The sequence below is a fragment of the Biomphalaria glabrata genome, chromosome 12 (assembly GCF_947242115.1).
Source record: "Biomphalaria glabrata chromosome 12, xgBioGlab47.1, whole genome shotgun sequence".
Lineage (NCBI taxonomy): Eukaryota > Metazoa > Mollusca > Gastropoda > Planorbidae > Biomphalaria > Biomphalaria glabrata.
Window position 1 is genome coordinate 25,611,975 of NC_074722.1, and position 72,089 is coordinate 25,684,063.

Genomic DNA, 72,089 nt, shown 5'->3' on the forward strand with positions numbered 1-72,089 from the left:
ATGTGAAATTTTAGCAGTTTTTTTTTAAAGGTGTGGAAATAAAAGATTCAGAACCTATAACCCCCCCGCGGCAGAACAGACTTGAACTTCTCTTTCAGGTCATAATTTGCTTTGAGGTATGTCATGTCCTCTCGAGTTGAATCAGCTTCTGCACTAGATAGTGAGCTGGTGGCAATGCAAAATGGGTCCAAGTTCTTGTCTTAAAAGTTTGTACTTTTCAAATAAACAATAATTTACTAGAAATAGTTGCACCTTAGGAAAGGAAAATAGCAAACCCTGTTTTCACCTGCTTGCCTGGAGAAACGGGACACCTTCGATAACATTTAACATGCACATTTATAATTCATGCGCAAAAACCCATTGCATTAGTCTCGATGAAAAACGAAATAATTCTTCTACTCTTCATTGGAGATATTAGTACAAAGTCAAGAAACATTTCCTCCTTGAGATCCAAGATTCTTCTCAATACCGGTACCTTGCACATGCTAAGCCAGCGAGTGGTTAAAGACCCCTTGTTTAAGACAAAGACTGCTTTATTGATCCATATGGAAATTTGTTGTGATTACAAGGACTCATATAAAGACAACACAATAGAAACATACACAATTCATTCAGCGATTACACACAGGAATCTTGGTCATTTTCATGTTTTCTGATGAACGGCTGGCCACTGAGGCTTTTGGGTCAAATATGTTAAGTCAATGTAGTATCGGTGGGTAACAAAAAAAAAAAAAAATCTTCACATTTATAAAGTTGGTGCACAGCCCAGTACACAAGTGAGCCAAAAGTTACTATAGGCCTATTGATTTTCCAACTCTTTACCTAATCCAAAGAAAACCTGAATCCAGTATGTCATTCCCCATGAAGGGGTGTTAAACAAACAAGTTTTCACTGCGTGGATTTTAAGGTTAGTTATAGTACCCAGTACCATTCTTGGAATACCCAGTTTGTAAGTTAATATAGGAAAATGTTTAAAATTCACTGAATGTTTATGGTAGAATATAGGTATACTTTTAGATGACCTTGGTAACCTTGCATGTGTGTGTGTGTGTAATAGTTCTGTGCACATTGTGTATGTATTAGCATTGCATCAGAACTTTAAAATGAGCTTCTTGAGTGACTTGTTTCTACAAGAATGGACAAAACAAGGCAGAAAAGTTCACATTTATTTGATATCAATTAGCTGGTCCTTTGTTTACTTGGGAAAGAACTCAGCTAATAATAAAATAAAAAAAATATATATTTTAAAATTTGAAACCAACTAGATCATAACAAATAACAGACAATGCTACTGTTGCTAACATGTAAGTTTAAGAATTTCACCAATTCACCAAACTACTCAGGGGTTGCTTTCAAAACTGTAAGGAACTGATTACCCACGTTGGAGACACAAAACAAGTCAACAATTTAGTTTCATACTGGTTAAAAAGACATGCAATAAGTAAGAGGATTTACCAACCTGTTAAAATACTATCTTTTGTTTAATCATCACATTCTTAACACAATAAGTGCATATGAGAGAGAAATGGCTAACAATGTAATGAATAAAACAAACACGACAACTACAAAGAGCTGACCCATGGTTAAGTTACACCATATTATTTTAAAGGACTTGCTTTAATATCTTGAATAGCTGACTCATATAATTTTAACAATTGAAATATGTTAACCTTGTTTTTGTTCCATTTTGATTACACACATAAAATCCAAAACTAATACAGTACTAAGTGAGAAAAAAATTACTGGTACTAATGACCTATTTAACCTTGTCCCAAGACACAAACACTGGGCAATAAGTGCCAGACACATATAAAGACACTAATGTAAATTCCATATAAGTGAGCACTAGCAAAATTAATGTCCGGCAGTATGTATGCCTGCGTAGGGAAACAAAAAAAAAAAAAAAAAAAACAACAACAACAAACACCTAAAACAGATAGTGTACGTATACAAACATATCTTCAGAACAAAAACATACTTCAATTCTGCCCTGATTGTACAAAATGTGTATTAAAAAATGTATTTATATAGTTAATCTAAATGATTGATTTTAGAGAGGTATGACAAAATTCCTTCTCCTAATTTTTGTTTGGGTAGTTAATTCATGGCCTATTAAGAATAAATAATAATAAAAAAAAAAGTTCATGAAATACTTGTAAAAACAATTGACATTGAGTGAAAACATATATACAGGCATTTTGTTTTATTGTACAATGAGAACAACTTTTTTTTTAATATTCTTAACACCCTAGAATTGTTTATTTTCTTTGAAAAACAAAACAGCCTAAAGACATGAAGGAAAAAGCCATTTCATGTCATGACCATGTCCTTCAATAATCAACAAAACAGTTTTGCTCTCACTGAAAACAGCAAGCCAATCCTGTTATTGTTGATGATGAAATAGAATATGGAGGCCGCCATACTGGGGGACATGATTATGACAGGCCAGGGCCTTTCCATTTCCAATAACTCATGACTTTGTTATCACTACTATAATATACACGTTCCTTAAAAAAAAACTTGTAGGTTGTACACAGCACGTGATGCAATTAAGACGTAATAAATCCAGTTTGAGAAAACAAGTTATTGCCAAAATGATCTCCTTTAGAAACTATTTCCACAGAATCACTTTAGTAAATAGCCGAAATAAATAAGAATAATAAAAAAAAACTAGCTTACTCCATGGATTAACAAGTCTCTGTTGCTAGTCATGACGAATCAGATCAAGTTAATTTTTGTTTAATACAATTATAGTCCTCATGAATGTCAATTTATTTGTCAACAAAGATATTTCTTTACATTTTGCCTTTAGCTTTCTGATTCCCCCTAGGTGGTGTGACTGGTCGTCCTGCATTTAATCCCCCATATGGAAACTTTTTCTTATCTGCAGGTTTCAAAATCTGAAAAAAAAAACAAACAAACAACAAAAAACAGTGAAATGGATGAACTGGCAGATATGTTCCCAACAACAACCACTAATAAAACATTAACAGTTTAACTCTTTCAGTGCAAATTATTTTGATAAAAAAAAAAAGGAATTTTCCGGATTTAACACAAATTTTCACCTAGGGTAGAGTTACTAAACCTAACACAACTTTTTAATTTTATTAAATAATCTGACATTTAATTTTATTTTAACCCACGAAGCGTCATTAAGTAACTTTCGGTGGCGTCATGGCAATTTTAGCAATTTTTATACATGTTACAAAATGGAAGAAAACTGCAATAAAATGAAGTTGGATAGCTATATAACTATATATATTTTGAAAGGTAATTGGACAAGGAATAAGAATTTTCATATATTGATTTGATTTTTGGATTTGAGGCACATCGGCACAATTTAGGCCATGTCGTGCCTGCAGTCCCTTAAGGACTACTCTCTCTCTAAACAACAAGGGCCAGATTCTATACAGTCATATAATTAAAATCAAGGTCTATTCACAGTTAAAATAGTAAAGGTAGTAAAAATTTAAATATTTGGTAAAAATCTAATGTAAATAGTGCATGTTCACAAATTCAGAAATCAGATCTTCGTAGATAGCCCCACTTCCAGAATAAAGCCCAGTACCTTCCCAGGGTCGACATTATTAAATAGTGTTTTTAGATTAGTGGCTCTAAAATATTTCGCCCTGACATCCTGGTATCTGGGGCAATCAACGAGGATATGTTCCACGGTGAGGCGAGAGTCACAGTACTCGCAAAGTGGGGGCTCCTCTCTCTTCAGTACAAAAGAGTGCGTGATGTAGGTGTGGCCAATCCTAAGTCTGGACATGGTTGTGCTACCACGCCTTGTCAGACCCTTAGATGTGGGCCGCCACCTGACATCCGCCACAATCTGCCTGAGTTTACTGTGAGTCTCAGCCTCCCATCGGTTCTGCCACTCTCGATAGGTGGCAGAGGCAATACTTTGTCTCAGGTCCGAGTAGGGAATTTGGGTTCCTGACACCGCATGATTTAGGGCTCTCTTTGCTTCTCTGTCTGCGGCTTCGTTTCCCTCAATGCCAACATGGGAGGGGACCCAGATGAAGGTGACATCCCTATTCATATATTGATGACATCTAATTAATAAAGTTGACCTTGACCTTGGCCCAATTAACATACAATGTTTTTTTACAACCATTAGTAAGTGGTTTAAAGACCTCTGTAAGAAACAGACTTATCAGTATAGCAATAATTGTGATATAATCAGATAGCCCATTCAATTTCCTTTACAAAAATATAAAGTTTTATATGTTTTGAACAAACAGATTTTTTTTTATGGCCATTTTAGTAAATCGACCATGCTTACAACAAAAACAAAAAATGAAAAAAAAACTGTTAAATTTTTTTCTTCCTTTTTTTTTGAAATATTTATTAACTTCATTTAGAAAGTAATATTTAAACAAATAAGAAATGAAATAAAATTAAAAATAAACAATAGAAATGTCAGTTTTTGTTTTTCTTTCTATGGAGTCCTTGATTTGTTTCATGCACTAGGTGAGGCAAACAATTTTCATGACATCCGACTCTACAGGCTGGGCACCAATGCCTAGACCTTTTTCGACCTAGACTGCTGGATCTGTTGCTGACCCTGCTACTGCATACAAAACAGTCCCTTTCTTTTTTTCCTTCTAGCAAAACAAGGTTATGGTATACCACTTGTGGTGGTAGAACAACACACACATTAGCCGAGCTATTCAAGTTCTCAATAATGGAAGTGAGGAAAGTTTTTCTGTTCATCTTCTGAGAAGCAGGCACACTTTTGTTGAATATAATCCATGAATTCAGAACACAAATGTCCAATAAATTTTGAAAGATTTTCTTCCAGTATCTTCGTGTAGAGCGTTCTGAGGCGTAATGGTAAATTTTTTTGTCACTCATGTCGACACCTCCCATGTAAGAGTTGTAGTCAAAAATCATTGTTGGCTTCACTAGTGTCTTTTGACGAATATTTTTCTCTGAAATGGTGGCATTGTGAGCAGTGCTGAGAAGAAGGACAGGTTTAGTTTGTGATTTCTTCTCCCTAAAAGAGACAACAAGCATCTCTCCTTTTCTCCAGAACTTTGACATTCCAACAGGCAGTTTTTGACGACAACCAATTGGAAGAAACTTTGAATTGGCTCTTACTGTGCCAGTTAGAAGAGTTTTTTTTTCAAGCAAGAATTCTGCAAGGGGAACCTTGGTATAGAAATTATCAGTATGCAGGATGAAACCCTTGTTGAGTAACTGGCTTTTTTCCATGAGTGTTTTCACCACACCAAACGCTTGCCCTTCTTCATGGTGCACGTCAAAGTCTCTCCCAGCATAAATTTCTATATGGATGACAAATCCATTTAAAGAGTCACAAAGTTGAAACTTTTTTATTCCAAATCTGGCATGGCGCTTATTGGGCATATATTGTAAGTAAACAATTCTGTTTTTCATGCCAATCATAGACTCATCGATTGAGATAAAACGAGTGGGAGAGTAAAATTTTTTGGAGCTAAAGTTCACTTGGTCTAGCACAGGTCTGACCTTTACCCAGGGATCAAAGCCATCTTCTCCCCTTTTCTTTTCTTTTGTGACATCATTAATGTGCACCATTCTACTTATTAGTTGAAACATTTTACAGCTCATGGTGGAACTGTAAAAGGGAGTAAGCTGCGACGGAATAGTCGACCAGTAGTCTTCAGTTTTCTTTTTTTTGACAATGCCCATGTTTAGAAGCAAAGCAAAATACTTTGAAAGCAGTGAGGCATCAATGCCATTAGTTGGCCAAGAATTATATCTGCTAGTTGGAAACTTTTGTATCCAAGCTTTTGTTGATTCCAAGTTTAAAAAATTAGTGGCATATTTATTTGTCTCTTTCAAGATCATCTCAAATAATTGTGGTACTAAAAAAAGTTGAAAAAAATCAATAGGTTTTTTACAGTCCTGTGGTATGCTAGTACTTCTAGTGATAAATGATGGATCAGTTCTTATTCTATCTGTCTCAGCATTGGAAATTTCACTCCATCCAAAAACATCTCCAGTCTCACTAAAACTAGATCTAGATCTAGTGTTGTCATTTTGAGCATCAAGACGATTGCCCACTTCTTCATCATCATCACTGACATCGTTGCTTCCACTATCATCACTAATGTAAGGAATAACAAAATCATCCTCACTATCACTATTTGGATTGTTAAAAATGTCAAAAATATTTAATACTTTACGTGTTTTGACACCTGATGGACCTTCGCCAGCATCAGACATTAGTCCGATTGTAACCGTGTACGAAAAAAAATTCCACTTGCTATTCAATGTAACAATACAAGAATGAAAAACAAACACACGATTTTTCTTGTTTCCACGAGTAGAAGAACCTTTTCTAGTTTACCAGTTTAAAAATAGTTACTTAAAAACATGGATTTCTATTTTTAAATGAAGGATACAAAGTCGGCCGATTAAATCGGCCGAGACGCCACAGAAACAAAATGGCGGCCGATTAAATCGGCCGACGACGCTTCGTGGGTTAAAGGAAAATGAATGGGCTATAAAATAAAAATAAATAAAGTTAATTATTTAAGATTTTTTTTTCTCAGTAATTTTAAACTGAGCATGAAAAAAAGAATATTTTTAGTACTATACTAAATGAAAAAAACATAATGGTTAATACCTGCAATTATCACAGAGATATAAAAATACCGGGGTATATAAAAGAATTAAAAAAAAAAGTTAGCTAAATAAATATAACTGAAAGTTCTGCAAATAATTATTTGAGTGTGCACTAAATTTCATGTACACAATCCTTTGGCTGAGAAAAAGAGAAAATTACCTGGAAAGAACACATAAGTGTTTCATCAACACTCATCATGGCCCCTGCATTGTCAAATTCACCACAATAATTTGGTGCAGAAAATAATGTAACCAGCTGTCGCTTAGCAAAAAACTCGTATCCATCTTCCACCACCTGGTTGGATAGTAAACATCAAAATATAATCAAGAAAATTACTTTATACACTCTTTTGTTTAATAACCCTAAAAGAAATGTCACTGTAATTGGTTTTAGAAATTGTACCTCAGTCACCAGCTTAATCTACTTTATAACCACAAGAAACTAAGAGTTGTTTAATTATTACGATGTAGTTATTTTAGATTTAAAATAGTGACAACACTTGAGCCTATACATGAATAGAATATTGGCCATCAATGACACGTTTTGTTACATGACAACAGGTACATTTAAAACTATGTAGTACTTTAAAAAAAAACACCTAAAATTACATACAGCACTACAGGAATTTTTGCATGCATGGGTTATAATAATAGATGTTGTTTACAATAAAATGTTAAGCCTACTAGTCTCAACTGAGACTATTGTATTTTATCTCACCTGGTGGGCACGGCAAATGAGATCCAAGTCATGTTTATGCAAAAATTTTGCTACTACTTCAGCCCCAAAAGTGAAAGATACACCTCTGTCATTTTCACCCCATCCCATTGTTTCTTTGTCTGGATCTGACCAAAGTAGGTCACAAAGCAGGCCCTGATCAGGCACATCAGTGGGTCTCATTATCCGTCGTATTTGTTCCATAGACTGCAAATCAGGACTCAATCCTAAAAAAATATTTTTCAACAAAATTAAAACTAGGTATAAAAAAATATTTTTGAGTGTGCAGTATAATTCAAAACAACTTTTACCTCCATGGCAGCAGAAAATTTTTTCATCAATGATAGCAGCAATAGGTAAACAATTGAAACAGTCTGTAAATGTTTTCCATAATTTGATATTGTATCGTCTTTTGCCTAAAATGTATTTAAAATGAGCATTAATGAAGTCAGTGGCAAAAAACAACAATAGATTTGAAATATAAAAGGACAGTGAAATTTATTTAAAGGACAACCATACTACATTAATCATTCAGTTTGTGTTCAGGTGTTTGTTCTTGCAGTAATGGATTGACTTAAAAGATGGTCTAAAGAAAAACTGAGAAGGTGTGGAGCTTTACTTTGATGAATGAGTATTTAAAAGTGATAAGACATAGAGTGATTCAATGTATTGCTTAATTATTGTATCACATATGGATTCAGTTTCTTTTTTGTGTGTTCTCAAACTAACTGAAAGTTACACTCTTCTACGGAGTATGTATAAAAAACAACAACATTACAATCTTTTAACTACAGCTTAAGTTTTCAATTAAATTTTTTCCTAACCCTAAAATACATAAAGGTTTTCTTTCATTCTGTGATACAGAATGCTAAAATGCCTTTCCAATGGAACAGTTTGGGATGGTAATAAGAGAGTAAAAAGAAGTTTAGGGTTATGAACAACCAGATTATTTGTGGTCTTTAAGTAATAAACCACTAACATGTTTTAACAGACTTGTTGAGCTCTAGCTACATAAAAAAATAAAATAATGAAAGCACAAATAAGTTATATTAACCATCATTATTCATTTCTTTCAATATTTATAAATGTAAAACCAAAAAATGTCCACATGAAATACAAAAAAAAAAAAAAAAAAAAAAAAAAAAAAAAAAAAAATTGAAGTTAATTAACTTACATTCATCGTAGAATCCATATATCCTATTGATGCTGGCACACTCATGGTTACCTCTCAATAGAAAGAAATTCTCAGGATACTTGATTTTGTATGCTAATAAAAGGCAAATGGTCTCCAATGACTGCTTGCCTCTATCTACATAGTCACCTAGAAACAAGTAATTGGACTCTGGTGGAAACCCACCATACTCAAACAGACGTAGTAGGTCATAATACTGACCATGAATATCACCTGAGGGGAAAAAATGCTAGATCTAAGCCTGGTGATTTCAAAGGCATATAACACTAAAAATTTATTGAGTGTAAATCTATAAAAGTAAATATACAAAGATAAAGATTCTATATTTAGATCTAAATAATCATCTTCCTTAATCTTACCACAGATTTTTAGTGGTGCCTCAAGTTCCAACAAAATAGGTTGACTCAAAAAGATTTCTCTTGATTTTAAACAAAGCCCTCTGATTTCTGACTCTGTAAGCTGAACATTTTTTCCTGGTCTAGAGCCTCGAACTGTTATAAAATGGAATAAAAAAAAAGATATAAATGAATATAGATGTATATCTAGCCTTGAACTTGATTAGTAATAATAGTAAATTCTGTAAATTTTGCTTTGTAAATGTCTTTACAATTTCATAGATGTATTAGACATCTAAATGTAGATAGGATTACAAATTAGAGGAATCAGACCTAAAATTAAATGAGATCTGATAGATTAATATTTTAATAGATCTTGATTTACTATTAGTATTATGATCTAGACTCTAGATCAGGCATGTCAAACTGGGTGTTCGGGGCCGGCCCGCGACCACCTTGCATGCAGCCCCCTTGGCCACCTAAACAATTATAAAAATAATGTTAAACTATTACGCTGGAAAACAAGAGATGACAAGCTAGTTGAATTGAAAAATAGTATTTGTTAAACTGAACAACGAGAGTGAGTCTGCAGTGAAAGCAAACTACATTTTGTCAAACCTCATTGTAAGCCATTGCAAATCATTTAATAAATGTGATTTTATGAAGGAGTGTGTTGTTAGAGCCAAAATAATTTGTCCAGAAAAGGTGAAAGCACTCAAAGAAATAGCGTTAACTAGTGACACAGTGGCAGATAGAATAAATGACATGTCAGTCAGGTTGCGTGAACAATTAAAGAACAAAATAGCTAATTTTTAATTATTTTCACTGGTTCTCTATGAGTCAACTGATGTAAAGGGTGTAGCACAGTTGGTTATATTCATAAGGACCTGTGACAGGAATTTTGACATACACGAGGAACTACTTGAGTTCTGTTCTATGCATAACACCACAACAAGCGAGGATGTTTTTGCGAAATGACAGAGGGTGATAATGCAGTACAATTTATCTTTGATAAAGCTATCTAGTCTAACAAGGTATGGCGCACCAACCAAGAAATGAAATGATTTTGATGCAAAGTTACTTGCAAAAATAAGAGAGACATGATAATTTTAAATTCGCTCATTTTCAGTGCATCATTCACCAAGAAACATTCTGCGCACAGCAATTACAGTTTCATAAAACCGTTTTCAGTCGATTCTCAATTTTATTTGTGCCAGTGGTTTTAATGCTTGCCAATTTTTAATATTTCTGGATGACATTGGACATAAATTTGATTGTGTTCCCTACTACACAAAAGTCCACTGGCTCTCATGACATATAATATTGAAGAGATTGTTTGCACTGCGTGAGAAAATCGCATTGTTTCTGAAAATGAAAGTTGAACCTGTTGAACATTTCCAAACTGACGAATGTGTGCAGGATTTGGCATTAGCAGTTGATCCCACTGGTCACCTGCAAGACTTGAATTTGAAACTTCAAAGTAAAGACAAAATTGTCACAACTGCGAGTAATCATGTGAAATGCTTTCAAGCAAAATTAGGACTGTGGATAAACCAAATATGAAGTGAAAATCTTGTTCACTTAACATGCCAGGAACTAAAAAGATTAAATATGGCTGCGACATTTGGTAAATAAGTCCTACACCTGGAATCGTAAGTAGATGCTTTCAATGACCATTTTCGTGACTTCGTTACATAAGAGCAAGAGTTTTCGTGTTTTGTATCTCCATTCTTATTTGATTCTGAAAATGCTGCTGGAAATGTGCAACTAGAGCTGATATAATAGCAATCAGATTCTAAGTTGAAGTAACAAGTATATGGAAATGGCTGTGCCAAAATTGTACAGTTATTTACCCTTAACGGTATGTTGAATTGCGGAAATTTGCAGCCAGAATTCTAGCTATGTTTGCATGCACTGGTCTCTATGAGCAGCTCTTTTCCATAATAAAAGCCACAAATGACACCTCACCATCCGAGATTACCTGATCAAAATTTTGTCATCTGTGATGAAAGCGTCAGTGGCAAACACATTTCAACCTGACATTAATAAAATGGTATCCCAGAAAAGATGTCAAGCATCAGAAAAATCAGGATAACGCGTAATCAAAGTATTTTTTTAAATAGCCAATAGTACTACAAATTTAGCTAAGGGACAGGTATGCCATTAATTATTGTATTGCATTATTTCTAATTTACAAAAAAACTAGTAGTCTGTTTTGCAACTGATTTTTTTTTTCTGCGGCCCCTCAGGTCATAGTAAGTTTTCTATGCCCATACACCTTAATGAGTTTGACATGCCTGCTCTAGATCAAGATCTTTCATAGACTGAGTTTGAGTATACATGTAAAATCTAAATAGATTTAGAGTTAGATTTATGGATTCTTCTAGCATTTACTTTTAGTGGTGACCTGACAAAAAAGCGCTGACTTGTAAACGATGTGTACAGATACGAATTTTAGTTCCTGGGCAGCATTTATTGTTGAGGTGTCTATCTTCTTCAATATAAATAGATGTAATGGTATGCCGTATTTCCAGAGAAAGAGAATATTTTAAAATTTTGCCATTCTCCTTTTCATTAATATTTTAAATGCATAACTTGCTAAAAAAAAAATAATTTAAAATGTAGTGACCCCATTCTGCGCATCTCTCTTTGACCCAACCAGGGCGTCTGTTGCCGCAACATTGGCAAACTTAAGTGTGTCAGGATTAGTTAAGATGGCAATCACTTTTCTTCTCTCGCAAATGTCTGTTTCATCTTTGTTCCAACTGCAGATATAAATGATGCTTGGCCAGATTTAGAGAATTTGTATGACTATTGGGAGGACAACTATATTGGTTGCCAGTCACGAAACTGCAGAGTGACTCCAAGGTTTTCGATAGCATTAGAGAATGAGTACAGGACAGTCTACCAAGAACAAACAATAGAGTTGAGGGATGGCACCATGAATTTCAGCTGTCTATTGACAAGCATCACCTCAGTGTCTACACTTCCTCAGAGAATGACAGAACACTTACAATGCTGGAGAACGAAGTAAAGATGCAAGCAAGACAAATTACCTCTACTCTAACTTGACAGACATCTTGCAGCTATACTGTATATGTACAGAAACAAGCCACTGATGAAGTATTGAAGCATACAATTTGACTTTGTGAAAGTTTTATGTGTGTGTGTGTAAATCTGACTTGTATGAAAGTATATTGACAAGTTTTTAATTACATTTTTTGATTATAAATATATGCTATAGAGTATAGTTTGAAATTATTCATTTAAGTTTATTATAATTCTTGCATAATGATTTTTGTTTTCTGTGTTATTTTGTAGGCATAGTAGATCTAGGATGTCTACATCCAGATTAGTAGATTTCACAAGATTTAATTAAGATCAAGGTATTTAGATCTAGACTACAGCCTAGATCTAGAATTGTCAACTGAGACAAGAATAGACAAAAATGAATGGTATGGTCTATAGACTTTTAACTAGATTGACTAGGATCTCTCAGTAAATGAGTAGATCTAGACTAGATTAGTAGATCTAGACTAGATCTAATCTAAGTCTAGATTTAGATTGTTAAAGTTATGTAACAAAATAATGACCAAAACAGTTGTTTACACTGTGACTGTTTACACAGCAGTCTAAAACAAGATTCTCAAAACTAAATTAGCTCTATCTAGATTCTAGATCTAGACTATGGTCAGTATGGTAGATCTAGACTAAATTTTATAAAAAGAAGTGTCACATGCATTTCAGACAGTCTCTATATTTAGGCATCAATAAACTCAGATTTTAATTCTATATTAACATTAACTAAATTTTAAGATCCCCAGGCATAGCCCCTCACATGAAATCATTAAGATGTTTTCAAATTATGCATAAATTATAAAATGAACAAAAAAAAAAAAATCTGAACACACTTAATGTACCGAAATTAGGCCACTGGGATAGTGACTTGTACGCAGAATTTTAGACTTATTTTATGCTTGCATGATTAGTTGTTTGTTGAATGTTTGTGTTTTTTGTTTATTAATTTAATAAATTTCTAATACAGATGATCTTTTGTAGTATAGTACAGGTTAGGATGGCCATTCTTGCCTAAATAGCTGAATCCTCTATATTCTCTCTCTATAAATCTAGATACTAGATGTATCTAGCTAGTACATCTAGATCTAGGCATTTAAATTTTAACTTCAAATACTTCAATGTACCAAGCTCACTCCAAACATTTGCCCATTTAATGATTTATTCTTTATAAAAAAAAAAAAACAAATATATTAATTGATCATTAACACTGATGTCCAAAACTGGCTGTTTGAAATTAATTTTGGTAAGAAAATTGTAATTTAATTCAAACACCCTATTAATTTTTTTTTTATGGAATCAAACAACTTGGCTTATGAATCAAATTAATCAGCTCCAAAAACAGAAAATGCCAGGCTCATTAGCAAAGACTTAGCCAATTAAAACAAATAAATCTAGTCTTAACTGACTTAACCCTAGCCCTAGGAAGAGGTAAAGTCATCCTGGTAACATAGGAAAAAACAACAACCTAAAATTCTTTTTTCTTACCTAAAAAGATTAAAGGGAAACTCTGATAGTTTTTCAAATTTGAGTTATTGACATATTTAAATTCTACATAAAAAGTTGTAATAGTAAACATTATATAATTTTTTATTTAAATGCTTAGAAAATTTTATATTTAATAAATTAGTCAGTAAATTCTTGACATCTCAAAAAAAAAAAAAAAAAAAAAAACGGGATTCCTTGAGATTTTGTTTTAAGTTACTTCATGCGTAACTTCCCTAAACAATACTGAAAGAGAAACTTGATTTAACCAATCGTATCGCTTCATTCTTACAGTAGCTGTTAGGCTTGGTGACGACCCAGTTATATTATATATATATAAACTTTATAAACATGTATAGTGTATAGATAGATACAAAAGCATTAGGATAACCAACTCAAGGAAAAAAAAGTAACATTTTCATCTAAGCCTCTCCCTATCCCAAGAAGTAAATAGATCATGTGTCTCATGATTCGAACAAGCTGGTCAGTGTAAGGCTAGTCGAGACTATGTGTAGTTGGTCATGACAAGAAAACCAAGCGATAGTGTTTGTTGTGTGTTGAGTGGCCTGGCGAAAAAATACACACTGCCCTGATTAGTCAAGCATGTAAATCTACTTTTAATACGCATTTTCTCTTTGCTTACAAGATCCTATATCTAACTGCATAGACAAAGATATATTTCTTTCACGAGAATGTAAACTTTGCTGTGTGGTCTCCTGTTATACAATAAGTCAATAGATTAAAACACCTTTGTGATGTCACATAGAAACCCGGTGAAAGTCTGACTGTTTTGGATGCGCAGGAAAATTACGTCGGAAAAACATCAATTACTAAGTTATTATTCATTATTGCAAATTTTGAAAAAAGAATATATTCATTATCTGTAAATCAAAACACATCAAAAATTGTCAAAACCATCGGAGTTTCCCTTTAAGATACTTATATTAATCAGCTAAAATGATTTAGATCTAGATCTAGTAATATAAATATGGAAGGAAATTGGGTTAGAATAATTGGAAAATGGATAAGCACACTATACAGGATTACAGCGCGCTAGTTTCATATTAAATATCAAAATAAAGATGTAATGACCACAAAAACAGCGAGTGTTCGAATTAATGTAATGTCCGGATTAAATAAACTACTCTGTAACTCTATCTAGATGTCTAGAGTCTAGATCTAGTTCATCTATGATATTCTATGTCGTCTATCATAGTCTATGATGATCTAGATCTAGGATTTAGAATTATCTAGATTCTAGACTACATTCTAAAGATTTGATTTTCACAGATTTGATTCATTATTTGCACATAAAATAGCGAAATAAACTTACTTGATTAATCAAGGCAAACATAACTAGATCTAAAAAAGAACAACACTAAGAGAAAACACTATTTGGGCGCTAAACAAAACAACAACAAATGTAAAAAAAAATGGTAAGAGGGGTCTGCAACTTACCCTCAAGAAGACGAGCTATAATACTATCTATATTTAATTTATCTGTGTCGGCCATATCAATGGACCCAAACCCACAAGAAGATATTACAGATGACCGCCGTGATTGTAAATATTATCAGATGTTTATAGATTTTGACGCCTATCCTCTACGTTCTAATAGGTAACCAATATGGCGGCCGTAACGAAGGAAGAACTTCTTCTAATCGGGTGCAATGATATTTAGCAGTTTTTAGCATTAAGCTGTTTAAGCTACTTTCAGGTCATGTTAACACCTCTTCCTCATACATTCAGAAAAATGAAGCCTATAGATCTCTAGAAAATAGTTTGATTTTTGTTAAGAAATACTTTTCCATACAAAATGAAATTTATTTTATAAATTTAATAGAGCTTTTTATTAGTACTATTTCGCGAATAAGCATCCGGAGTATAAGAATTGTGGGTATGCGCCATTTTTTGTTTGAAAACAGTTCCTGTAGATGAGACTAGTTTACTTAAACATGATATAAAAAAAAGTGGATAAAATAGGAAAATGTTTCTAGACTATCAGAAATATTTTGCGTTGCAATTTTATTTTAATCTAAATGTATAAAGTATTAATTTACAATGGTTATAAAAAGAAAAGGTAAATCTAGATTTAGACCAAGTCAGCGGCCATTTTAATTTTTATCAGTTAAGTAAACAAACTAAAATCTTACTAAGATCTAGATTTAGATTCTTGTCTAGATTTAATTATATAGATCTATATCTAGATGTACTTGAGCTAAAAACTGTATTTCCTAGGAATTAAAATTTAAAAAAGCTAAATCTAAGCTTCTGGATGTTGATAATTAAATTAAATCTTGATTTTCATCTGAAGCTAGTTTGGTTGTATCCATGGCAACCCAAGACTTGCAAAGCTGCATGATTATTTTTTCGTCAGAGAATCCACATTTAGACTCTGATATTGTTTTCCAGACACATATATCATATTAGATTGCACATAATATATAGACTACTAGAATCACAGAAGAGTTAAGATCTAGATTCTAGTCTAGTTCTATAGATCTAATTCTGTTCTATTCACTATAGTTATAGACAGTGTAAGACAGTATTATTTGAGTATAAGTATAGAATATAGAATTAGAATTAGGTATTTTATTTAGTATGTATTGTCACAGTCTTAGTTGACATTGCATGATCTAAAGTTCACGTCATGTTAATAGTTTAAAAGACACGTGGAATTCCTGATGTAGAAAACAGGAAGTAGAGTGAATAGAGTTGACTTTGAGTCAAGTCAAGTCAGTAAGGTCTTGCTCCCGGTACAGGAAGGTTGGACGTTTCCTCCTGGACTGGTATATATATATGCATATAGCATGAGAGTCGAAGGACTAGTCATTGTTGATTAATAATATTTGAGAGTTGATTTCATAATGTGCTTATTGGATATTAAGGTATTATTCGTATTTCAATGGATATCTATAGTTGAAGCTCCAGTGTCACTAGTAGTAATTGTTCTTATTGTTACCCGCTGAGATGCGGACGTGATTGATACTTTTGATACCGCTGTTATGCGGATAGGATTATTATTTCTTGACTCGTAGCACTAACAAGGAGTGCAGTATATTATTATTATGTTGTAAATAAAATCTTCATGTTGTCTGCTGAACGGACTTGAGTCAGTCGTATAGTGTTTGTCTTGTCACGTGTCTAGAGTACTTCAGGAAGCATGAACCCAGTATTACACCATTCAACGTTCATTTACATGTATACATTTCAAAAATGAAAATACACTAATCACTATTAAAACCTACAATCTACATTTATTACATTATTTAAAAAAGGTTTAAAAAGTTTTCCAACCTCAACAAATTATTGCATTATGAGCAGAAGCAGAAATATTATTATAATATTTTAAAATTAAAAATGGAAAATGAACTACTGATGTCTGGATAGATTAAAAAAAAAGTGACAGTTAACCTGTCATGCAACTTAATTCACATTCTCAGTCATCTTTTGAGATACATGTTATTACAAGGCTTATATCAACTCTGTCTGTCTGTCTGGTAAAAAGTGTCTGCATGTCCTTTCTCCCATACCCATTCATAGATCCATTTGAAACTTTGCATAATTATTCATTGACTTTAACAGGACATGAATCAATGCAAAAAATTAACCAATTTGTCAATTGATTACTGGAAATCAATTATTTTGTTTTATACCAACAAGGGAAATTAATCTTCCTGTATTAACAGATATTGCTAAATTTGTTAACACTATTTCTCCCAAATGCTTTTGCCAATTAAGTTGATACTTATTCAATGGGCTTTGTTGCTGCACATAAAAATTATATATGTGTCAGACGCGAATAGCCCAAATTTTCTGTAAAAGAAATTACAAAAGTCATTTCTTTTAGAAGTTACGAAAGTTATATAATATAAAAACAGAGACCTATATATACTACAACAAATATAGGTATTTGCTCTCTATTTACGATTAATTTAGGTTGGGGGAGTTTTACTATTACACACCAAGAATCAGATTTTAGAAAAACCAAGGCTCGTTTTTTTTTGTGTAAAAACGCTATTCGCTAACACCATATAGATCTAAATTACATCTCTTTATTAATATTATTAAATCTTTATATTAAAATCTGTATGAAAGCATTGGTAATGTAGTAGATCTAGAGCTACATATTATAAAAGAGATTAGTAGATAGTAGATGTTAATAAATTAATTGGAATAGATCTATTGTTCTAGAATTTTAGAATCTACATATTTTGACTACTCATGCAGCACAGCAGACAAACTTACAAAAGCTGTCAAGTCGCAATAGGTTCTGCATATACAGCTCAGGCCATTCATGTTTCTGCGTATACCATAGGCGTAGTCATATCACCACATGGGCACATGTGATTCGTGAAACATTCAAATAAATAGTAAAGGGAGGCGTGGTCGAGAGGCTAAGTACGCTTGAACTTGGCTTGGCTTGGCTAACTATGAAGGCGGCTCGAGGTTTGACACCCGACTCGAGCAGAGTTGTGTTTACTGAGCGCCTAAAGGCAGCACGGAAAACCTCTTCCCAGATACCCCCTCCCCCCACTGGTCCACAAATGAGATTGGACCATAGCACTCTGAGCATGCTATAAGCATGAAAGTAGCGCTATATAAAAGCCATAATTTATTTTACTTATTTAAAGACTGCACTCATCATTAATCTTCTGATTAATGACATTTTCATTACGTAGACTCTTATATCTAGATTTACATTTCAGATCGAATCTAGTTTAGAAATCTAGATTATATTTTGAAACTAGATTGTCACTAGTCTAGATCTAGCTCTCCCTGACTAAAGTTTATTAATTAGGATAGGCCTACATCTCTGCTATCTAGATTTCTCTATATATAGTCTATATCTAGATCTAGATAAATTCTTTAGTTAGTCTAGATCAGACTCAGTGATCTACTATCTATACAATATTGAATATAGTTCTACTTATAGATCTACTTTTCAAAGCCAAGACCTGATATACCAAAATAATAATAATAAGGCTTGTCATCGAGTCTGAAGATTAATGAAGAAAGCAATATTTCCCGTGTATACACAGCCCCAACTGTGACTTACATATTTTCCCACAACCAGGGCAAGCATAACCATTGTCAGGCTATGGTCGATTAAGATTTTCTCTTTGCCATCTGCGTCTGTTCTCGGCAGCGGATCTCCTTTTCGTCTCAAATGTGCATTTCGCGGTCTTCATGAGTGACCTCCAGCTGTCTGTCTCTTTTTCTGAGACCGCATGCAACCAGGTGCTCTCTTCTATGTCTGCTATCGCAAGTAAGCGCCTAAGCTGGTCTTTCCGTGGGGCACCTCTGTTAGCTCACCAAAAAAGACTGCTTTTGGCATACTTCGTCCCCCATGCGGGATACGTGCCCTACCCAGCATAACTTTCGGACCATAAGAAGTCCCTCAATACTAGTCTATACTGTCCATATGGCATTCGTAGTGCTGTCTTGCCACCGTATGTCCATGATGGAGCTCAAGCATTTTTGATGAAAGTGTTCAAGTAGTCTTAGTTGTATTCTGTATAATACCCATGTCTCAGATTCATATAGAAGGGTTGAGATAATCACTGCTTAGTAGACACTTTTTTTTTTGTAGGCAGGCGGAGCGATCTATTCCGCCAAATCACTATTGGAGGCATCCTAAAGCACTACTAGCCATGGCCAGATGGTTATCAACTTCCTTGAAAGCGAGGTGTCATTCGATACTATGCTTCCTAGATATGTGAAGTGTTCTACCATGTTAAGGGAATGTGCATTTTTCTCTATCAGGCACACTTAAAATTATAGCATAATAATGTCAGTTTAATTTAAAAAGAGAACCGAAAAATGCAAAAAAAATATATATGGAAAAAAGTACTTCTGGCCTAATTTATAATTCTAGTTTTAAACCAAAGAAATGAAATGCATAAGCGCAACAAAGCTCATTATTTATTGTACCTAACAAAACATGAATGAAAAAAAAAATTACGAATTATTCAATTAATTATTGGTACTTAAATAGTTTGTTTGATATTAAATACTGGAAATTACATTATTGATATAGTTGTTAGGGGGAAGTCCTTATCCTCCGATAAGCTTTGTTTTTTAAAAAAAAAGGATTTTTTTGCATTTTTCTTGTTTTATTATTATAATATGGAGATTGATTTATTAATTTATTAGATCATTATTGTGCTTTTAATGACCCATTTAATTTAATTTTAATAACATTATAGATTATCAGAAAAAGAAGCTTAAAGATAATACTAAGAAATTTTGTCTTACAACTTGTGCATTACACTCAACTAAAGACTAAAACTGTAGAAAATGAAATATAAATTTCGATCAGTTTCACTCAAACATTACATGTGAAATGTTTCTATTAGTTGGTTGAATTGTATTTAATGATTTGATTGCAAGGGGAACAAAGGTGTTTTTTTAAAATCTGTTTTTATAATCAGTGTCTGGTACTTTGTGATTGTAAAGTCTCAAAATCCTGACCAAGAGGATGTATTTTTTTCTTTAAAAAATCTTTTATAGCTTTCTTACGAATGTTTCTCTTGAACAGTTGTCCAAAAGGGGTTTATTTGTTACCAATGACCTTTCTATCGCATTTTATATAGCACCCACCATCTACTTAAGAGCAAAATGATTTCAAGTAAAACCAAGAAAATAATATACAAAACTATAATAAGACCAGCAGCAATGTATGGAAGTGAGACCTGGACACTGACAAAGACATCTGAAAATTTACTTAACACTTGGGAAAGAAAAATCCTTAGGAAAATATATGGTGCCATACAGGATGGAACAGGTTGGAGGACACGCACTAACCATGAGTTATATCAATTATATGAAGACCCACCAATAGTGAACGAAATAAAAAAGAACAGACTACGTTGGGCAGGTCACCTTGAAAGAATGTCAGACAACAGAGGGGCGAAAATCGTATACAGGCAAAAACCAAAAGGCAGGCGACCCAAAGGCAGACCCTGAATGCGATGGATAGATGACCTGGAAGCAGATCTGAAGCAGCTTGGGGTTAGGGCGTGGAGACGAAAGGCCCAGGAGAGATCTGAATGGAAGGATGTGTTAAAGCAGGCCAGAGCCCTCCATGGGCTGTAGCGCCACTGGGATGGATGGATGGATGACCTTTCTATCATATTTCAGATTTTATGAAGTTTATTTCTAATGTTAAGATTCCCATACCAGGCAGTGAAATAGAAACCTAAAATACTGCAGATATTAGCACGGTAAAACATTGACAAGGCCTTTTCAGTAACACTAAGGGAGGACATTTTTCCTAGTAATTGTTGTTGCCTTTTTATGTAGATATAATCAGTAGTTGCAGTCAAATTTACTTTATTGTCTAGAAGACAGTACCATGGTATTTAAAGGTTTGCACTATTTCAATGTTCTCTGTAGCTTCAGAAACAATCTTATTTTCCTTCTTTTCCTGTTGAAAATTGATTATCATTTCTTTTTCTTTTTTTACATTCAATATTAACAAATTATTTCAGTAAATTATTTCAGTATTTTTCAATGTTTCTTATTTCTCTGAAATGAACATTTATGTCTGAGCTATCTGAGAACATGACAAGAAGAGCTGCATCACCTGTAATAGACACACTTAAAGGAACTATAATTTCAATTATCACATCACTTTATTAGCTTTACCTTCTTATCCTTAACTCCAGCATCCTGTTGTTTTTCTGACCCATTTTCACACAGTCCTGACTTGCACACTTTCTTAGCTGTTTATTCATTCATGTACAGTAAAGGTCAACTGGTCTTTTCATACATAGTCACACACAATTCACTACTAATTACTTAAAACAAACACACTTACTATCACATCTCTCTCCCTTCAGACATTAATCGACTATACAAATAATTTGTCTCACTTAAAACATACATTAGTAAACTGAATAAATGTTTAACACAACAGAATGTTCAATTAATAATATTTTCAATAGTAACAATATAATATGTAGTAAAAACCAAAAGTTTAGGTTTACAAATAGAGAAATTAATCATATCTACTTTGCATAAAAATAAATAGATATACATGTATCTAAATATCTGCATCAGTGTTGCTGTACTGTTGGAAAACTTTCCTGCCATGTTGAGTTACCACTGGCGGCAGATTGGTAGTAATAGTTTTTCATGTTGCATGTTGAAAGTATCACTCACTTTCTCTGGCTGTGTATATTAATGACTGTCTCTGGGATGTCCATTTAAAAAATATCAGGCATAACCCTTGATCTTGAACATGTGTCTCTTAACATTCTCCTATTTCTTTGGTATGACTATGTTACCCCATTCAGTGTTTTTTTAGCCAATTTTGTCTGTCAAGGAGCAAAAAATACTATATATCCAACTGAAACTCATTGGTGTATAAAAATGTATCATATTGGTGATGTCACAGCCCCTTTGGGGTGCCCCTGTGCTTACTAAATGTGTGGTAGATGTTGCATTGTTTATCTGAGCCCTTTGAGGTCACTGTGTCAAAAAGTATGTACTTTTTAGATTTTCAGAAAGCTGCAGCCTTCATTCATGAATTTCTTCTTAAGCTCAGTGAAGATGTTGAATGTGCAGATGTTAGAGATACTCTTAATCTTGCTCTTCTCCACATGCAGAAGTATTACAGGTAATAATACAGTGATACAAACTCTTTGTCAGGTCTTACATAAATTTAGTAAACACATTGAAAAGAAATGGAGGCTTAAAAACATTCATGTATTCATAGAATTATAAAAAAAAAAAGAAGAAAGGAAAATGATGTCATTTTGAATCAGTCAGTCTTGTGTTAACCAAATTTTCCATCACTGCATTTTTACAAGGAATTTTATGAAGTGTTACAGTACTTACACAAAATACTAGTTAATTAGGTTAATGCAGCTCCAAAGAACTTTGCTCACACATTCTAAAGGTTTAACATGAAGTTTTGAATTTTACTTCAACTAGCTGAAGAAACAAATTCAGGACCTTTCCTCGTACTCTTGCGCTATAGCCATTGTTATTACAAGTTTGCATTAAGTGACACGAACCTTAAAATAAATATATTAATTAACTGTAGTGGCTTTCAAACGGGCATTCTTATAATTGCAGTGATTTTAGTTTAATGATTATTTACTGACTTAAATTTATATTATTTTTGATTGCCACACTGGTTCCTTTATTTTGACTATGTAGGTTTGTATTTTTGAGTTGATTTAAATTTAAATTGGATTAAGTATTATTATATTTTAGTCATTGTATAATCTAATAGTATTGGGATGCTAGATGACCACTGTTTTACTAGTTGGCTACTTGCTGTATATACTGTGTTACTGTTAAATTTACTTATGGGGTGAACTTGTAGCTATATTGACAATATTTATTGTATGATACCAGAAATTGTTTTCTCATAGGTTGATACAGAGCAGATCACAAGAAAAATGTGCAGCAACACTGTCTTTAACTGCTCGAGGTTTGAGCCCCATGACACCTTTTGTGGATGCCCCCGACAAATTTATTTGGAGATGGGTAAATTGGATTTTATTTTGACACTCTTTAATGTTTTGACGTCCTGAGTCAAATCATTTTAACATCATCTTTCAGCTTAATGTCATGAATTGTGTTATTACTTCTGATTATTGGCTAATCATAATGGTTCTCAATGGTTAACTGTTTACATTATATTTTCTGCAAATATTTTTTGTGACTAGCTCAATTTGGACAGTGCCAAGATTCCTTCTACCATGAGCCTGGGTGACAGTGTCAACTTTGTTGTGCTCCCCCCTTTCATCATAGCAGTCAAGGCTGGTGACCTGGACATCATTGCAGACCTCATTCACCAAGGTATTTGATTAGTCAGGGAAATAGAATTGCTCTTAAGTAATAATAAATGTCATGTTGAGAAAAAAAATTGTAAATACCATTGATGAAATAATTGAAAGACATTTTTTATACTAGCATTTTTGGCTAGATATTTAGGCACTAGAATTTCTAGCTGACTGGATATTCAAAGTTTAATAAGATATAATACATGATATAATGATTCACCAGTTTTATAATTAAGCTGCTGGAATCAATTGGTTTGAACTAATAAAATATGACCTGCAATATTTAAATATGCAGAGAATTTTATTTTTTTTTGAGATAACATAACCTTAGTTCATTCAAAATGAAATTAGCTCCAAATCATTCTGTCTTTAAAGCACCTTTAACTAGATAAAATAAAAGCTAATGTTATCCATATTTATGAGACAGATTTATGTGAGAAATTTTATATTTATTGACTGCAAAAAAGGTGTAAGTGTAATCAGACCTCTGGTATTAAGCCTTCTTTGCATGCTTTTTTTTTAAAACTATAACCTGTCATTTGTTTTTTTAGCCATGCTGGTGGACCTCTCAGCTGGCACTAATCTTTAATGAACCTTTTTTCTCCTTGCTTTCTATTCTGTGTCATAAGTTTCGTGATATAGTTACTGTTGTTTCTTGTGCCATCTTTCACTTGGCATTTCGTTCTGTTGTTTCTTGTGCCATCTTCTGTTTCTTCCACTTGGCACTTTGTGCTGTTGGAAATTTCTCTGCAAAAAAAACAACCACCTTGTGATTGGTTAATATTATGCAAGCTTTGAAAAAACAACAACAACAGGTGTATGAACAGTTGTAAATGTTTGAACAATGAAACGGATTGTTTTTATTTTGTTAGATCCAAGTAATGCTGATGTTGTGGATGGATTAGGAAGGACTGGAGTGATGTATGCTGTTCACTTCCAACAACATCAAGTATTACAGTATCTTTTAGAGCAAAAATCAGATGTGAACTACCAGGCTCATGGTAAATTTAAAAATCATTTTACAGTTTCAGAGAATTTTTGAGAATTTAATATGGTTTACATGTTTTTCTTGTGTTTTGAATGTGTTTTTTTCTAGATGGGTCAACAGCTTTACACAGAGCATGTCATGATGGCAATCACATTGCACTGAAGATTCTTGTTGACTTTGGAGGAGATTTTACCATATGTGATGTTCATGGTAGAGCCCCCATTCACTGGGCTGTTACTACTAGAGGTACAGAATGTTTGCAGGTATGAGACATTTTTAATGCAATGGCCCTTCCAAAAGATGTTGTGACATTTTATTTTTTACTCTGGATGTCAATGTGAAAAAAACAACTTTTTAAAATCTTCTTTTAACTTTTATAGTTTCTACCTAGATATTTAATGACATTTTGAGTTTGTACAAATGGATCAAAGCAAACATGATTTAACAGAAATGAGATAAATTTAATAAATTTGGTTTTATCACATATTAAAAACATTCCACAGGGAAACCATATTTTCAAATAATAATACTAAAAATAATAATAATAATAAGGTCTGTCTGAGTCTAAATAAATTAGTGTTTACACCCCAAAATGCTCAATATTAGCAAATGTCATTTATTAGTTGTATATTAAAATTTTGTAGAGAAACTTAAATACTTTCAACTAAACTAGTCTGTAAACAAAAAAACCCCAACCCAAACCTTTTCTGATATATTAAGAAAAGTTATTTTTTTATATGTGATTTACCTTATGCATTTTTTAAAGTTGAAAGTAAGCCCCATGATCTACAAGGTTCCCAATAGAGCTGTCTCAACCTGGGAATTCTAAGTGCTATAACACATAGTAAAATAACAATGTGTCCATAAATAAGAATAGAATTTCTAGAGTTAAAAGACACACTTTATGTAGTGCAGACCTATCAGTTTCTTTGAAAAGATATACTTTTTGTGTAATCAGCATATTGACATTAAAAATTCTCAAACTAATGCTAGATTTCTATTTTTGTTTCTATCAGAGTTGGGTAGGTTAGACATTTGCATTTCTGAGCATCAACAAAATCTAAACCTACTTTACATTGATCATAGCTTGACTTCTGTTAGCAGAGGAATAATTCTTTTCCTATCTAGATTTTACTCGCACACAAAGCCCATTGTGGGGTGAGAGATAAAGATGGACTGACTCCTAGTATGTGGGCCTGCCGCATGGACAACATTAAACATTTTGAACTGCTGTGCAGTGCTGACACTAACCCAGTGGAAGAGCCAGACGGCATTGAGAGGGATTCCTGTGGCAGAACATGGATGCACTGGTCAGTCCGTAGAACTTTGCCTTTGGAATGTTTACAGGTGAGAGAAATTCAATTATGAGTATGTTCAAAAGAAGAACAAATTAAGTTTTTATTGCATTTTTCAATGCCCATGAAATGCTTTACACAAATTTATTACAAATAAATTATCATTTTACAACTTAACAATTGACATGTTTAGTTAAAAGATTGTTTTTCTTTTTACTTGTTCAATGATTAATTTAAAAAAATTTAATACTATAAATTAGTATGTAGCCAAGAGTTAACAAGCTAAAAGTTGTTAACAAATGTACAAGGTCCTCATGAAAGCTTAGAAATAATGATAATTAACAGAAATTACTAATTTTTTAATTATATAAATATTTACTTTACCCCCCTATTTAAAGAACTTTTAATAAAAAAAATGAAAAGGTTTAAAATGAAATCCTTTTTAATTTAGGATTTTCTTATAATAAACGTGATAGTATTGTTACATTCTAATAACTTAAGTCCATTTAATTGGAAATCAGCTTTGTTGAGTAAATAGGATTTTTATCTCACTTTTGATTCCCAAAACCATTTCCCTTTTCTGTGTAGGATTTTTTTAGTTTTTGTGTTAGACTTTACCCTTCAACTATGCCTCATATTTTGATCCAACTATTTCATTCCATGATTAAAAAAAACCAACAAAACTAGTGTACACAAAAGCTCCATTTCTCAAACTCAAACATGAGATTTTGAAATTTAAATTACATATTGAGTGACATAAACATTATTTCATAAGTATTCTGAGCAAGGAAAAGTTTCTGTGTTTAAGAGCTATTATTTTATCAACATTTGTGTGTCTAACATATTTAAGAACTATTATTTTATCAACATTTGTGTGTCTAACATATTTAAGAACTATTATTTTATCAACATTTCTGTGTCTAACATATTTAAGAACTATTACTTTATTGATCTATACATCTTTGGACACATTCTCTTTTTGTCTTCTCTAGACCCTGCTAACACCTGATAGTGCTGCTATCAAAGACGAGGATGGCAAAACTGTTCTTCTACTGGCAGCAGAAATGGGTAATAGCATGTAGATAGATATTTCTTGTCCCATATCAAGAGTTACATGGGAAAAAAAGTTATATGAATCATATAATGCTTGTAAAGAAAGATTGTATATTAAAGATATGTAGAGAAAGAAAGTATGTTGAATGTATGTTACGAAAAGTAGCATTATAATAATAATTATAATGAATGTTAGCAAATGTAACACTTTGAATGAATGTAAGGAAAGGTAACACTTTGAATGAATAAATCTAATAATATAATTAATATGTTCTCCACAACTTTCTGATGAGCTTTAATGAAAACTGTCAGATTTTATTTTTTTTTTTGCTATTGCACATTGCTTGTTTTTTTTTTTTTTTCAACTTAACCATCTCCTTGCGCAATAAAAATATTTTAGGGTTCACTAAAAAATAGTTAAGTAAAAAAAAAACAACCAAAACCAACATACTCTAATGCTGTAGTTAAAGTTTCTTTCAATTGTTTAAGCAAATCGAAAACCTCTAATTATTAGTAACTTAAATAACTTTTTGCAGGCTCTCTCAATGCTTGCCGTTTGATAGTGGAGATTGCAGGAGAGAGATGTATTCTTGATCAAGATAATCAAGGTCGCACTGCCCTACATCTAGCTACCATGGGTGGGCATGGCGATGTTGTCAACTTCTTACTTGAAAATAATGGTAAATATCAACCATTATCAGTCAAAACCTATTATTCAGTTTTGATGGCGTCTTTTTTTAAAGTGAGGATTCTTTGAATTTTTGAAATTGTGCATTTGGACTCATTTTTTTCTAATTAAAAAGTTAAAGCTGTTACTAAATGTACAATAAATATGAAACATTTTTATTTACCAGAATTGCTGTAACTCTTAAATTTAATTTATGTTGTAAGATACAAATACACTTTAGACTAGGAAACATTACCATATGGCTTTAGTGGTATTTTGTTGTTCTAGCTGATGTCAATGTTGTGGACAGCTTCAATGCCACTGCCTGGGACTATGCCAGGATACGCAAATTGCACTATTGTCAGCTGATCATTATGTCACACCAGCGTCAAAGAATGTCCAGCAATCCCAACAGCCCCATGCCCAATGGCCTCAGTCTGTTCATGAAGGAAGAGAATGGAGTACATGATGACTTTAGCCGAATGGTAGACTATTTTGTTTTTTGTACAATAAAAAAACATCTGGGTTATACTAGTCATATTTTGTTATGAAGTAACCAGTTCTTATCATTGTTTGAATCGCTACACAATATTTATGTTTTACTTAGGATGTAAAGATGCTCTCTTCATTTCTGATATGGTTCTTCACACATTTTTGTTTACAAAATGATTGATCATTGTTTTGCTACAAAGTTATTTGTTTTAAACTCCTTTCAGAGTTTTAGAACCAGGTCCAACATGTCTACACCCCTGACTCCCCCACATCCACCAAAGAGACCAAGATCTTCACGTATGCTAGTGAGAAGGTCCAGTAGTTTGACTAGTGTGGACCGTGAAAGGACATTAGAACTGGAGAAAGAGAAACAAAGCCAGACTCAGGAAATGTTTCCCATCAATGTTGGGCCTGGGAAAAAGGAAAGGATTTTGGTGAGCACACAACTTTCTGATGAACTTTAGTATTGCACATTGCGTGGCTTACTTTTCTACTTACCAGCTACTAGCACAATACAAATATTTTTTAGGATTCACTAAAGAAATAGTTAAGTAAAAAAAAACAACTCATCATAAAATAAATGAGTACAAGATGTTAATCTCTACAAATTCCCTCACTCCTAATGAAGAACCAAATCTATAAAGGGGGAACAACTAATAGTGACAAGAATGATTGGCTAGACTACTCACACTTTAAATCTAACACTATATCTTAGGTGAGTGTCAGCACACCACAGAAACGTTTGTCAACAGGAGAAGTTGTCTCTAATTTCCGCGAGGATACAATCTTGACAGACTCATCCAGGGTGAGTAAAATTCTTTCTCTACTTTTTCAAATCATTCTAGCTTTGTTTTAAACAACTTTTTTTTCAACTAACAATTTTTTAATCATTAGAATATTGAAACTTAGGTTCCATGTATTAATTGTCAGTTGACATTTTTTGTTTTTATAAAGCTAAGCAACATAAGAATACTGACTGTCTTTTAGACCACTTAGTCTCAAAAAAGTACTTCAAATTGTTGCACCATAATGTGATTTCAACAGAATCTTGAAAGGACTAAAATATTTAGTGACTCAATATTTTTTTATTGCAGCCAGTGTTTGAAGATGAGAATGAGGAAATAAGTGATGGTGGTATGGATGTTTCTGACATTGAGGATGAAGCTCCACCTGCAATCTCTTCCCGGGGGACTATCTCTCACTCTCAGACCTCCTCCGCACCTAAACCACCACAGAGGATGAGGCCACAGCAGTCAGTAACAAACCCACCATTTGCACATAGTAATGTGAGTAGATAGTGTTAGTCATCCCTTTAACACTCAAAGTCAATTATAATGAATCTAATGGTGTTGTGTCTATGGGGTGTCTTTTTATCGTATTATTTTGAGAAGTTACTTTAAAAGAGAAGTTAATTACATGATACACATATCCATATGTTGATCTAGTTGTGCATGTTAATTAGAGACTTAAATTGTGAAAAAAGTCATTGTTTTTTTTGGCTGATTCAGGCAACCCATTCCATGCTTAAATGGCACTAGGGAAGAAGGAGAACTTGTATGAATTTGTCCCAGCATAAAGAAAAAGAAATATACCCTCTCTTTGTGTCTTTTTGAGTATTTTATTTTGTGTTTCTGTATTTGAAAGTTAGGGTTCAGTGTTTTATGTATTATTGCTGCTTCACCATTTAGTTTACTTTCCTGAAGTGTCTCTAAATGATTATACTAATGGTGTTACTCTTGTTTAATATGAATATTTTTTTGTTGTAAATCTTTTATAATAATATTATCTTTACTAGACTTGTGGAAATTTTTTGTACAATTAGTGCATTACATTTAACAAAACATCATAACTATAGCATACAAAATATATGCTCACACCAGTTTCACTCAAACATTACCTGTGAAATATTTTATAAAGTGTATTTAATGATTTGATTGGGATGGGAACAAGTAGTGGTTGTGTCTGTTCATTTTTGTGATCAGTGTCTTGTTTCTCCTTCGTGGTGGTAAAATTTTCAATTTGGGGGGCTTTTTGAATCTTTATTTTGAGTCTGTTCTAGTTTCTTTATGTTTTCTTGAGTTCAGGGATCCCAAACAGTCTTGGTTAGAACATATATAACTGTATAACTTTAATAAATAAATAAAAAAAAACAGTTACTCTTGAATGAAAATCTCTGTTAAACTTGAGCACGCAAAAGAAAGGTTTTTAAATACTTTCATTGTACAGAATACAGATTTATAACAATTTTTTCTAGCTTATAATACTGTAGGAATAATGAGTAAAGCTATACAAAGTTTTTAGATAAATATATCAATTACTTTTGTTTAGAGCATCTTTCATACTACAGCATGCTCAGTGTGCTATGGTCCAACCTCTTGTATGGACCTGTGAGGGGAGGAAGTATCTGGGAGAAGGTTTCTGTGCTGCTTTTAGGTGCTAAAACTATCGTGATTCAAACTCAAACCTCCGTGATAGGTAGTCAAGCAGTTTATGTCACAATAAATAATAAAAGGGTAAACAAAGAGGGATTGGGAAAGGGGGGGGGGGGGGGAATCAGAACTGAAGAATTAATATAACCTTGGCTCAAATTTAAATCAATATTTAAACACTAAAATACCCAGATAAAAAATACATTTATACAAGTTTACATTTTTTTTTAAATTCAGTGAATTGAATATTTAAACATCTAATTTTCCTTTTATTATGGACCTCCCTTTATTTTTTTTTTACCTTTTGCCTCTCACTTCTGAAAGGTTTGAAAGGTTTGAAATGATATATTGACATTATTTCAGAACAATGCAACGAAAAATTTCAATGTAAATAGTAATAATAACGAAGTGCACCAGCGACATCCGCAAGAACAACAGCTTCACCAACAGCAGTTACATTCCTTGCAGCAGCATCACCAATATCAAAGAATGGAATTTGAAGATGCTGCCGCAGGACCATCTCCAAGAGCTTTAGAAGGCCAGCAACAATCTAGAATACTTGCAGGAAACCAGCAGGGCCGTCCTCAGGCAAGGGTGCCACCTACTCCCATGTATCGCCCTTCCAGAGGGGCACCCATACCCACTCCTCCCTCCAGTATTCCGCAGAGGCCTCATATGATCAGGCAGCAGCAGCCTTTACCTCCCTCAAATGTTAAAGGTCAGGTCCCAGCCTCTCACCAACAGCCCTTAGAGCCCTCAGCTCCAACAGTCAGAGATCCCAGCCCTCCCCTGTCTAGCCAAAGCTCAGACACCCAGCAACAAGGAGGTCGAAGTCAAGGGGATAGACCCAACTCAGGTGCTAATCAGCCTCCAGGTTTGTTTCCTTAAGTATCATTAATATTTAGTAGCTGATGTTAAAATAGTTGGTATATGTTGACTGTTTTGACAGGAACACTATTTTATTTTCAATGGAATGTCCAGAGTCCCACATTATACTCTCCCCCTACACACACACACACACATAGTCATATTGTTAGGGATGCCCTTTCCACAGTTTATTCTTCAGCCCTCACAAAGACACTTTCTTTGACCTATTAATTGTAGCTTCTACCCATGCTTTGCTCAATTAAAAAAAGTGTGTAAGCTGGTCTCGCTTGAATATTTTTAATGTCAATAATTTTTCAAATTTGAAAATTATTATAGCTCTTCAAGAGCTCAGAAAACATTGTCACATTGGAGCTTTCACTTTTAACCAACTGCACAATATAAATAAAAATACATTCTCAAATATCGATGAGAATTGTCAGTCTCACTAAGTCTTTGTTAATTGCAATAAATTAGTTTGTCTTTACAGGTGTTTAACATTTGCACCATGCATGGTACAAACAATTACACTCGCAATTACTCTCCATATTGCTATGAACCTATCTTTGTAATATATCTCTTTGCTCATTGCCCATTGTTCATTCCAACATACAAATATTTTAGGAGTCTTGGAAGGTAGGAGAATTCCTCCGCCTGCACTGACCCCTCTACAGAATGCTCCAAAGCCTCCAAGCCTGGATATGTTTGACCAGACAGATAAAAAGAAGAAAAAGAAGAAAAAAGACAGAGATAGGAGGGATGCCAAGTCTCCTCCCCAGAAACCTGAGAACCCTTTAGATATCCCACCACCGAGGGGCTTTGCAGCTCCTCTACACCCCCACATGCAGGTGGGTCTCTTTATTGGGTTGAGATAGCCATCGTAAGTTAATCTATTTAAACTTATTTTAAAATTCTTCATTAAAAAAAATGTTTGGAGAAATATTTTTTCTGTTCTTATAGCTGTAAACTACAATAATATTCTACAATTCTAAAGAAAATGGACTACATTAAGCATTTGAAATTTAAATTTCTATGCCCAATACTAAGGAACACATTTTCTTTTATTTATCAAGAACCAGAGCATTCCCCTTGGTCGATTAAGCTCAGCAGTGCCACCACCTAGGATCTCTAAGGGAATACCTGCTATCTCAGAAACTAGGTGAGACAATGTATCATGGTATCTACAATTAATCTATTTTTTAATGTTACTAGATTACAAACTTTTTTACTTGTATAAGCTTATGATTATGTGTTAGCTTGCCATTAGTTTAAATAGAAAACTTATATTACAATCTGTTTTATTTTATTTGTTAAATTAAATTTCCGCGTACATTATAATTATACATTATATGCGTACATTATAAGCTATCACTTTAATTATCCATATTTAATTTAGTGTTTTGAAGTAAATGCATTTATTAAAAGTTAGTTTAATTCTTTAGGGCAATTAATAAATGTATCTTTCTCCTACTTACTATGCAAACATTAACATTTCTTGGTAAGTAAATGTTGTTACATTTTGATGATTAGATATGTTGATGAGAATCTAACAGTGGATACCAAATCAGTACCAGTCAATGGTCAAAATGGACAAACCGGAGACAGATTAGGTCAAAGCCAGAGAGGAAATTTGGAAGCTACGACTGAAGAGGAAGCAGCTATGAGTGATGAGCTAGATGGTGAATCAGCTATGCAGGCGTCAGTTTCTGAAGAGGATGGTGGATTGGTCATTCCTCCTCCTCCTTCATTCAGGGGAGGACCAAAAACGAGGCATCCGGTACTGACTCAGTCTATTCCACAGGTAAGAAAGTATGAGTTTGTCATGCTTATTTATATTCTACCTGTGTATGCTGATTTGTAGTCTAGTGTTTACTAACATGATTAGGAAAAGCCTGTGAATAAAAAAACAAGCTGTCCTAACAATCCTTTAAAAAAAACAAAAATAACTTGATGTAAGATTTTATGAATTATACAAGGCATGTAAAACTAATTGACATTACTAGACTTTAATTCTTGCTGTGACATACCTAGAGTAACATACAGTAGCACTTTTTACTTTTGTTTTAAACATTTAGGACTAGAATTAATCAGTTTGTTTGAAGATTGAAAAGATATAAATAAGATATTAAATAATGATTAACAGTTAAAGCATGAACAACATAGCAAATTATGATAGTTGCTTAATTCAGCTGTTTCCAAGCAGCTTATACAAAAAATTATACAGTACTTTACACTGAGGGAAGACAAGGACTGCTGTTTTCAGTTAATAACTTTTTAAATCTAGAAGATCAATATTTTTGCCTTGGCTCATCAGCCCAGGCACCTCTGACACTATATCAATTAAGTCAACAAGCAATGCAAATATGGTGATATAGAAACATTGCGTAACAAAATATTTAATAATATGATGTGAGTAATGGTTCATGAATAGCAATTAATGAAAGCAAATCAATATAAATCTTGAGTGTTCATTAAGTGTAAACACATTAATAACAAATTAGATCTACTAGCCTAACATGAAGGCTCACCTTGGTCAAACTGTTAGAGATACAATCTGGTCTCACACTTACCCATGATTGAATACTGCCCATACACAGTTTACAGAGCAATGGCCAAGTACAGCTCATACACAGTCTACAGAGCAATGGCCAAGTACAGCTCATACACAGCATACAGAGAAACTCTGTCCAAAGTACTACACCCCGATCAAGCTTGACTCCAGCAGAGTCCAGAGCCTGAGTTCTTAAAACAAGACACATATGAATTCTTTATAATCATACTCCACAGAACTATAATGTCGAACAGGTGTAGAAAAACGTCATAAAGATGAAAGAAATATTATTAAACATACTCAGTAATGGGGAAGAACAAAAAGGCCACAAACAAATACAGAGCCAGCAAAGGCAAGGCATAAGAGGTAATGATGCCTTTGGAAACAGTGCATTAAAAAATATTTGTTCGATTTCCCCATAGTAGAGGGAAAAACAGAATGAAGAATTATTTCAACATGTGCAAAACATTGTTAATGCATCACTCATATCTTTTTATTACATTAAGGAAATTTTTTTTTTCTCAGGAGGTTGGTGGAATTAAGATCTAAAGGACTCTCTGGGCTTAAGGTTCAAACACTATATGTTACAATTTTAATCAATTTGTAGTAATTCATACATACATTATATTCTCTTTGAAAAAAACAAAAACTTGATGATGCAACTTTGAACTGAAAATGGCAGCAACTACAAAAGAATATAGAATTGAGTATCAATAGAAGAGAGTTCAGCCTGATTTGAACATGTCTTGTTCTAGTTGTATTAACCAAATGTTGTAGTGTGTGTCTCAGTCTGTATGTTTTTTTTTCCAGCCCACTATTCTCTCCCCTTTATCTTATGGTAAGAATGACTCTAATGTAGATCTGTGTACATGTTTTTTGTATTCATGTCTTTTATTAGTATCTATATACTTATACTATCAATATTTCAACAGTTTTGTTTACAAAGGACAGTCTCTGCTTAACCTTTCTGATAATTACTAGTTGCATATATATATATATATATATATATAAAATCAAGTTTATTTGCCCGATTTTATTTTTTAAGAATCACCACATTACACCCATTTTTTTTTTTACTAACAGTCATTTCATTTTTTTGCTATTACTGAAATGACCAAAATTTAAAAAAAAAAAAAGACTGAAGTGTTATTTAAATAATGATTCAATTGAGGCAGAAAAACAGGAATTTAAATTACTGTGATATGACATGGTACAAGTAAAGGGAGAAGCTGCTTGGGGTTTTTTTTTGTCTGTTCCTAGCTAGTATTTACACTGCAACAAGTGCTTTTATTAGGTATCACTGTAGAGAAATCACTATAAATAGATATATATTATTCAGGAATGTATGTGTCATAAAGATACTTGACTATTATTTTGTAGGCATCTTCTGTGTAGTTTTTAATTAAAAAGACTTCAGCTGTAAGAAACATGAGCTGGAATTTTTTCAACATTTTTTCACCTTCTGTATAGTAGATTCACTAACATGACTGTTTTATATGCACACATTGAACTTTAACATATACAAATAATAATATTCATCTGCATGGTAAATGCACAATAGTTTAACTTGAACCAATTGGGATGGCGGCATATAGGGTGGAAAATATGTTGGTCGCAGCTGGGGCTGCGTAACCTCAAGAAATGCTGCATTCGTCATTAATTTTCGGACTCAAAAACAAGTCTTATTATATATATATAGTAAATAACATCTAATATACAACATCTACATCTAACATCTAATAAATATTCTAGATGAAGCCACACTAAAACATAATGCCAAATTATCTAGAAATATAATCTATGTTCATTAATTAGAACTATATTTAGATGGAACATAATCTCAAAATATTCCCAATGAATCTTCTTTTTTGAATTAACATCTGTATTATATAAGATAAGATATGCCACACTAAATTTAATTACTGACATGATATAGGCTACCATGAGGCTTCTTAATTTAATTACTGAAACATGATATAGGCTAGAATGAGGCTTTGTTTTGATTTCAAAGTATTTTGAAGATGTTTCTATAAATTATTTGAAACAGCATAGATGTCATTTATAATATAAAAACAAAAAATAGTTCACAATTCATTCCTTTCATGCATTAGTTATAAACAACAAAAGAATTTCAATGGACACCTTTTATGCTCAGTTTGCTAAGGGAACCAGACGCAAGGAATGTCTAACATTAACCTACAGCTGTCAATGAAAGTATTAGGAAGGAAATTGCCCAAGAAAGAATAGATTTTGCATGCTGGTATGACCCTTGACTAATCAAAGGGATGTGGCAGAAAGTGGAATCATGCTTCCTCTAGCACGACTTGTGGCCAAATTTACAGCTCCATTTACAGCCTGTCTAGTCACATCAGATTCTGCTTTAGTAATTCATCTGGGTGCATCCACTGTCTTTTGAGACAGAAAGATCCATATATAAATTTTACTATGATTATTAGAATGCCAAAATTTGACCCGTGACATATGCTTATGAACTGGGAGCTCTCGCTCACATGGATTTTCTTTTTTACAGTGTAATGTAATGTATCATTTAATTTGTTAAAAATGTATGCATGTCTTTTATTATCTATTATATTTTGTTTTTCTTGTAATGCTTTCCATGTTGTGTGGAATGAAAATAAAAATACATAAGAAAAAAAGAGAAAACACTTCATCAGTAATACACTGAAATCTGTGAAATAAATTAATGTAATTATTTTTGAAAAACATTAATAAAATTGATTTTAAATTGTTTGGTCATTAATTCATTGCAGTAGAATAAAATAGTGACTTTTTTTAAATTAGAAAATTAAATATTTTTTAAAAATTACTGTTTGTTTGATTAAGAAATGGTTTAGTACAAGTTTTTTTTTTTCTTATAAATTCACAAGTGAAAGATGCACATAGAGAATCTATTCTTTCTATGTACAAAAAGTAGATGTATCAGAAAATAGATTGTCCTCAAATTGATTCTTGCTTCATTCTATCTCCAGGACAGCAAGAGTTCTCGAATGATCTTGACTAGTGCTAAGCCTCCGCTACCTAAAACCAGAACCAGTGGTCCTGCATCAAGTCCAAGAAGTAATCCTCCCAGACCACCAGGAAGGAGTGCATCAGGCCACAAGCATCGTCCAAGAACACCTAGCTAAACATTCCTGTCATAATTAGCATATCTTTTTTCAAAACTCTAGTTTAGGTGAAGAAAGAATATACCATCCAATAGGTTCTGTAAACTAAGATTCTCAAATGTTTTTATTAAATTTGTTAGCTTCATGTATATGACATGTATTTAAAAATATTGCTTTCTTCTAAATGATGAAAGTATGTTGTTTTAACACTTTTGACAGCTTTAAAATTACATGCCATGTTATGTCACCTTAGTTTGCAAGTCAGGGTAAATCTTCTGTGTCTATGTGACGGCCAGGGCTGATTGCCACAACGTCTGTTTTCAGTCATTAGCTCACATTCAGTACCTGGCATAAAATGTTACAAATGTTTACATAATTCAAATGAACTCAGTAGAGTAGATCATTTAAAGACATTGGTCTTTGTTTGAAATGTTAAGGATTCAAGGGAGGGAATTTCATTGAAAAGTTCATCTGCGAAAATAGAAAATATGAGAAGTGAGTTGCTATTGACCTTTGACTCCTTGTAAGATTCTCTTCAAATGTGCTGTGACATGCAGATGAGTTGAATGTATGGATTAAGTGTAAAATGAAATTAATAGTACGTTTAACATGGTTCATAACTTATGTTCTTGTGTAGTCATTTTTATGGACTAAATTTTACATCTTATATTGTAGATATTTTTTTTTTTTTTATAAGTCTTTGTTTTGCCATCTCATTTCTTAAATGAGGAAAGTCTATTGGTCTGCTAATTGGAAGTATTTCCATAATAAAAAAAAAAAAAGAAGTCTCACACTCTATAAATTTTTTTTTTACAATCTAAGGGTAACAGTTCCATGGCATTACCCTAAGGAACGTTGGTATAGACATATGTTGATGAAGAGTGTTGTATTTCAAACAATGGGATAGTGTTCTCCAGTTATGATGATACTAGTGTCTTTCATAGTCATAGAGGGGAGACAATCCTTGTAAGAGATAAGACAGAAAGTGTATGTTGATATGTTTCATGTTCCTCAGGTGTTTTGGAAGTAGCTTCCAAATAGTTCAATGTACTTTGCTCTGCTGTGATCTTTAAGTCATTGGATAGTTGACACATTTGGTCAATCATGTGATATTTAATGATTGTATTTTACTGTGATCAGAGCAAAATCTTTTATTTTTTTCTTGTGATATTGGTCTTGGTCTATGTAGTTTTTTTTTCTTCCACCATTCCAGTTTAATTCTTCTCTAGTTTTTTAAAGTTTTGATTCAATACTTTTTAAAAAATGTCTCGAACATTTTGTGTAGCTGAATTTTTATCTTTCTTTATTGTTGTAGGTCATGTTTAAAATTTGGTAGACTGAATTTCTTTGGTATTTTTTATCAAGTTTTTCATCTCTTGTTTTTTTTTTCAATATCTCATGTTGTCCCACAATAATATGTGAAAGTAAATTAAGAGAAGCAAAGTTAAATCAGAAAAAAGAATTCTGTTTCAGTGTCTACTTGATAAAGTTGAACCTTTTTTTTCCCCACGGAAACAAAAGCTGGGTTTATTATTGGTTTGGTTTTGTTCTGAAAGGCAAACTTGTACACTTGAACACGTCCACATAAAAGTTTATTCTTTTTCCGTCCAGTCCATCATATTTTAGTGTATTCAAAATGTTTATTAGTTATTTATAATCCATAGTTTTTGTATTTTGAAAGTATAAAAAATTTTAGTTGATTCATCCCAATATTTTTTTCTCTATAATTCCGTCCATGTTCTTATTCATACACTAAACAATCAATGTTACTTCCACAAATATTTCACTATCATTACATGTAATGTTTAATAAAATACATATGTAGTTTGATGTTTGGTTTGTAGTTCAGTTTACTGTTCATTTCTATTGTCTGATCAAAATGTCAAACATATGTCCAGTTAGATGAAAAAACAAAACAACGTAATTAGCTGCTATCGAATAATCATTAAAAAGATTTTGATACCGGTATTATTTTTTTTACGTAAATAAAAAGTTTTTGAAAGATAAGAGTAATTATACTTTATAATTATACTAGACCATTAAATCAGTTTTTTTTAAGATGGCCTCCATTGCAATGTAAACACATTAAAAAAATATAATTTTCACTTTCTAAAGCATGCATTTTTTTTTCTAAAGGAGAGTTGCTAGTCCTGAACTGAACTCGGGGAGAGGCAACTGGTCGAGTTTTATTTATAAATCATGTTCATAATAGCGGATCTCTAAAGTTTCTCTCTTGATTTGATACTATCTTTTACGCTTTACTGAATCCACCTGTCCTATAGACAAGAAGAATCTGTTGTACATTTGAAGGTGAGATGGTGGGGGTAGGAAAGCTATCAACTGGATCACAACAGCTTCTATGTGAATGAAGGCACCTACCATCCAACAACACAAACAGAAGTCTACCAGAAAGTTGACTGCTGGAAGAACAAGAAGTGGAAAGCGTCGGCAACCATGTGGATATCTGTCCCTTGACTTATCGGACACAACTGAATGAGATAACATATGTACCGGGAGCTCAAAATTGGAACCAGTGAAATCTGCCCATGTGGAGTGTCACCAGAGAATGCCGACCATGTCCTTCAAAACTGTTCTCTTTACCATGAGGCCTGTACAAGACTCTGGCCCCAAAACACCCCAATAGAAAGAAAACTATGTGGAGAGCTCCCTGATTTGGAAACCACTGCGCAGTTCATCTCATGTATTGGTCTAGTCATCTGAACATACAAATGAGAACGTGGAAGAAGAAGTAGTCCCTTGACTTGCGACATAAGGTGTTGTGACAGTTCGCCTAACCAAATCCCTCCACTTTTCCCAGTCAGTAGCAGGATATAAAGAGAGAGAGGCTGGTCCATTCTTTGATGTTATCTAGCCAGCTTTTCTTTGGACGAGCCTTACATAAAGCTATATAGAATTCTAGACACACAAGTTACCTTTTTTTTTGTTTTTAAATTAGCCTTAACAGTCACCATAGTTAATGCCCTAATCTTATGGAAGAGGTTTCGTGCACCTATGACTTTCCCAACTTAACATCCTTTATCTCAGTCGTCTGCTGTCAGTGTGCTATAGGTCAGTGCAGTCCTTGGTATCGTTCAACTATTTTGTCTCGCGTCTTTCTTGCTATCTCGACTGCTTGATGACAATAAGCGTTCACTTGTGGATGTTTGCTGACATGTTCGCTTGATGTCATGTTGTAATAAAATATGTAGGTCGCAGCTGGGGCCACTTGAAAGACTGCACTTCAGATTCATCTCCGCTTTTATATATTGATGTCATGGCAACGTGCTACATTTGGATTTGTTTGATGACAAGGCCGGCCATCAACGAGGGTGTCAGGTGGCCAGCACAACGATCAACCACTTTTACTTTTCCCCAACTTGTCAGATACCCATTAGAGCTGGGTGGACTCCAATGATCCCAGTGTTCACCAGGACTTAAACCCGGGACCCGCTCCTCCTATTTAGACATTTAACCAAAGGGAAACGTCTCTTGAGGCCTTGAATAAGGGATTGGCCCTTTACAAAGCAATTAAATCAATATCAGTTAGGCGAGGTTCACATTGAACTATATACTTATAACAATTAGTTCGTTGAATACATCTGAATATTAAAAATGTCATAATAATAACCGCTAATAAATCTCCGTATCCTGTGGTATTAAGTCGTTGGCCGAACTAACAATACAACAGTGTCTGTTGCACTTTGGATACGTACATGGCTCTTCTGTTTGTATCAACGGAGATAAGGTTGTAGTTGTTGATAGATTGTAGTTCATAGTTTATGTTATTCTTGCTGAAAATATTCAAACCTGCCTTTTTACCTGCATGAACGGGCCACTTCGGAGGCCGATTTTTAGTTTGTGTTTAGGGTGTCTTTGTAACCTTGTTTTTTTTAAAAAGTATCTTAGAAATCTAGCTTAAGATGTAGGCCTATACTTTAGTGTATCAATCTATTAACTATATACAAGAATAATAGAGTGAGAGGGGCAGAGGAAAGAGCAGTATAAAAAGAGGCAGAGTGAGTAAAAGGCAAAGATGAGAGGGAAGAGAGAGAGAAAGACAGCAAAGAAGCAAGTAGAAAATTTCCATAAAATTGAACCCAGCCTGAGGCTGTTATTACGTTGTACCCGGCCTTTTGTTTTTTAATTCGCTATATTTGCCTTGTGTGTCTATCGTCTTGCAGCATGTTGTCTTCCTATAGCGTTATCTGCTATTTGAACGATCGCAGAAGATTGCCAGCCCCTTTAAATGGAAGCGCCTGTGTCATTAAAACAATTAGAATAGTGAGTTAAACTAACAACTGGGGACAAAAAAGAACTGATCAATGCAGCGGTAGACTTGGAGAGGAAATGAAATAGAGAGTAGGTAGAAAGAAAGAGAGAGAGAGAGAAATAGAATATGGATAGAAAGAAGATATAGAAAGAGAGACAGAATCTATCAATTTTAAAGCCACTGAATAGCACTATTCTTAATATCGTATCGGATTTTTAAAAAATTGCTCTTAATTTCTACCTCAACTGTTCCCCCTCCGGCGTCGAATCAAAATTATTGTCATAATGTATCGATTACATGTAATCGCAGCATTATTCTAAATCTATTAGCACCCTGGGCGTATTCAATACTTGGAACTAATCTCAAAACAATGTCATGGAAAAGATATAATTTATATTTCTACATTCAAAACTTTCAGCAGTGCATGCTTGAAGACAAATCGGAGCGATTAGGGCATCCACATTATCCCATTGACCGTTAGGAAGGGTTTCTTCCAACAGACAGGCGTGAACCGGGAGCTCTTCACCCCAAGTCCTGTCTGAAAGTTCAAAAATTATAGCGAACATTACTGGTTGGGGTCGTACCATATATGAAGCGGAAACTATGTGGAATCTATATATATAATTCTCTACGTCGCCTAACTATGCGGGACAGGCACGTATGCCGACCCTCTAACCCTCGATGAAAAAATCATGGAAAGATAACTCTTATTTCTGCAAGTCGGACTTCAATGAAGTCCAGTAGGGTGTCGGCGCCGCAGGCGCCATTATCCCGTTGATGGTTAGAAAGGCTTTTATCCAACCACCAGGCCTGGACATGGGGCTCTTCACCCCTGTCCTGTCTGAGGGCACCCAACGGTAGGTGGCCATATCGGTTGACTGGGCCAGACCGGGCCGTGCCGTGTACAGAGCGCTCCGTCCCCGGTCCTGGATCCACTCGCTATAAGTGGCCGAGAACAGTGCTAACTGCGGGAAGCTTGTCTCATATTCCTATACTGTAACCGCCACTGTTCCGTGCAGGGACCGCCACTCCAGCTAACGGGACACTGATTACGGCCCCCATGTGGAACGGCGTGGCGGACTTTTTGGACTGGGTTCCGGGCGTTCTTTCCATCCCAACCCCGAGTGAGAGAAAAAAAAAAACAAAAGCTCACCCAGGGAAGCCCGGCCGGGCCTGGTTCACTACTCGTACTTAGCCTATCTAGTCTCCACCCACTAGAGGGCCACGCTGAGGCGACGGGTAGCTGGAATTCCTCCGGGCAAGTCGGACTAGAGTTACCCAACGTAACTTTTGTGGCGACAGAGAGCGCGGCTCAATGGGGAACATGTAATCTTCTCTGTATATATAATTCTCTACGTCGCACAATCATGCCCCCACCCGCCCGAACCCTCCCTCAAAATTGGATTACTAAGTCTTTCAGGTAGTGTTCACCCGTCCCTAAATAGCGGCGCATGCTACGCCGCGGGTTGGCTAGTTTCTTCATATTCTTATTCTGTAACCTTCACAAAGCCGTATTAAGGACCGCCACTCCTACTGCTCTCACATGACAGCTCCTTTGTTGGGCTGCGTGGTGGACTTGTTGTCAGGTCTCGGTTCCATCCTCACCCAGAAGGAGATGAAGTAAAATGTGCCCAACCCGGGCCACCCGTTGAAGTTTCCATTGAGGTGCCATGTTGAGGTCATGGGCGCTGGAATCTTTGGTTCGTCTCTTCACAGTATGGAGGAGTTCATCTTTTTGCCAGCCAAAGTGATGGCTTGTTAATGTACTAACTCATTGTTTTTTCTTTTCTTGGGATCTGATACCCAGCAGTTTTCTGTAGTTATTTAATCTTTAAAGATTGAATTCTTCTTTCGGCCTCAGCCTTCAGTGTCCAACATTCATAATCAAACCACTTGGAAAGGGTTAGGTGGAGAAAGAACGGGGTATCTGGGTGATCGCTTTTTAAATGTCTTTAAAAAAAGGGAATGATCTAAATTCGAAAATATGGTCTAAAGCCTTCTCGGGCTTCTCAAGCTAACCTGATAACCACTTTAGTAGTGAAGAATCTATGGATATGGAACATTGTACAGCTATCTCTTGTTTCTATTTGATGTTTGTGTTCACTAAGCCTGAGACGGCAGCCTAATATAAAGGGGACTAATACAGTTTATACCACCACTTCAATTACTATTTCTTTCCCTTGTTTCAGATACCAAATAAAGTATTTTATTACCAATTGGTTAATTAAAGAAAAATGATTCTTGTGTAGTCAGGTAAAAGAAATAATTGTGCAAAATTTCAGATTGTTCCGAGATTAGGTGTCGGAGACATAACGTGTACAAACTTTTCGCCAGACAGATAGTCAGAGAGACACACAGACAGACAAACGGAGTGAGTTGATATAAGCTTTGTAAAAACACTAAGAATTTTAGCAGTTTTCTTTTTTAAAATTTAGTTGGCAACATTAAGGATCAATTTTAAGAATTTTAGCAGTTTTCTTTTTTAAAATTTAGTTGGCAACATTAAGAATCAATTTTAAGAATTTTAGCAGTTTTCTTTTTTAAAATTTAGTTGGCAACATTAAGGATCAATTTAGCGTCTTTGATATTTTTTTTAGTTGAACTTGAAACTCGCCAATACAAAAGAAAATTTTAAAAATGTTTAGACGGAACAAAACAAAGTCTGAAAAGTATTAACGAATTCATTGGTTTGCAATGTCAAATTAATGGCTGCACACACACTCACTGGATTAAGTTGAATGTGTGTTTATAGTCTAATCTCTCGCCTTCTCCCCCCCACCTAACAGTTAACACCACTTAACCATTACTTGGGCATAGACTCCTAGACAATGTGATCCACCTCTTGCAATGAACGAGAAGAATGGCGATCTGCACTTCACATGCAATTGGCTTTGACCCAAATATAACCGTTTTTTTTAATGAGACCGCAGCCCAGTCGTTCTCAAGGAAGGCATTATGCGCCCCCCTCCTCCTCCCAGCACAGCCCGCTGAAGTTGAATGATTTTGTCTTTATCAATGTAAGAAAAGATTTCTTGTAGTTCAAGTTGAAACTCTTTTGTCAAATTTTTTTTTTGTATCGGCATTGAAAAAAAAAATAGTTTTAATGTTTATGCAGAGTAGATCTATTATATGTATTAGCTGTTGTTTTTTTTTTTTGTTCTCCACTTGGTTAAAACACTGCTGCTCCTAACGTCACTGTCATAAACTAGTTCTTAATCTAGCTCTTCCAGGAGGCTTTGTTTTATTTTAGACAACTTTTACTTATTTGCAGTGCTAAATCGCTGTCAACTGTGAATGTTCACTTTTTAACATTGCAGATCGATTTTGGATCGGAGAGTAAGTAAAAACAACTTTAACTCCTTTAGCTCACAAAGACATTTTTATTGAAGTCCAATTCAAAGTCAGACCAAACACCAATATTGATCTTCTTTGCATTCATCTTAGTACCACCATCTTATTCGACTTCATCTTATATAATCTAGTCCTACTTATTTTCATCTTATAAACGTTATCTTATTTAGGTTTTATCTTATTAATCTTATGTTATTAAACCTTTATTTACTTATAATTTTTCCCATCTTATTAACGTTTTTTTTTTACCTTCTTTTATTTACCATTATCCTACAAGCCTTCAACTAATTAACCCTATTTATCCTTATTTTCTTTACCTTTCTAATTTACCTTCTTCTTATTTACCTTTATCAAACTTACCTTTCTTTACGTTTCTCATTTACCATTAGTGCGCATGTGTAGTGGCAGTGTGGTAGCATTGGACAATATTCTATGGATAGAAATGCGTTTCATCGTTGACCAATAAATATATCAAAAGTTTTTCCTTTAAAATGAGGTGCGATGGCCTAGTGGCAGTGCGCAACACTCAGATACCGTTTGGATACTGTTTAAGACTGGGATTTTTAATTTCGGGATCCACACCCAGCTCCAATAAGTACCTGACATAAGTTAAGGAAAAGTAAAGGCGGTTGGTCGTTGTGCTGACCACATGACATCCTTGTTAACCAAGGGCCACAGAAACAGATGACCTTTACATCATCTGCACTATAGATTGCAAGGTCTGACAGTGAACGCTACTACGTTTTACAAAGCTTATATCCAATCATTCTGTAACAAGAATCAATACAAAATTACTAAATTAGTTAATTAACTATTGGTAATTAACTATTTGGTTTGGTTTCGAACAAGGGAAAGAAATTGTTCTTCACTGATATGGTGGTATAAGTTGAATGAACCCCCCTTTATACTTTGTACAAAAATTGTACCAGACAGACAGACAAACAAACACGTAGACAGACAGACAGACAGAGTTGATGTAAGCTTTGTTTAAAACAAACAAACATATTAAAAATAAAAATTTAAAATATATTTCAACAACGTCTCTGCCAAAGACTAAAGTTTTGGAATCAAATTTAAAAAAATAATAAAAAATAAATACAAATTGTTGAAGACTGCACACGAGAAATCTGATGATTTCTTATTTCGACTTTAGAAACAAAGCTATGATCTTAAAAGTGATACTTATCTGTTGTGGGAACTCTGCGCTTTGAAGTTTGAAAGAAACTTGTTATTATAAAAGTAAGTGAATAGTCAGGTCCACAACAGTCTCTTATCTTATCTTTCTAGGATCAATAAATTCGTACATCGAAAATAGTCAAACTTTTGCTCTCACCTATTGATCTGTCTGGTCGTTTGGATTGCGCCTTGGACAGTGGTCAAGATGCCTTCCCAGTGTGCCTCGGGAGGTTTCGGTTCGAACGTTATAGTTCTGAAGGAACACCCGAAACTTATCAAACAAAACAAGTTTGTGTAATCACGTCTTTTTGTCTCGTCATTTATCTCCTGTCTAATTCTGAAACTTGGACATTGTACAGTAAACATGCACAGAAACTAAACCACTTCCACATGACATGTCTGAGAAAAATACTAAATGGCAAATGGCAAGACAAAATACCAGATACAGAAGTCCTTCGAAGAGCGTGTCTGCAAAGCATCCACACAATCCTGATGCAGTCCCAGCTGCGATGGGCAGGTCACGTCTACAGAATGGAAGACCACCGCATCCCTAAACGACTCTTGTAACTAAGCGAAGGTGGTCAAAGAAAGCGCTTCAGGGACACCCTCAAAGCTTCTCTGAAGGCGTTCAGCATAGACCCAGGCACCTGGGAGACAGAGGCACATGACAGAGCATCATGGCGTCGCGCTGTGAAAACTGGCGCACAGGTTGCTGAGGAAAAAAGAACAATGCTGGCAGAAGAAAAACGCCAGAAAAGAAAAGCAAGACAAACGACACTAGCTCCAGCTGGAATAACCTGCCCAGTGTGCGGCTGAACATTCCGGGCTCACATAGGTCTCACCAGCCACATGAGGAGGCATAAAACCTCAGTGCAAAGCCCTCAGCCCCCTGGATGACAAAGTGGTCATCATCGAACCACGATGGACGAACTATATATAATTCTCTATACTGAGCTTTTTTTTCTTTTCTTTTTACAAAGCTCACCTGTTTGTCTGTCTGTCTGGGTGGATTCTATTATACGCTTTTTTTCCCCACTTTCCATCATCGGATCAAGTAAAAATTTGCACAACTATTCACCGTCAATGAAAACATATAAATTAATCATAAGATTAGCCAATTGATTAATCGATTAGTGGTAATTGATTAATTTTGTTGTAATTAGAACATGAGAAGACAAGCTTTGCCATATTGAGAGATATAGCAGCAATTAGACTGTGTTCTACCTTCATTCATTATAAGCTTAGTTGTTTTTTTTTTAAAGATTTCTTATAATTTGCTTGTTTAAAAAGCTTACATCAACTCACACCGTCTGTCTGTCTGGTACAAATTTTTAAAAGTTATTTCTCCCACTCCCCATTCTGAGATCAAGTCGAAACTGTGCACAATTATATCCTTTATTCGTAACAAGACTTTCTTACCCTTATATAAGCCTTTTAAAAAAATATTTTGCTTGTTTATTACAATACCTCTATTCAAGTCAGAATTTCATGGAACCTTCAGGAACCTACATGGAACCTGGACACGGACGCTAACACCAAAAACGTTTCTAACGATTTTCCTAGAAATTTAACAGTTGTTTAGAAAAAAAAAATGCTAGCTCGTTGGTCACAATGGAAACACTAGTTAGACCGTAATATTTTTTTCAAAGTAAAAAATAAATGTACATTTTGCGTGAGAACTGGACTCATACTTAGATCTAGAGCCAACATCGGTTTTGAAAGGACTATTGCTATCTTGAAATGGACTATCGCGTTCGGGAATTTCCAAATGCAAGGCATTATTGATTCAAGAGTTTCATACATTAATGTTCATGAAAATTGGGCGCATCGTCTTCCTAGTCTAGATTTAAAGGCCTAGCATTGGAATTATTCAACAATATTGTTGTAACTCCACTCCCGCGCCACACTGATGGTGCGCCTCAGAGCACCATTCAAGCAGTAGAAGACATGTTTATACGAGGAAGAAGGACTGTTGTAGATCTGTCTGAAGTTATGGGAGTCTGAACAGTCTGGGGCTAAGTGCTGTCTTGTGTGATACTAGTGAACTGTTTGGAAGACCTGGAGCGACATTGGGAAGTGTGTCGGTGGTCTGTTGTAGTATTAAGTATTAGAACTACAGACATTAGTGTGACTTGATAGTGGAAGTTCAAGTCTAACTATTTGTTGATAGCTTATAATAAATACATTATACATCGTTTATTATTAACTCCAACCTATATTTATATCTATGCTCCAACCTTTCGTTGAGTACTTGCATTAGATTTACAACGATGTTTAAAAATAACATGGCGTAGTCAGCCGTAGATGTCCATAGAATGAAAATACCGATAAATAATCGTACATGTATGCATTGCCCGCCTGTAGTATCTTTCATTCAAACAGCTGACGGTGTCAAAATCACGGATTCGGTACTCGGTTTAACCAATTATCTTTTAATTACTTATAAAATATTTTATCATATTTTAAGCTTTATAATGGAGGTATTGTTTTTGTAAACAAATTAAATTGTTTTTCTTGTTAATCTTCAGTATATGAATGTTACCTTCGGTTATGTTGGTTAGCAAAACGTCTCTTGATTTCCGTGCTTATCTACCCTCCTTTGAGTGTTTTAAAAATAGTTATATTATATTATGACTAGTCGACCGGCGGCGTAGCATACGCCGCTATTTTTCAGGGCCGGCCTTAGGCCACTGCAACCTATGCGTCATCAGTGTGCCCCGCACAAATTATAGGTGTATAAATTATTAAATTAAACCATTTTATAACTTACAACAGATTTCCCAAGGCCTCCTGTTGATTTACCAGGAGCTCCTGGAAATTTCCTGAAATTGCAAAAATATACGAAAAAGTCCTGGAAATATCGAAAATTATTAAAATCTTTTGAAAACTCATACAAATCTCATGAAATATATAGACAAAAATTGTCATTTTGGGGTGTCATTCAATATGGAAAACATCAATCTTACACGCGATAAAAAAAAAACAGCATTATGCAATACCCGTAATTGTGGAATCTAGTGAAAGAAGCTTCTCGCGCCTCAAACTAATGAAGAATTACTTGAGGTCAACAATTATTGTACATAGATTGAAACATTTGGTAATTCTTGCTATTGAGCGTGATCTATGTAGGAAACAGAATTCTTATGATATACTGTACGACTTCGCTACAGGCAAGGCTCGTGTCGTAATTCTGTGCGTAGTAAAGAATAAATAAAATGCAAAGACGAAACTATTTTCTAACACAAACTCCTTATTTTCACTTATTATCCATATCCCTACCCAAACTGGGCCACGTGAAATGCGTTTCGCATTGGTCCCACAATGGTTAAGTCCGGCCCTGCTATTTAGTGACCGGTGAATACAGAGTAGATTACTTGTTCTCTTTCCATGACTTCTTGGTCACAATGGTTAAGTCCGGCCCTGCTATTTGTTGACGGGTAAAAACTACTTGTTCTCCCCCCCCCCTCTTTTTTTTTTTCGCTCCTTAAATTATGTGGGGTAACTCTAGTCCGTCCGAGTTGCAGAAATAAAAGAGTGATCTTTCCATTACATGGTGTCCAAACTTTTGAGCCATAAAGAGAATTATCTAAATATATAACATTGATCTTATCTTTCGTTGACTTACTTGTCAAGTATACATTATCTTCCGAATGTCCCAATGTAGTTTCCTACCTTTTCTGTAATACTTAGCTGATTTCTGAATCGTTTAACTTAGCGTTTTCTTTGTCCCATTAAAAGGGCTGGTTGAGGAAGTTCGAACATGTCTGGCTCCATTGAGAAGACACTTATTACTCAGCTTTGAAGACCTTGACCCAAGTTTTTCTCAACTCTAAGTGACTAATCATTTTACCTATCCAAAATCGTCTGTTACAGGGAAATGTTTTTTTCATTGAACTAGCTATATTAAATAAAAACACACACACACACAAAACTTAATTATTTTAGACTCTTACGATGGAAACTTTTGGTTACTTGTATCTCCTCTCTGCACATTCCTGTTTTTATTCTGTGTTACATTCTGTCAGGTTTTTATTTTCTTTTAAAGTCATTGGGCTATTGTATTCGAAGACATTGATAGACCCGATCCAGACGTAAAATCCTGTTTTTTTTTTTTTTTAAATCTACAACAATAGAAGTGCAGGTAACTCTAGGCATTTTTGTTTCTTTGTTCAACACAAGTTTTTTTGTTCTTGTGTACAGCAAGGTTTTCAGATCTTTGTTTTTATTTTTGATAGACAGTTTGGAATCTGTACAAAACTAAAAACAAACATTTGACGATTCCGTTTGTTTCTAATATTCTGGGCGTTTTTCATTACGTTCAGAAACTGCTTGACCCGGGCAACGCTTCTCAGTCTCACCAAGGCGCTCGGGTAGAAACGACTAGGCCAATAGAAAAGCAAAAAATGAGCCCCATTAGGGTACCTAAGGCGGGGATGGTAGAAAGCCATAACAAACATGTCACCATCCACAAACCGTTCCTCAAGGAGCCTTTTTTGTGGCGGACTGATGTGGTACAGAGAAGGAATATAGTGGAATTTCCCCGTTGCTCTCGACCTTTGGCCTCTCTTTTAATCTGAGCGTCTAGGGATACGAGCCATCGACAATTAGGATGTATAAATTTACATCTGCTTGGATCTTACCCAGCAGAAGTTTATTCAGACATGCAGATGCAGGCAAGCTTCCATAGGCCGAGAGCTCCACGAATCTTACAGTCAACTCTTAGGGCTATTACAAAGAAATCTGGTTTCCTTTTCATTTAGTCTTTGAAAGAGACGTGCCTCGTGTAATATTGTATCCCCCCTTTGCTCTGAAAACAATATAATCGGACTTGGAGATGAATTCCTTTGAGTCACTTTGAAACTACCCAGTGTTTCTCTGATAACTTTTTTAACCAACATAACGGACGCACCTTGATAGCTGATAAACTTTCAAAACAGATATAAAACTACAAGAGAATCACTAATCACAGTGTTCGAGTAGCATTAGGTGTATTAAAAGACTAAGGGTCCTTGCACATTACTCGGTTTCTGTCGAACGACTGAATGTGTGATGAAGTTCACGAGAACTTTCATATAACGCCGAGACGGTGAACTAGCAGTACGGCACTTTGAAACAGCCATACTTGCCACTGACATTCCACTTGTCTCCGTACGGCACTTTGAAACAGCCATACTTGCCACTGACATTCCACTTGTCTCCGTACGGCACTTTGAAACAGCCATACTTGCCACTGACATTCCACTTGTCTCCGTACGGCACTTTGAAACAGCCATACTTGCCACTGACATTCCACTTGTCTCCGTACGGCACTTTGAAACAGCCATACTTGCCACTGACATTCCACTTGTCTCCGTACGGCGCCTTGGGTTCATTAGCATACGTGACTAAATGCATGCTTTCACAACAGAGTTTTTTTTTTTTTGTCGTACGTCCACAAGAAATGAACAAATCACAAAGCAGCCATGCGAAATGAAATAAATACAAATGTGGAATACATGGCCACATTCTTATATGCTTGGGAATCTTGGACGCAGACTGCAGAACTAGAGAGGATGATCTTAGCAATGGAATTGGGATGCTACAGAAATATCCTTGGTATCGCATTTCAAACGAAGAGATTAGAGACAGGATTTGTACTGCAAATGGACCCCACGATGACCTGTTAACTACTGTAAAAAAAAAACTACGCAAACTAAATCCCTATGGCCATATCACAAGGTCCTCAGGGCAAACACATTCCTTCTGGGAGCAGTACCAGGACAAAGGAGAAGAGAAAGCGATGAGAAGACAACATCAAAGAATGGACGGGCCTGCCAATGAAATAAATTCTGTTCCAGGCAAAAGACAGGAATGGAGATAGAAGTTCCACAGATCTTGTGTATGTCTCAACTAAAGGGTAGGTGAAAGTGTGACAGGTGGGGAAATGTGACGTGTGTTTGGCGCGTTTAATGTCTAGGGGATGATTATTTTTAAAACTATCACACCCCAACCTATCAGCATAAGAATCGGGAGCAGACACGCAACGAGACAAGCAATGAAAGATAGATACAAAAGTTAAAAATGAAGAATATTTATTTACATAAATATACATATAAGAATAAAAAGGGGGAGGGTTTGCATCTATCTCTAAATAGTACTAGATTTAATCATCACTCTTGCACCTAATAAGAGAGTATGTCACTTTGTCCTCTGACTTAGCTGGTTTTCCTGTTGATGTCGCAGCTGGCTGTGTCCTGGCTTGAGGCTCTGCAGCTGGAGGTGGCGCTCTAGCGGATAGAGGGACGCCGGTGATATAGTTCTTGTGGAGTCTCAATCCCAAGTTCTAGTATCTGTAGTGGGCACAGTAGGGCGGGTGGCCGGCTACCGTGGGCACAAGTGTACTGCGGGCAGAGCTGATCTGCCGTAGGCAGCGTAGTTGACAGGATTTGTCCAGTGAGTTGCAGAGGGTTTGGCGTAGCTATGACGTCTCACACAGATCTGGGTCTATAGGGACGTCGAACCTAACAAGTTGACAGGTGGGCTGTCGAATAGGCGGGCAAGGCCGATAGCGCCAAGTAGTAGAGTTGAGAAGTGTCGAGTAGACACTGAACAGCAAATAGCAAATAGTTGAGTAGTGTCGAGTAGACACTAAGCGGCAAATAGGCAGACACCTGAGGGAGGCACCAGGTATTCCTCTAGGAGTGAGAAAAATGATATAGTCCAGACTCGATAGCTCAGCTCGAATGAGAAATGAAAGGGTCTGATTTGATTTGGATCTACTTTATATAGGCCTGGAAAATGTGGACGGAAACAGGAAATGTCCTAGGCTTAGAATTATCTTACACGTGGGTGAATTAGACTTGAGATGGGAGTCGCACATTGGTACGTCGAGAGGCGCTTTGACTCGAGTAATCTCCTAGATCAAAGAGAGACATAGGAGAAAGGGAAGGGGGAGGAGTGACTTGCATTCCACACAAGGTGGTGTCCACTGCGGCTGTCAGACATCCTGCCGATAAGATCTAAGACTCTGTGTGTATCTTTGCCCCGGTCAAGGGAAGATAAATCGAAAGACGTGGCCTAGCTATCTCCAATGTGGTCAATTAAGTCTAGCCTGGAGCGGAAAAGGTGGGGCGGGTGAAGAATTTGGGGGTAGGGTGGGGAAATAATTAAAACAAAATAAATAAATAAAGATAAATAATAATTAATGCTGTGATAAATTTGAGTGACTCTGACAGCGAGTTTTTGACTTGTCACAGAAGGTGAAGGAATACTTAGATATATAATCACATATAATGGGAAAGCCTGGTCGTGCGGTTTGCGCGCTGGACTGTCGTTCAGATTTATCGATGGTCCCGAGTTCAAACCCTGCCCACTCCCATCCCCCGTCGTCCTGCGGGAGGTTTGGACTAGGAAGCAATTATCTTCAACTCTGAAGGAACATCCGAAACATGTAAAACATTTTACAAACATTTTACAATAAACTCATCCGGGTTTTTTTAGGCAGCACGGCGAAAACCTTGTAATGTGCATGGGACCAAAGACTAAGTCTGCTTTATTGATCAGATATTAGGAAATGTGGTTTAGACCCGCTTTTTATCATCTTACTTCGCCAGTGACAGAAAGACACACAAACGACCAAAACTAACTCGGCACAAAAACTAGAAAGTGAGCAAATGTAAACAAATACAGACATGATGGTTACAATTCTTTCATTTTATGAACACATACTAATTATAAGCTCGAAGCACTTTGTACATTAAATTTTTATAATAGAACGAGTTGAACACACAACACACGGGAAATAGGGACTGATTGCACAGATGCAAATCGATCTACAATTCTGAACGAAATGACAATGTTGTTACCTGGGAAATAATCACCAGGTCTGTGGGTGGATTCTGCACCTGCGACTTTACCAGTTTGAGTAGTTGCAGCGTTTTACTGGTTAACTCTCGCTTTTTGATTTTTCGGTTCATGTAATGACACACCAATACATTAAGGTAATGTTTATTATTACTTGAATCTTTTTTTTTTTTTTGCAGCTATAAATATGTTTAAAAATGTTCTAAACTAGTTTTAACTCTTTTCGTAGCCTAAAGTAGTCCGACGATTTAGTTATACTTTATAAATAAATAAATAAAAAACTATTTTTAGTATTGAGTACGATTATATCTCATTATTACTTACCATTGCTAGAGAAGGTGTAGCTATAAAACAAGACAGGCCAAATACTATTTGTTTAACAATTTGTAAAGCAATACTTTGTTTTCATCACCTTAGTAAAAAAAAAAATCACGAATGATCGCTGCTTAGATTTTATGATTAAAATAGTTTATAACACAGTTTTGAAAACCCTAACCCTATGCTAAGCCCTAATGTACGCGATTCCCGGAAGAAACTTAAGAGTAGGGAAGAATAGAAACATACTGAGCATCTCTTAAACCTATATTTATTTCTTAACATAAGTCTCAACGGATTTTAAAAAATCTTGCTGAAAAACGGCCAGTGTTCTTGTCTGAAGTTTTGCAATATAAACAAACATTATGTTACAAATCCGGCCCTGCTATTTTGTGACGGGTGAATACTACTTATTCCCCCCACCCCCTTCTTCTTTTTTTTTTTCGTAGGATAACTCTAGTCCGTCCGACTTGCAAAAATAAAAGAGTGATCTTTCCATTACTTGGTGTCCAAACTCTTGAGCCATGAAGAGAATTATACATATATATAGATATGCAAGTTGTTGGCTATTACGTCTCTCTCTCTATTCCTTCCCCTATTAACACTTCTAAGTGGCTGCGATTTCACATTGATGCATGCACAAAATAATTCGTTTTAAACAAACACTTGAGGGCGAATGGAAGTTTGCTCTGCACAAGGCCGCCCCCATTTCTTTTGACACAAAGACACGAGAGTCTGACAGTTTTAATGTCTTACATCGATACTGAAGATAATTGCTTCCATGTACATAGAGATCACCATTTGCGGGATGGGGAGGGGGGGGAGAGATCTTGGCCTCTGAGCTTCTCGAGATAGTGTTTGCTTTGCAGTATTTGTAAGGACGCGACACTCAAGGCGCGCCTATTGCGAAGAGGGCGAAAGGCGATGCTGAAGGTTATGCTGGGGTTGGAAATTGTCTTTTGTTGTTTTTTTTTTAAATCGTGTTAAAAAATATTTACAAAGCGTGAAAAGAAACACAATTTGCTGTGTGTGTGAGTGTGTGTGTGTGAGTGAATCTGTGTGTGTGTGTGTGTGTGTTTGTTTGCACTTTGATGCTACACTAAATTAAAATGCACCATCTCCATCATGTTATTGATCTCATGGCTCTATACAATCTAGCCAATCGGATCCATGTTTGTTGATCAATTCCTTGGAATATAAGGAAATCTACAGAAAGATGTCTTCATTTCTGTCATAACTGAATCATTCTATTCATTGCAAAAGATTTGTTTAAAAATATGTTGATACTGGTAATGACTCAGGAACAAAGTACGAAGAAATATAAGACTTAAGAACAGACATCTTCTTTATTGAGACATAAGAACTGACATCTTCCTTATTGAGACATAAGAATTGACATATATTGAGACATAAGAATTGACATCTTCCTTAATGAGACATAAGAATTAACATCTTCCTTATTGAGAAATAAGAACTGACATCTGCCTTATAGAGACATGAGAACTGACATCTTCCTTATTGAGATATAAGAACTGACATCTGCCTTATAGAGACACGAGAACTGACATCTTCCTTAATGAGACATAAGAACTGACATCTGCCTTATAGAGACATGAGAACTGACATCTTCCTTAATGAGACATAAGAACTGACATCTGCCTTATAGAGACATGAGAACTGACATCTTCCTTATTGAGATATAAGAACTGACATCTGCCTTATAGAGACACGAGAACTGACATCTTCCTTAATGAGACATAAGAACTGACATCTGCCTTATAGAGACATAAGAACTATCATCTGCCTTAATTACGCATAAGAACTGACATCTTCCTTATTGAGACATAAGAATTGACATATTATTGAGACATAAGAACTGACATCTTCCTCATTGAGACATAAGAACTGACATCTGCCTTATAGAGAAATAAGAACTATAATCTGCCTTATTGAGGCATAAGAACTGACATATTCCCTATTGAGACTTAAGAACTGATATGAGCCATATTAAATTTTTCTATTTAGAACAAGATATCAGTCTATCTTCCTGAATAACACCAAAAGTATTCGTCAAAACATACCAAATAAGCTGGCGGTCACAATGACTCCTCTGTGAGATGCTGCACGACAACACACCAGACCAGTAACAGTAACACGAAATGGTTGTTCAGTGATGATAGCCAACCTTAGGAAATGGAAATCGCTGACAAACAGGGAAAAGGGAATGGGAAAAACAAAAGCGGGGGGAGGGGGATCTCAGATCTGTGAATAAAAGAATCCGTTTATTTCCAAGTGGCAGGAAACAAATGACCTCTTCGAATTATCAGAGTTCGATTTACACTTCAACAGGAGAAATGACAAAATAATATCGATTATCTACACATTTATTTCACTGTCTAATAAAAACGTCAAACAGGAGCATGTCGCGTATTTTATGTGACCTTTTTTTTCCACATTGTTCGTCAGAATAACGCTTTTCTCTAGAATAGCTTTCTTGAAGCTTATATCAATTCACTCTATATGGTAAAAAGCGTGTACTCATTATTTCTCCGACACCCATTCTCGGACAAGTTAAAACTTCGCACAATTATTCATTGGCATAGACAATACATGAATAAAAAAAAAAGTAACCAACTGGACAATTAGTTACTGGTAATTATTTTGTTTAATAGCAACAAGAAAAACTAATACTTCAGTATTCACAGATATGGCTAAATTTGTTGGGTTTAGTCCCCTTAAATAATTGTTAAAGCTATTTCTTCCTCACACATTTTCCGATCAAGTTGATACTTGAAACAATTATTTATTGTACCTAAGAAAACATGAATCAATCAAACATACTCAATTAGTCAATTAATTATTGGTAATGTGTTATTATGTTTGATATCGGAATAAGGGAAATGACTTGTCCATTATTGGTAGATATAGTTTTATTTATTTATTTTTTTTTTCAATTGGAAGAGATTTTATTTTTTCTTGAAATGATTCGGAAATTAAGAAATTAACTCTAACTTTTTTTTCTAAAATTATAATTCAGAACTTACAGATATAGAAACTTCTGATTATTTGTACAACACATTGTATATTGTTTATATATCATATATGGATGGATGATTGGTCTTGTGGTTTGCGCTCTGGACTGTCATCTCGATGGCCACTGGTTCAAATCCCGCGGAAGGATTGGGCTAAGATGTAATAATCTTTAATTCAAAAGGAACATAAAAAAAACGTAAAACAAAAGAAAAAGTGTGTGTGTGTGTGTGTGCGCGAGACTGTGAGTAGTATAAGAAAGATGAAAAGAGGATTGCGAGAGAATGCTCGCTCTCCATGCACTGGCGGATCCAGGGGGGGGGGGCGGTAGGGGCGATCGCCCCCCCCCCCCCACTCGGCTGGGGGGGGGGCGGACGAATTTTAGTATAGAATTCACACAATTTGTATACGAATTTATTACTTATGTTAATAATATATACTAATTATTTATATTTCAACCTATTTTTAGATTATTTCGCCCCCCCCCTTTCTAGTATTTTGGCCGATTTGGTAGGGACGGGAGGGGGCGAAGGCATCAATCCGCCCCCCCCCACCATAAACTTTCGAGTGGGGGGGGCGGTCCTATTTATTTGCATAAATCACAGCTTGCTAACAGAATCAATTAAATATCTATATGATTAAAACTTGTTATGGGTATTTTAACCGGTCTTTATAGTATGTCGTTCACCTGTTGGCCGATCGGAAGGGGAGGAGCGAATACCTCTACTGCCCTTCCCATCGAAACCCTTTGAGTGGGGGGGGGGGGGCGATCCTACTTTTATGGAGAAATCATAGTATGTGAACAAAATTTGTCGAATATCTATATAATATAAACAGGTGGAATACAGGTGCGATACATGCAATCACCTTCCCCACATCGGAAAAAACAATACTTTTTCTTTTTGTATTATAGTAAGAAATTACAAAATTAAAAAATTCCATCACTAATATAATTTATATATGCTATAAAGTAAATTATTATATCGAGTCGCCCAACCCCTATTCTTTAATGCAAAATGCAATCATTAACAGAAATTATAAAAAGGAGCGAGGATTAATCGTTTTCATTTTACCGCCCTTCCCCTTTCTAGAAAGAGTTTGTGTAATTTCACATGAATTTATCATAACTATTTTAAGAAAGACTTTGCTTTGGAAAAGTTATAATTCAAACGAAATTTTTCAATATAAAAGTCACGGTTGAGATGAGTTCAAAAGCCAGATAATCTTTTCCTAGTCGACTTTTTCCAACCTTTACTCTATCTCATATTTTTCTAGTTAAATAAATTTAGGACTATAACTCACAATTTATGCTTGAATTTAATTGAATATCATTAATCGAATATTTGTTTTTTCGGTGGCGATCCTCAAAGCCTTAATCTAAATATGTGGGGTATCTTATCTTTTCAAGGAACAAATCGGTTGTATTTGCAATGTATTAAGGGACTATAAATTCATATTAGAATATTTTTCCACATTATTCAAAAGGTCCTTTATAATAGAATGAATAATGAGCTGTAGGTCAGGAGAATGCGTTACTGAAGGGAAGAATGCTTTTGGAGTCGGGGCTTCGCCCCGAACCCCACTAATAAATAATGACCTATAGATGTCAGGAGAATGCATCTCAGCCGTGAAAAATGCAAGAAAACGATTTTGGCGTCGGGGCTTCGCCCCGAACCCCACTGATAAATAATAAGCTGTAGATGTAAGGAGAATGCGTTTCTGCAGTGTAAAATGCAAGAAAACGCTTTTGGCTTCGGGGCTTCACCCCGAACCCCACTGAGGAAGCTTACAGCGCTCTCCCAGACCCCCAAGCCTGCAAGAGAAAGGCCTCAACATAACTTTTTTTTTTTTTTTTTCGCCGAAGATTGAGAAACAGTCTTATTTTATTCTCATATATCGAATATATATATATATATATATATGCTGTACGCACGTTTATGCATAGGGTTAGGGTTTACTAGGCGTTAGGGTTAGGGTTTAGAAAAAAAATAGCCCCCCCCCCCCCACTCCAAAGTTCTGGATCCGCCAGTGTCTCCATGTGGATCTATCCAGTGCCACATTTTTCCCAACTGTTAGTGACGACTTTAAAGAACTTCATGCCACGTTCGCATGCATCAGTATACGTTAAAAGTGGACGACCAGCGGCTCGCTTGCCTTCTGCTAGATCACCATACAGAATGTCTTGTGGAAATCGAACTTGTGGTATTCTATGAACGTGGCCAAGCCAGCCAAGGCGTCTGCTGCTGATAACAGGATCCTGGCATCCTGCTCTTCGTAGCACTTCCTCATTGGTTATTTTATCTTGCCACCTTATTTTAAAGATCCGCCTTAGGCATCGGAGGTGGAAGATATTTAGCTTTTTTTTTTCCTGCCATGAGTAGCTTGACCATGTTTCCCAAGCGCCCATACATGATTTCAAACGCCATATACACACAAAATAAAGTAATGTTTCCCCTTTCAGTCCTTACGATCTATGGGGCAGATGATGTTAAGGTCATCTGTTTCTGTAGCCCATGGTTAACGAGGATGTCATGTGGCCAGAACAACGACCAACAAGTACGATCTTTAGTTCAGAGGCGCCCTAAAATTCCAAAATTCAAAACCCAGTCTTCACCAGGATTCGAACCCGGATCTCTTGGTTCGGAAGCAAAGCGCTTTACCACTCAGCCACCACTTGGTCTATATCTATTCATTAATATTACATTGCAGTCAAAAAAAAAAGGGCAGAAGCTAACGGCCACACGGTGGTAAGTGTGTGAAAAACAAATTGGCTAGGTTTAAAAATAGAAAACAACCTTAATGTCACAGACTTGACATCATACAAACTCCTGAATGTGCTTTCTGTAAGAACTAATGCACTAGCCAGGTTCTTATAGCATGTCTTTATCTGTTTTGTATCTATGCCAGCATGCATTATCTCTGACGTAATTTCCCCAATTTAAAACTTTAAATGCTTCAGACAAAGTGTAACACAGCCATGTACTCAAATGTGCATTGTCCTACGACGTAATGATTGTTCGCTCTGTATATTTAGGCATTTCAAAAAACTTGAACACGATGATAATTCAATAAGTATGCAAAATGTCAAGAGCAGATAATTTAATAGCAAGAAAAAAACACACACACACACTAAACTATAATTACCCCCTCTTGGTTTCTCTCCATTCTCTGACTGTAAGGCTTATCGAACTGGCTTTCTACTTTTGAATTCAACAGTTCGTCTTTTTTTGTTCTTCCGCTGGTGAGCGCTTGAGCTGTGTACAGTGGGTATGAGCACTCAAGCGTAGATGTGAAGGCGTTATTGTCTACGTGGGCCACGCTAGGGTTAAAGTGCAACTTTGTTGCGGCCTCTTTTGAATACAATAAAAAAAAGAGTTGCAAGCCTATTGATTACCAGAATATGTTGACGAGAAGAGCCGGTGACTTGCACGAGACTCTTCACAAGGCTTCTTTTATTCTTGAGTGCTGTTCTTTTCTTGAACTTACCGTTTTGATTTTTGCAGAAAAGTGTAGAAGAGTGAAGCAGTGTGTGCGTGTCTCAGAGATTGGGGTTATTTTTAAAGGGGCATTTAGTTATTTAGTAATATACATTTTCTTCGTTTTATTTATAACTTCATTGTCAAAGATGAGTCTACATTTGTTCAGAATGAAAGCGTGTGATCGTGGATATGTTATGGGATGTAAGACTATGTGTAGGTGTAAGTGGTCTATGTGTGTAGGTGTAAGTGGTCTATGTGTGTAAGTGTAAGTGGTCTATGTGTGTAAGTGTAAGTGGTCTATGTGTGTAGGTGTAAGTGGTCTATGTGTGTAGGTGTAAGTGGTCTATTTGTGTAGGTGTGAGTGGTCTATGTGTGTAGGGTTAAGTGGTCTATCTGTGTAGGTGTGAGTGGTCTATGTGTATAGGTGTAAATGGTCTATGTGTGTAGGTGTGAGTGATCTATGTGTGTAGGTGTAAGTGGTCTATGTGTGTAGGGTTAAGTGGTCTATGTGTGTTAGTCTAAAACTAACTTTGTGCAAGTGTTTAAAAGTGAGAGGAAAGATTTTTATTTTTGTTTTAATTGCGGAATGTCTTGCTCTAAAAGAAAGGAAAGCCGCCATGATATTAAAGTCGAAGCATGATTCTGTGTGTTTGTATTTATGCCTGTGCTGGCGTATTTGTGGCTGTGCGTGGCCACTAGCGGATCCAGAACTTTGGAGTGGGGGGGCGATTTTTTTCCAAACCCTAACCCTAACGCCCAGTAAACCCTAACCCTACGCATAAACGTGCATACAGCGCGCGCGCGCACACACACACACACGCACAAACACACGCACACACATATAAATGTATATATATATATATGTATATATATATATATATATATATATATATATATATATATATATATATATATATATATATATATAAATATGAGAATAAAAAAAGGAGCATTTCTCAACCTTCGGCGAAAAACAAAACAACTGGGTCAGCGCTATAAGGTTCTCTGGTGAAGTTCGGGGCGAAGCCCCGACGCCATAAGCGTTTTCTTGCTTTTTTCACTGCAGAAACGCATTCTCCTGACAAGTACAGCTCATTATTCATCAATGGAGTTCGGGCGAAGCCCCGACGCCAAAAGCGTTTTCTTGCATTCTTCATTGCAGAAACGCATTCTCCTGACATCTACAACTCATTACCCATAAATGAAGTTCGGGGCGAAGCCCCGACGCCAAAAGCGTTTTCTTGCATTCTTCTCTGCAGAAACGCATTCTCCTGACATCTACAACTCATTATTCATAAATGGAGTTCGGGGCGAAGCCCCGACGCCAAAAGCGTTTTCTTGCATTCTTCTCTGCAGAAACGCATTCTCCTGACATCTACAACTCATTACCCATAAATGAAGTTCGGGGCGAAGCCCCGACGCCAAAAGCGTTTTCTTGCATTCTTCTCTGCAGAAACGCATTCTCCTGACATCTACAACTCATTACTCATAAATGGAGTTCGGGGCGAAGCAAATAAAACCGATTTGTTCCTTGAAAAGATAGGATACCCCACGTATTTAGATTTTTGCTTTGAGGATCGCCGCCGAAAAAAAACTTATTCGATAAATAGTATTCAAGAAAAGTCTAGCATAAATTGTGAGTTATAGTCCCAAATTTATTTAGCTAGAAAAATATCAGATTGAGTAAAGGTTGGGAAAATGCGATTATGAAGACGTTATTTGAGTTTAGAACTCATCTCAATCATGACTCTTATACTGAAAAATTTCGTTTGAATTCTAACTTTTCCAATGCAAAGTCTTTCTTAAAATACTTATGATAACTTCATGTGAAATTACAAAACTCTGTCTGGAAATGGGAATGGCGGTAGAGTGAAAACGATTAATCCTCGCTCCTTTACTAATTTCTGCTAAAGATTGCATTTGGCATTAAAGAATAGGTATGGGGTGACTCGATATAATAATTTAATTTATAGAATATATAAATTATATTAGTGACAGATTTTTTTAATTTTGTAATTTCTTAACTATAATACAAAAAGAAAAAGTATTGATTTGTCCGATGGGGGAAATGCGATTGCATGTATCGCCCCTCCCACCTGGTACAACCCTTTTTCATTTAAATTTACTAATGATACAATTTGAAATTAGAGTGTGGTACGACATATTTACAATGGGTCACATATCAATACGTAGTTTATATTATATAGATATTCAACTAATTTTATTCACAAACTATGATTCTCCACAAAAATAGGACCGCCCCCCCCCAGCACTCAGAGGGCTAGAGTGGGGAGGGCAGTACATGCAATCGCCCCCCCTCACCCCACCAAATCGGCCAAAATACCAGAAAGGGAGAGACATAATTTAAAATTTATATATTAATTCAACTAATTTTGTTCACAAACTATGATTTCTCAATAAAAACGGACCGCCCCCCCCAATCAAAGGGTTTAGGTGGGAAGGGCAGAAGAGGTATTCGTCCCCTCCCCCCACCAATCGGCAAACAGGGAACGACATAATATAAAAATCGGTTAAAATATCAATCACAAGTTACAAGGATATAGATATTTAATTGATTTTGTTAGCAGGCTGTGATTTCTACCAATAAATTGGACCGCCCCCCCCACTCGAAAGTTAAGGGGGGGGGGGCGGGATTGATACCATCGCCCCCTCCCGACCCCACCAAATCGGCCAACATACTAGAGGGGGGGGGTGAAATAATCTAAAAATAGGTTGAAATATAAATAATTAGTATATATTTTTAACATAAGTAATAAATTCGTATACAAATTGTGTGAATCCTATACTAAAGTTCGTCCGCCCCCCGCGTGGGGGGGTCGGCCGAGTGGGGGGGGGGGGCGATCGCCCCTACCGCCCCCCCCTGGATCCGCCAGTGTGCGTGGCTGAGTTTGTGTCTTGTTTCTGTCTTTGTTTGATTGTGGCTGTGTTTTTATGTGTTTGTGGCTGTGTTTGTGGGAGTGTTTGCGAGTGCGTTTGTATTTTGATAATGGAGAGGAAGTAACTTGTATTGAAGAATTCCACAATTATCATTTTATTCAATTTATACTTGCTTTAGTTCATGTCCAATGAAATGCGGTTGATTTTTTTTATTCCATTAGAAAAAACTTCATTCATCAATTTAGTTTAAACTATGAGAGCGAATCTCGTGTGAAAAAAATGGTTCAATAAAAACAAAGGGAGAATGACACTAAACATTTTGAGTACAATTCTTGCAAACAAAGTCAATTCAAGCTTTTGTTTCATCCTCTGATTAAAAAATGAGCAAGCAATGAATTGCAATGATATGAATGACCAAAATCACAAACCCAAACAGGCTAATTATTAAATAACACATTCCTTTTGAATGTTAAGGGCTAAACAGTTTAGTTAACATTAACAAAACGGCTGGGATACAAAACTTAGTCATAGTAAACATAAGGTCTGGAAAACAAAGCTTAGTCTTAGTAAACATAAGGTCTGGGATACAAAACTTAGTCTTAGTAAACATAAGGTCTGGAAAACAAAATTTAGTCTTAGTAAACATAAGGCCTGGGATACAAAGCTTAGTCTTAGTAAACATAAGGTCTGGAAAACAAAACTTCTTAAAAATAACACTGAAAGGATATGCGTTATAAGTCCCAATGTGGTTTCATTTTTTACCATATAATCAATAAAAAGGAGAGAGAACTGGAGAGGGAGAGAGAAATGGAGATGGAGAGAGAAATTGAGAGGGAGAGAGAAATGGAGATGGAGAGAGAAATGGAGAGGGAGAGAGAAATGGAGATGGAGAGAGAAATTGAGAGGGAGAGAGAAATGGAGATGGAGAGAGAAATGGAGAGGGAGAGAGAAATGGAGATGGAGAGAGAAATTTTGAGAGGGAGAGAGAAATGGAGATGGAGAGAGAAATGGAGAGGGAGAGAGAAATGGAGGGAGAGAGAAATGGAGAGGGAGAGAGAAATGGAGAGGGAGAGAGAAATGGAGAGGAGAGAGAAATGGAGAGGGAGAGAGAAATGGAGAGGGAGAGAGAGATAATACTTTGCTCTTAATAACTTATAAAGGATTGATTCAAAATGTAACATTTTTACCCCAACCCAATTAACCCTTACCCCCCCCCCCCCCCCCAAAAAAAAAAATCCTGTATAAATGTACCCAAAGTATATACAATTTTTGTTTGACGATATAGATTCAGACATGGCAACATTTAAAGACAGTAGTCTACACTATAATACTGGATCTAGTTAAAGGTATTGTGTGTTAGACTAATTTGGTGATACAGATTTCCAGCCATAAAAAGACAGTCTTAGACAGTAGTCTATACGGAATTGTACAAATCGTGGTGACTGAGTGGTAGAGCTCTTGGCTTCCGAACCGGATTTACGGGTTCGAATCCAGGTGAAGACTGGAACGACCTGAATTCGAACCTGTGAGCTAAAACCTTCTCAGGTTTTTCAAGCTAACGCGATAGTCACTCTGCTAGCGAAGAGCCCAATGAACATGGAAGATTGTATTATCTATTGTTTCTTTTTGATGTTTGTATTCACTCAGACGACAAGCGAATATAAAGGGGACTAACTCAGATTATACCACCACTTCAGTCAAGTAGACCTACTATTTCACACAGGCAGAGTGAGTTGATATAAGTTTTGTAAAAAAGTCTCCCATGAAGTCTTTAGAACAATAAAGGATCGCTCATTGGTCGATTCATGGTTATTGTTGTGGTTTGGGTGTAAGTTCGTGTGTAACAAAATATGTGAATACGTTTGAGCCGCAGGAACCGCCTTCGTACCTGCCCTTCTTCTTCCGCAATAAATAAAATCTTTGATTTCGTTTTGCTTGTGTGGTTGAAAAGTTGTCATCGGTAGTGCAATTATTGCCAACTCTGCGGATTTAGTGTCAGGCCAAAAGCAAGTTGCCGAACTCAAAGAAAACGAAACATATGTAAAAGTGCTAAAAGTGCTAATTCAACTAAACGCACCTCATCATTCCACCAAGTCAATAGGCTAAGTCTCTAAAGGTCGTCATAGTTTTGATGTGATTATGAGACAGTTCTTGAAGTCTAGTGACTTTTCATCGTTCTTGTACATTTCTTAGCTTTAACCTTTATCACTAACACTGGCACGTCATAGCGTGTGACATTTAACGAAGCTATTCGTAGTATCTTTCCCAATACGATTTCTAGCGGTCAATAGAAGCAGATTTGATCAGTGGCTCAGCAGTTTACTAAAGGCATGTGTGGACAGCACAACGATCCTCTAACCTTATTTATTCTTCTCATTAGGGTACCAGGTATATTACACGTGGAGTAGATTGTAAAGGGAAAACAGAATTCGATGTGTTTGATAGGGTTTCAAGGCTAAAAGAAGACCTGGCAGATGGATTGGTTAAGAGGGTGCCGGGGGGCTGAAAGTTGAGAAAGGGAGGATAAAAAAAGGGGGGGGGGTGCAAAGAGGAGAATCAGAGGGTTCCAAGTGGTAAAGTGCAGTGCCTAGACAAATTGAGAACAGGTCCTCGTTTCCCATTTTTACTCTGTCGATGGTCAAGTTTGAGTTTTAATCGATTGAAAAGGTCTGTTTATAATCTACAATTTTTTTTTATTCTAATGTTTTTTTAAAAAAAGTGACACATAGAAAAATCATTCTCAAAAGCATTTTTATTTAGATCTATGACTTTTATTTTCTACTTCGATTCTTCTTGTTTTTTTCATATAGAAATCAATAAAATTCTTGGATTCTGTAGAAAGCTTCGCAAACACAAAAATATCAACCATTTCCAGACACACAAAAATATCATCAATTTCCAGACAACTTCATTTAGTAAACTATGTATCTAAATAGACATGGAACAAAAAACAACTTGTGATTGCTCAAAACGTTTCTTATTTCCCATGAACTTTTTTTTTGAAAATATTTTTTGTCTTCTTGTCTAATCCCACTTGTGCTCTGCATGTCGATGATAGACTTGCATGACGTGATCCTCCATTTTGTTTTACTAACCAGTGAACCAGCAAAATTGTGTTCAAACCTAGTTCAAGACGTGTTAGTGTCACACAAACCTTTCTAATGTAAATGTTACATTAATGACCAATTCATTGTGTCTGCCTGTACAGAAAAGCTGTTTGATATTATCTCCGAATCAGCCTGTGAGCTGTTAAGAATTTAAAGGTGTCACGTTCAACGTCACAAGAGAAGTGTAAACAGGAACTTTATTGATACATAGAGAATCCAGAAATTTTGAATCTCATCATAAAAGAGTAAACACGTGACGCCCGGAAAGCCAAACTCTCGAGGCGTACATTCAATGACGACAACCCATTAGGGGGTTGCCTTCAACTCAAACGATTTTTTTTTCGATCATATCAGCCGAAACTTATTAACCACACATCGAGCAGACGTCCCCTTTCCCCATTCCATCTTGTCAGCTGCTCACATGTAAGCAATTAACTAGAACATAAGTAATAGACGTTCAAAGGTTAAGCTAAGCTCACGAGCGGCTCCTATGGATTGTTGACCTTTGAACTATCCATATCTATATTTAGAACCCATACACTTAGGTTCTTAAGTATTAAGCTGCCATTTGATGTCATTTCTTGTCATGACAATGCATTTCCCATTTAGAACATAACAGTTGCCGCCATCTATGGGGAAGATTACGATGGGAGACAGAGAAGCAAATAAATGTAGTCAAATCCTAAACTTACACTAGCAGTCCTCGTAGCGGCTTTGTCTGTGGCATTTTACGTCTCAACAGAAGATCCTTTCCCTTTGCAACTTCTTGTGTGACTAAAGAGGCAATGTCTTGATACACAGCTGCGGTCGCAGGTTGGGCATATGTAATCACCAGGCTCCGTTGCATTTCACCCTTCTTTCTGCTTCTGTTGTGTATGGCATGTGTAATCCGAGACTCTTCCTTTTTGCTCTCTCTCCATGTGGATCTATCCAGTGCCACTTTTCCCCAGCTGCTAGTGTCGATTCAGAAAACCTCGTACTCTTTATTTCAACGCAATCCTTTTCCATCTCAGTACCGCATCGGCCGTGCTCGTGTTCTCTATGAAAAGTGTCTCCTGAGGATTGTGTCAGGACTGTAGGAGGCTCTCTTCCATTCCCGCCAGTGCAAGGACTTTTGGTTCCGTCTTGCACCCCTTTTGTTTTGCTTCCCTATTAGGTCTAACAAACTTTTCCAACCAGGAGCCATATTGAGGCCAAGAAGCGTTACCCGGAAAACGGTTTATATAGCATGTCTCTGCAAGTATAATTCTAACGGATATTATAGCGTTTAAAACAGTTTCTGAAATCGTAGCGGTGGAGGCTGTCTTTTAAAAAATCAACATCATTGTGGCGTTTTGTTTTTAAAATCTTATATCAACTCACTTTGTCTGTCTGTGTGTCTGTCTGGTAAAAAGAGTGTACACGTTATGGCGTTATTTCTCCCACGCCCATTCTCCGATCAAATTGAAACTTTGCACAATCATTCATTGGCATAGAAAAGACAAGAATCGATACAAAACATTAACCAATTAGTCAATTAATTAATTAAGGGAGATTAATCCCTCAGTATTCACATATATGGCTAAATTAGTAGGGTTTAGTCCCCTTAAATAACTATTTCTCCCTCACGCATTCTCCGATTAAGCTGATACTTTAAACAATTATTTATTGCACCCAACAATACATGAATGAATAAAACAAATTACGAATTACTCAATTACTTGGTAATTAATTATCTCGTTTGATGTCGAATAACGGAAATAACTTCTACATTATGGATAGATATAGTTGTAAGGGAGGAGTTCTTTCCCTTAGATAAGCTTTTTAAATGATTTTTTTTGTATTTTGTTTGTTTGAAATTCTTTGCTTTACTCAAGTGTAAAGTCTAACGTTAGATCTACTAAGCATGAATGTATTTTCAGAGCACTATTTCTATCTTCTAATGTCAGCATGTTCCATAGCTAGAAAACTGTCCAATATATGACACACACTGGCAGAAAAGTAATATCAATCTAATAATTGCATTCTATATCAATTTACATGCAGCAGTATAGGGATTCTCTTTTTTTATCAAAACCATTGGAAGCTATTTAGTCGAGACATTGTTGTACAAAATGCTTGCTAATCATGTAGACGAGATGAGATAAAAGTGATTTTGTTACATGTCGTTCGTCGCGATGGACAATCAGCAGCAGAGGTGCGTTAGAAATGTAGCAAGTCATAAATATTCATCCTAAGGTTGGTCTCGGGATATATTTTACAGAGCAGTGATGTCTAGCCTATGAGCTGCGGGCCCTATCCAGCCCATCATGCCGTGCCTCTAGGCACCTCAAAATTTATGTCCGCAGTGTACAACGAAGCTGCAGTGGTGAGGCTCCAAAGGATTGGAGACTTTTTTTTTTGTTGTGATAATCCTTAAGACACCCGTGACAGAAATGTGTATGGCGCCACAGGCCGAATAGTGCTGGACACCATTGACAGAATAGCCAAACGCTGTTGTCCTTTACAGAGACGTCGAGGCAATCACAGTAGTCAACAGAAGACTAGTTTTACTTTTCAGAGGATCTTTAATGGTAACTGGAGGTGCGGTGGCTGAGCGGTAAAGGCTTGGATTCAGAAAGGGTTCGAATTTTGGCGAAGACTGGGATTTTGAATTTTGGGATCTTTGGGCGCCTCTGAGTCCACCACGCTCTAGTGGGTACCTGACAATAATAGGGGGAAAAGTAAAGGCGGTTGGCCTTTGTGCTGGCCACATGATACGTTAACCGTTGGCCACAGAAACAGATGACCTTTACATCATCTACCCTATAGATCGCAAGGTCTGAAAGGGGAAGTTTAACATCTTTAAGAGTACTTATCAGTAGTTTATTTGAATCAAAATATATAAAATTTGGATTGATAAACTTACAGACATAGAGGCTGAAGTGCGAAGTTCTTTTGAGAGTGGTTTGAGAGTGATTCGGCTGGTCCATTCGTTTAAAAAAAAATTCAGAAGATCTCTGCTGCGATTCTCTCATCACCCCTGGTCATGTGTTGTACCTGTTACTTCCTGTTGTATTAATTATCCACTTGCGTAAAGTTAAGGGTTGCTAGGATCATCGTATGCTTGTGTATTTGTATCGAATTTGTTTCCTTCAATGTGTTTTCATCAACCATTTTTAGCCATCGTCATACTTAACCTTCTCCTCCTTTTCAAAGATCACGTTTAAAAGGTCACGTTTAGAAGATCACGTTTAGAAAATCACGTTTAAAAGGTCACGTTTAGAAGATCACGTTTAAAAGGTCATGTATCCTTTTCATCTTCTGATTCAGTAGGGGGTAGGGTAGCTGAGGAGTGCCGGGTTTGGGATTTAAGACTGGGATTTTGAATTTCGGGATGTTTAGGACGCCCTTGGGTCCACCCAACTCTAATGAGTACATTGGTTGGGGAAAGTAAAATTAGTTGGTGCGCTAAGTAGCCGTTGCATCAGAACTTTGAATGGTCTAAAATATTGTGATGTCGGATTTTCAATATCTTTTCTAGTTTACGAGATCTAAACGGGACGGACGGACAGACGGACAGACGGACAGACATTTCGCACAAAACTAATAGCGTCTTTTCCCGTTTCGGGGGCCGCTAAAAAAGGCATTATCAGATTTCATGTAATAAAATTTAATAAACGGGCGAATTTTCATATTAATCGGAAGTTACAATTCTTTATTTACTTTTATAGTCACAGGCATATAAATATGCCATAGGTGCAAGGTTTGTAAATTAAAGTTAATTTGATCGCAATTTTTTTTATTAGTAAAGAATAAATAACATTCAAAGTCGAATTTTTGTTTCTAATACAAAATCTTATTTTTCACTTATTACCCTTATTCCCACCCAGACTAGACCCCGCGCAATCAGTTTCGCATAGGGCCCCGCAATTGTTAGGACCGGCCCTGTCTGTGGTAGCCCACTAGGAGCCATGTTTACTCTCGATCTATTCATTTCCGCTTTCCCTGGCGGACGTGCTGAGGCGAGGGTTGCATGTGGCCAGCACAACGACCACCGCATTTACTTTTCCTCAACCAATGTCAGGTATACATTAGAGATGGGTGAACTCAGAGGCGCCCTAAAATCCACAAATTCAAAATACCAATCTCCACCAGGATTCGAACCCGGGACACTCGGTTCGGAAGCCAACCACTTTACCACTCAGCCACAACTCTTCCGAATGGTAAAAAAGGACCAGCCCCATCCCTTTCCTCTTGGTTAAGCAAAAGCATGAATCTACTCAAAGTAGATAAAGTTCTTATGATAAGCCTATACATCTAGACTGACAAGATGATTCGCAAAAATGATTGTTGATTTATTTAATTCTTTAATCATGAATACATTCCAGAATACCCGCTGACGTATGAGTTCAAGATAGAGAACGTCTTTAACTATTTGTGGCAAATTAGCTAGTAATTCTTTCACTAAAGATAAATAAACTATCAAATTTCTTGGAAAATCGTTAGAGCCGCTTCCGAGATCCTTGTCCATTTACCATCACTGGGTTTTGCTTTTTTTGCTTTTTGTTGTTTATTGAACGGATGAAAATTCGTTAGCTGTAAAAAAAAAAGACAGCTTCCACTATAGTAACCTCCCACAGAATGGACAGTAGACTTGTAATCTACTCCTCCTGCGACTCAATGCATGGTAATCAGAAGGTCCTAAGTAAAATTCACCCTTCCAGGGGCATCGCGCAAAGAGTTATCACCTCTCGATATAGACTAGCGTAGTATGGCTTAGAACTCGTCAAAGCCAAACCTGCGCTCGCACACACACACACACACACACAGAAGTATAAACACATTATTAAGCATCACTCGCACAGACTTAAACAAACACACGTCTGTTTCTAGTAATGGCGTCTACACGTGTTGTCAAGGACGACAACTCGAACAGTTAAATTAACAACAAAAAGACAACAAGAAAATCGATGCTCACTCCACGTGAGTGAGGTGGAACATCCCAGTCACCGTGACACGGCCAGGTGCTCCTCAAAGCCACGATATTTACGTCGAGAGTTAATTTGCGTTAAGATTCGACTCCCCCACGGGTGCACGCCCTTCGGAAAGGGAAGCCTCTTGGATCTATTTACACTTCTTGGTGAAATACTGTATTTTGTGTTTGTATTAGTGTATGTACAGTCACAGCTTCCAGTTGGTGCGATAATTTTGTCGAGGTCATTCACGTGTGACCAGGATTGATTATAAAAATTTGCTTTCATACATTTGAATAAACATTGTTAATAAAATCATTATAAGGGAGACAAATTGTTGTTTAACAAGAACTGTTTGGATTATCTCGACATGTCGGAGTTAGTCTAAAAATCAATCTTGCGGAACAAGGTAAAAAGTCTTAGCAACTAGAGTGTAAGATCTATCTATCTATCTATCTATCTATCTATCTATCTATCTATCTATCTATCTATCTATCTATCTATCTATCTGTCTATCTATTACTATGTTAGTACATCTTACTATTTTTCTTTCTTTCCAAGGAATATCTACCTTTTCATTCATTATCTTTCTTGTCTTCCTGTTGATTCTCCTTCTTTACCTGTGTGTCTAAATTCTAAATCTTTCTCTTTTTTCAAAGAACTGTCAAAGCAAATCAAACTTGGTATTAATATAGACATATATATATATACCAATGCTACATTGGGTATGAAGTTGAACATATTACTACTTCATTAGGTATTAGCATATCAGTGATATATCAGTGCTACACTTGATTTCAACATATTAGTGCTACACTAACTGTCTATAGTATAAACGTTCCATCAAGTATCGGCATATCAATTTAGACATTGTGTAACTTCTGTTGTGTTACGTTTGTATTGAGTTTCTGAACACGGACCTTTCAGATAACGTAAAGATCAAATGGTTTCTTCAAGTGGGTTTCAATGAGATTCTATGATCTTCAAAGATCGAAATACGAAACGC

At 35.7% G+C, this 72,089-nt stretch overlaps 3 protein-coding genes across 4 annotated transcripts; 1 reads left to right on the plus strand and 2 right to left on the minus strand.

The window, feature by feature from the left end:
* Nucleotides 1-1,152: 1,152 nt before the first annotated feature.
* LOC106068476 (serine/threonine-protein phosphatase alpha-2 isoform) lies at nt 1,153-15,084 on the minus strand. The gene is made up of 7 exons (XM_056005162.1): nt 14,876-15,084; nt 8,882-9,013; nt 8,505-8,735; nt 7,642-7,746; nt 7,334-7,557; nt 6,776-6,910; nt 1,153-2,900 (listed from the first exon to the last, which is right to left on the minus strand). The coding sequence occupies exons 1-7, from the start codon at nt 14,928-14,930 to the stop codon at nt 2,796-2,798; spliced, it is 987 nt and encodes a 328-aa protein (XP_055861137.1). The 5' UTR covers nt 14,931-15,084; the 3' UTR covers nt 1,153-2,795.
* On the minus strand, nt 2,912-6,769 carry LOC129921911 (piggyBac transposable element-derived protein 4-like). The gene has a single exon (XM_056005161.1). It carries the CDS (start codon nt 6,211-6,213, stop codon nt 4,426-4,428), a length of 1,788 nt encoding a protein of 595 aa, XP_055861136.1. The 5' UTR covers nt 6,214-6,769; the 3' UTR covers nt 2,912-4,425.
* Nucleotides 15,085-15,313: 229 nt separating the features above from the next.
* LOC106079642 (uncharacterized) lies at nt 15,314-38,513 on the plus strand. Of its 2 annotated transcripts, XM_056005160.1 has the most exons (19): nt 15,314-15,497; nt 21,920-22,040; nt 22,804-22,918; nt 23,101-23,233; nt 24,090-24,218; nt 24,314-24,468; nt 25,334-25,552; nt 26,493-26,568; nt 27,090-27,233; nt 27,509-27,705; nt 27,937-28,146; nt 28,428-28,517; nt 28,807-28,998; nt 30,505-31,015; nt 31,630-31,853; nt 32,079-32,164; nt 32,536-32,806; nt 34,367-34,394; nt 36,547-38,513. In XM_056005160.1, exons 1-19 carry the CDS (start codon nt 15,479-15,481, stop codon nt 36,576-36,578), a joined length of 2,952 nt encoding a protein of 983 aa, XP_055861135.1. In that variant the 5' UTR covers nt 15,314-15,478; the 3' UTR covers nt 36,579-38,513. The 2 variants fall into 2 exon arrangements, with proteins under 2 accessions (XP_055861135.1, XP_055861134.1); XM_056005159.1 differs by lacking the exon at nt 34,367-34,394.
* The last annotated feature ends 33,576 nt before the right edge of the window (nt 38,514-72,089 follow it).

Excerpts from the sequence above, each read along its gene's own strand:
- LOC106068476 (XM_056005162.1), bottom strand. The coding sequence starts at position 14,930 with ATGGCCGACACAGATAAATTAAATATAGATAGTATTATAGCTCGTCTT. Across the intron at positions 9,014-14,875 it reads TATAGCTCGTCTTCTTGAGG|TTCGAGGCTCTAGACCAGGA; the intron begins GTAAGTTGCAGA and ends ATTTTATAACAG. Across the intron at positions 6,911-7,333 it reads TCATTTGCCGTGCCCACCAG|GTGGTGGAAGATGGATACGA; the intron begins GTGAGATAAAAT and ends CTATCCAACCAG.
- LOC106079642 (XM_056005159.1), top strand. Across the intron at positions 22,041-22,803 it reads CACATGCAGAAGTATTACAG|GTTGATACAGAGCAGATCAC; the intron begins GTAATAATACAG and ends GTTTTCTCATAG. Across the intron at positions 28,999-30,504 it reads CACCATTTGCACATAGTAAT|AACAATGCAACGAAAAATTT; the intron begins GTGAGTAGATAG and ends ACATTATTTCAG.
- LOC129921911 (XM_056005161.1), bottom strand. The coding sequence starts at position 6,213 with ATGTCTGATGCTGGCGAAGGTCCATCAGGTGTCAAAACACGTAAAGTA.